This window comes from Petaurus breviceps, unplaced genomic scaffold, assembly GCF_028583685.1.
Source record: "Petaurus breviceps papuanus isolate PSGF00001 unplaced genomic scaffold, PetGlider_PUasm1.0 176, whole genome shotgun sequence".
Lineage (NCBI taxonomy): Eukaryota > Metazoa > Chordata > Mammalia > Diprotodontia > Petauridae > Petaurus > Petaurus breviceps.
This window is the reverse complement of record NW_027185771.1, coordinates 25116451-25177576: the sequence shown is the minus strand read 5'-3', so window position 1 is coordinate 25177576 and position 61126 is coordinate 25116451. Positions and strand designations below refer to the sequence as shown.

The 61126-nt window shown below is 35.9% G+C and overlaps 1 non-coding gene across 1 annotated transcript; it reads right to left on the bottom strand.

The window, feature by feature from the left end:
- Nucleotides 1-15441: 15441 nt before the first annotated feature.
- On the bottom strand, nucleotides 15442-15548 carry LOC138159661 (U6 spliceosomal RNA). The gene has a single exon (XR_011167944.1). It is a non-coding gene; the product is annotated as a U6 spliceosomal RNA (small nuclear RNA).
- Between the last annotated feature and the right edge of the window lie 45578 nt (nucleotides 15549-61126).

Below are 61126 nucleotides of genomic sequence, written 5' to 3'. Positions count from 1 at the left end.
TATCCTATCCTATCCTATCCTATCCTATCCTATCCTATCCTATCCTACAATATCCTATTGATAGCTATATACATGATCCTAGAGACTGAAGACACGGGATGGAGATGGTAATCTTTCACCTGCAATTGTGTAATTGTATGCAAATTGCTGCTGTCTTTATAAGGATTTGGTAAGGTGGAAGAGGCACTTGGACAAATGGACAAGAGATTTAAGGTTAAAGAACTATGTTTTACTAAGTCCATACCACTACCAAGTGATTATTGTCAAGGGAGTCATATCACTCTACTACCCCCATTTCAGTTGCTCTCTATTAACTCCAGGATAAAATATGAACTCCCTTGTTTTACTTTTAAAACCTTTCACCGAATGTCCTGACCTAGATTTCTAGCTTAATTATCATTATTTCTTTTTTAGCACTCTGTCGTCTAGCCAAAAACTTTTTTACTCACACATGGCACTCAGTTTCTTATATCTTTGCATGGGCCATTCTTCCCTGTCCAACATGCATTCCTCCCTCTCTTTGGTCTTACAAAATCCTCTACTTCCTTCAGGAATTAGCTCAATAATTTCCTTCTTCAAGCATTTTCTTACTGCCTCTTGAGATAGTAGTGCCCTCTCTCCCTAACTACCTGACATTTTGCTTGTTTGACTTTTTGAAATGATGAGATGGTGAAATATATACTCAAGATGGTGAAGAGAGAAGTAGAGCAAGGACTAGGCTTAGACTAGAAAACTAGAGAAAGGATTGAAGTTGTGATGAGATCAGTGACAAGTAGTAAGAGAAGTAAACTTGAATGAGTGATGAGAAGAACAGGAGAATACATTTGGAGAGGGGGTTTCAGAGGTTAGGCTCATTGACCTTGTTGTTGTGTGTGGTTTGTCCTTCATTCTCAAAGAGGACCATGACATCAGGAAGGTGGTGACATGATTTTGAAGTGAATGAAGGAGGACTGTACAAAGTCACTAGCCTCACTTCTCCTTCAGAGCCATCTGTGACCAGTGGCCAGAAATCAGATCAAAAGACTGGAGATGGCCTACGATGCAGTGGGAGACCTTGGTCTTTTTAAGCTAAGGTCTTTTCAAGTGCTTACTTTGAGTGAGGCAATGGGCCTCTTTAAGAAGTGAATCAAAGGATGGCTTCTTTAATTAAGAAAGACTCATTGAGGTAGGAGAGTGTAGAGTAGTTATGAAATCTGAGATATGGACATCTCCTTAGGTGGTTGAGATATGTGAAATATAGACATAGGTGAGGGGAGCAAAAGGTACTTTATCTATGGGGATACCAAGATATTCTAGGGGAACATTAGTTTACATACTGAAGTTCCCAAGTAAGATGTCATTTGTCAGAGATGGAGAGAAAGGTTGTTAGCCCAGCACTGAACTCTACAGGAAAGGATAGTGGGTAATGTGGAAGTTGGGAATTGCCCCTCTCATTCATAGTGAGTAGTGAGTATCTACTAAGGCTGCTTAAATGCTACTCATGGGAGGTTGCCTTACAGTCTAGTAGAATATAAGTTCATATAGGGCATGGTCTATTTTCATGTTTATCTTTATATACTCAGTGTCAGCTACAATGTCCATTATATAGTAAGAACTTAATAAATGCTTGCTGAATTGAATTCCATTTTTTGTCACCTCACTAATTCATGGAAGTATGGATACCCCAAGTCCCTGTCCCTGTATTTATCAACATTGGAGAACTAGAGTGAGATATTAAGCTAAAGGGGTAATAATGGAAGGGTCAGAGAAGGCCTATCACAGTCAGCATAGATCTTTCATAATGAACCAAGTTGTGGGGGGAAAACCCCTGAAAATGAAGGAGACGGCATACTCTGGACCAAAAGTGATAGTACATTTTGTTGCAATTATCAAGTGTTCCAGCATTCTCTCCTCTTAGTGTTGGGCTTATGCAAAATGGCCATCACTCCCTTTTCTTAAAGGAGCTTGCCTGTCAGGACTGGTGATTTGGAAAACAATGGATTAGAAAAGAACTCCAAGGTTACTTCCCCCTCTAAAATCCTCTACTTTCTTTTAGTTTCACAGAAGATAAAAAAAATCTTATGCCTTGCAATTTCTGTGTGCAGCATTGTGCTTTTCATTTTTTCTCATGTATTTTTAAAATTAAATTAGGGCATTTTTGTAATAAGAGAAATAAAAAGTACTATTCAACTGTGATGCACAGTACATTAACTACAATTACAGCAATAGTTCTTTCTTCGCCTCTTTCTGCAGCTTTTGATATTTTTTTCTTTTTACATCCCTCTCTCCCCTTTGGGGAGCACTTAAGCAACAACTTTAGCTAATAATTAATAATGGAAGGATTCTCCTGAGAAAATCACTTGAAATCGTTAGGGTCTTCTAACAAATTGTCACTTCAGAATTCTAATCAGCAGAATTTGGATTTGGAATGTTTGGTAATTACAATAATTCAGTGAGCCTAGGTTGATTAATATGGAAATATAACAGATTTAGCTCCCCGCAGTCAATATTTTGCTATCTGTATATCTGTGGCTAGAGTTAGTGACATAGATAGGGGGTGGTTTTAAAACAGAAGATGAGATTAATTTGATGAGAACATACTGGTTTTAGAATCAGGAAGCCAGATCTAAAAAGCCAGCTCTGCCTCTAACTAACGAGGTGAACTCGGACAATTTATTTAATCTCTCTGAGACTCAATTTCCTCATCTGCTAAATGGAGATAATGTGTTTTATACTACTCTTCTTGCAGGGGTGCTATAAAGATCAAATGAACTACTGAATGTCAATGTTTTTCTATTGTAAAAAGCTACAAAAAAGAGATGTGGAATTATTTTCTTTCCCCTTATACTTCCTTATTCCTTCGTTAAAAATTCCTCTCCAGTGACTCATTGTAGTGGTCAAAGCATGACTTTCTTGAAGACTATGTCAAATCCTACGGTTTTGACCTATATTATGACTGCAAAGCTCTCCATCATAGACTAATGATAAACTGTAACAGATTGTTAAGTGCTGAGAGGTTTATTGCTTGAAGGTAACCAAATAGGTCATGATATTTCCCCCCCGCTGTCAGTAAGTAGCTTATGAATTTGACTACCGACTCATTACAGGTTTGTAATTTTCACTATGGAATCAAGGATTTTTTAAAAGGGTCCATGTTGTTATTATCATTATCTTGCCTTTTTACTTTAGTTTTGCTCTTTCTTCCATCTTTGCCATGACTACTTTAATCCCTGCAATGTTACAGAGATACCATCAGAAAATTAGCAACATTTATCTTCCCAAAGGGAATCACAGAAGGTATGAATTATAAAGGCCCTTAGGGATTTAATCCAATGAGGGACATGTTAGAGCCCAATCAAGCCAGCTTGAGCAAGAGATATTATTATTAAATTTTCACCTTGTAAACCAGCAAGCTACAAATCAAGACTTGATTCATTGTTTTGTTGCTTATCCAGATTCATGAAAATGATGGAGAAAATGTTAATAATAAAATTGGATCCTGTGCAATTGAACTCCCAATTCAACTCCCTAGCCAGTTCTTAAGCATTGCTCAGAAGACATCAGAGTTCAAACTTCTTATTTTACAGATTAGGAAACAGAGGCCCAGAGATGAAATCACAACCACAGTCACACTTCTGGATAGAAGTAGAGCCAGAATTTGAGTCTAGGTTTCTTATTTGCCAGCTAGCACTCTTCATTCAATCATGTTATCTTTAAGTCACACTTCTATAGCATATCCACCCCCAAGTCTCTGACTCTTTGTTATCAATATTTAGGAAATTATATTCTTAAGCAAGTCTTTGTGGAGACTGGAATTCCAGTCTACTTACTAGCCACTTAATCCCATTATTATGCCCCCATTTTCCTCAGCTATAAACTGAGGAGGTTGGAATAAAAGATTTAAGATCCTATAATTCCAGTAGTCTAGGATGATATCTTGAATAGTATAATTGACCTGAGGACAGGAGGTATGGAAATGGACACATCTAAAGAGAGCCACTCAACAGTAAGTAAAGGCAGGGGGTAGGGTGTGGGAGAGTAGTCAAGGAAAAAAAAGCAAGGCTGGAGGACTTGAAGCTGAAATGGGCTAAAGGAATTAATTATCCAGTTAATACTGACCATCACAAGAATGTATAGTGATTTCAGCACTCTCTTCTGTCCAGTCAATTAAGGCATGAAAACATTCTTCTAAAGTTTATAATTCCTGTATTATCTAGCACAGTCTTTGCAGATAGTGCTTAACAAATAGTTGTTGATAATTTAATTCTTGAATTTTTCCTGCATTTCTAAACTTCAGGCATCTTCCACATGGGATGATCTAGAGTCACTGATTGTTATCTGATCTAAGGAAATTAATCCTTTATCTTAGTCAAGGGTAGAGAACTTGTGGCTTTTAGGCCACATGTGGCCTTCTAGGTCCTTAGGTATGGCCTTTTGACTGAGTCCAAGTATTATAGAACAAATCCTTTTATTAATGGAATTTGTTCTGTGAAGTTTGGATTAAGTCAACGGGCAGCACTTGAGGACCTAGAGGGCCACAAGTGAACTTGAGGCCACAGGTTCCCTACCCTTGTCTTAGATTCCCTGAAATCTCAATGTATAAAAAGTCCTGTCTTTTCTCAATGAGACTCAGAGAAAAGATCAAAATCAGTGTGGTGTACTTGCAAGATACCAATATGTTTGTAAACCTGGGATTTGTCTTGGTACTCATTCTTCTGTCTGTAATCATGGGCAAGTTGCTTGCCATCTTTAAACCTCTGTTCCCTGATCTACAAAATGGAGATAATAAAACTCACAGGACTGTTATATGGAAATCATTTTGAGGAATACAAAGTGCTATGTAAATATAGGAAATTATTATGTAGAATATCAAAGTCCCCTGGAAAATGAAACTCATTACTTCTCAGTAGGTTCACCTTTGAATAGAAAAGATTGCTCTAATTATTATTCCCTAAGATATTTTTGCCCACTTCTATGCTTTTGGTAATGCCATTCCTTAAATGCCTTACTTTTTTTTCTTCTTCTTTTTTTGCCTTTTGGAGGGCAGTTGGGATTAAGTAACTTGCCCAAGGTTACACTGCTAGGTTGGTTTTTTTTTTTTTGTATGGGTGTTAAGTGTCTGAGGCCAGAACTGAACTCAGGTCCTCCTGACTCCAGGGCTGGCGCTTTACTCACTGCACCACCTAGGCGCCCCCTTACTTTTTCTTCTGCTTAGCCAAATTCTACCCAGCTTAAAAGTCTAACTACTTTCAGAAATCTTTACCACTCCACTCAGACCTGCTGTGGCTTCTCTCTCTGAAATCTCAGCCATCAGTGTCAATGGTACTCATCTCTTATTAAGTCATGTAGATGAGGCAGGAGAGTGGAGTGCAAAGACTGAAACTGGAATTAGGAGAACTGAGTCCCAGCTCTAAAACTTGAAATGTGGAAGAGTTATGTCACTTATCTGACCCTTATATTGTTCATCCAAAAATACAAATATCAATCCTCATGTGATTTGCTTCAGAGGATTGTGGTGGAGGAAGATAGGGACTGGAACTGTGATTTCATTAATATAGGGAATTCTCAGTTGAGCAAACTCCCTCTGCAAATGCAGATCACAAATCTTTCCATAGTTTATTAAGAGAAGGCTCCCTCCAGCACTAAGGACTTGAGTAATCTTCCCTAGGTCACAAATCTGGTATATGTCAAAGGGAGCTTTTTAACTCAGGTCTTGCTGATTTTACAGTCTGGCTCCCCTTCCACTATGTAACAATTCCTCTCAAAGAAATGATGAAAACACTTCATAAATGCAAGATACTACTGGTGTTGCATCTGACTGACTTTGTATTTTTAATTTGTTGTTGTTTTATGTTGTTCAGTCATTTCAGTTGTGTCTGACTCTTTGTGACCCTATTGGGGATTTTCTTGGCAAAGACACTGGAGTAGTTTGCCATTTCCTTTTCCAGTTCATTTTACAGATAAGGAAACTGAGGTAAATGGTTAAGTGACTTGCCCAAGATCACATTGATATTAAGTATCTGAGTCCAGATTTGAACTTAGGAAGATGAGTCTTCCTGACTTCAAGCCTGAAACTCTATCCAATGTACCACTTAGCTGCCTGTTGTAAATTTTATTTAATATTTTTTTAAGTTTGTGTTTTATGAATAGCCTTCATGAGTATTTCCTTAAAGATAGGTTTTATTTAATTTTTTTTTCAAATGTGATTTGCTCATAATAGATACTTAATAGAAACTTGAAGGAATTGTTTGGAAAGAAATTGTATGGAATTCACTAGACTTAAAATGGTGACTTAAGTTGTCCTTGTTATTGTTATTGTTATTGTTCTCCCCTCTCCCCCCATCTCAAAGTAATCACAGGAGCCATTTAAAACTATTAGATTCATTGCCACTCTTTGAATTCCTCTTTCAGAGCTGATGACTGATCCTGTAAATGCTCCATTTAGGGCCACCAGTGATGGTTTAATTAGGAAAAATATGATTATACTTTCTCACTTCAATGAAATGTGACCAAGCTACTAATCAATCAATCAACCAATAAACATTTATTAGGTGCCTACTATGGGCTAGGCATGTTCTAAGCACTTGGAAAACAAAAGGAGGTAAAAGACAGTCTCTTTCTTCAGAAGCTGCCAATCTAATGAAGTACCAGTTTATTAGTAGAATGGTTATATCTTAGACTAATAACTTGATTAGGACTTGTCACAATTTGAGTTATTTTTCTAGAAACTTAAAATAAAATTTTATCACATGCCCATGAATTTTATCAAGTAGAGATCTGGGAAGTGGCCTTAGCATCCTTGGAAGTTTATCCAGTAACAGCAGCAAGTGGGAGAAGATGAAAGCATCAGAATTGAAAATGCATTGAATTGACTCTAAATTTTCTCATTGAAAGAATAATAAAATATGAAAATCTATAAAGAAGTTAGAAATAGCTTGAATGTATGGCATGTTCCATGTGAGTAAACTGTATGAAATGGCTTCCAAAAAAATAAATAGTTCTAATTTTATTTTAGGCCACATCCAGGAAGATGATAGCCCAGCGGTATACTTTTCTGCTCATAATAACAAATGTGAAGACAATATATTAGGAAGGGCATTAAGAAACTGGAGTATATTCAGCATAAGGTGAAAATCTCAGTTAGGTAAGCAGGTACTTATTGTTTACTATGGTCCAGGCACCATGCTAAGTTCTGTGGCTATTATGGAAGGAAATTGAGGATCCCTGACCTTTACTTTCATTTGGGAGAGATAAATTTCAAATTGCTATGTACATATAAGATATGTACAGTATAAATGGAAGGTAAATTTTCAGGAAAGGCATTTTTGGAAGGGGAATATGGGGTACTAGAAAGGAGTCCTTTAGAAGGTAGGATTTGTGTTAGGCTTGAAGGAAATCAGAAAAGCCAGTGATTCAAAGTGATGAAAGAAGTTATTTCGAGAGTGGGAGATGGCCAATGAAATGGCAGACAGTTGAGAGATGGAATGTTGCATTTCCCTGGGGACCACTGATGAGTTCCTCCCCAGAACCCATTTCAAGGCCTGCCATCCTTTATTCTCTGGATTTCCCATGCTCCAGCTCTCTTTTTCTTATGTCCCTGTGATTATATGCTGGATTCTCTCTGAATCTCCATTGGGAGGAAGGGCCCAGACCAGTCATCCTTTATTCAATGTTCTTTGCTACCATGTAGGTACTCATCCCACCCCTCCCTTTCTTAACTCCACTTAACCCTATAAATTTGCAATTTATCACTCTTAATTGAAAATGAGGGTAGGGATATTGCTCATTCTTAATTCCCATTTATGGGTTGTGTCCTTACATTAAATTAAAGCATCTTGAGGAGAAGGAATGTGTTTCTTTATACTTATATTTGTATCCCTAGTGCTTCATATGGTACTTGGCACATAGTGGGCATTTAATAGATGCTATTGTCTTTACTTAACTTGTGAGTGTGTGTATAGGAGAAGATTAGAAAGGTAGGAAGGAGGTAGGCTATAATGGGCCTTAAGTTCCAAACAGAGGGTTTTATATTTGATTTTTGAGGTAAGATTTGGAAGCTGAGTAGATTATGGGTTGATATGACTAGGGAGAACTTGAGACTCAGAGGGCAATCAGAAGGTTAATGCAAAGTTACAGGCCCAAACTGACAAGGGCCTGCACCAGCATGGCAGCAATGTTAGTGGATAAAAAGGGAGGTATACTGTGATGTTTTGGAGGTAGAGGCAAGATTTGGCAATAAACCAGACACATGGGGTAAGTGTAAGAGGAGATTTAAAGATGCACTGAGGTTTCAAGCTTTGGTGATTGGGAAGATGGTAGTACTCTTGATAGAATTAGAGATATTTGGAAAAGGGGAGGGTTTGGAGGAAAAAATAAATTCTGTTTTGAATATCTATAACTCCAATGCAATATTCACAGTGCTGACAGCAACTATGAACATGCTGGCATAGTTCTCAATCACAAAATATAACAAACTCTCCACATGGAAGACAGAACCAGAAGATGTATTCAGACACCAGAAAGCCGAATTCCAACACCAGAAAGCCAAATCCATCATAGCAACGAAGAAGTTGGTACACATTACCAATGCAGCAAGCACCAACATCTCCAAATCTTCCCTTTATCAGGCCTTCAAAACAAAACAGGCTCCCTTAAGCAAAAAAAAAAAAAAAAAAAGTCCCTTTCTCGCTCACACTTGATGTTCTGCCTCAGCTCTGATCCTATTCTGCTCTTCTCCATTCTGCTCCACCCTTCCTGTCCTACCCTTTCAGCAAACTCCTCCCACCATGGGATCCATGTAATTATATTTGTCCTATTAAGGGCAGGGTAGGTCTTCAAATTCCCTTAGGCTTATTAAGGGGAAGGGAAGAACTTCAAATACCCATTACAAATACAATGTGTTAAATTTGAGATGCCTAATGGAAACATAGTTTGATATACCAAAAAGCAGTTGGGGATGTGAGACTCATGAGAGATACTAAGACTTCATAGAGATGATAATTGAACCCATGGGACAGATGTGATCACCAAGCAAAATAATACAGAGGATATCTCTCTTGAGGGATACTCATAGTTAATGAATGGGATCTGCATTAAGATTTGGCAAAGGAGACAGAGAATTGGAGGTCAGATAGCCAGGAGGTGAACCAGCAGGTCACAAAGAGTTGGACATGGTTGAAATGGCTCCATAAAAACGAATTCTATTTTGGAAAAATTGAGTTTAAGATATCTACTGTACATCTAGGATAGTTAGGTGGCACAGTGGATAGAGTGGCAGGCCTGCAGCCAGGAAAACTCATCTTCATGAGTTCAAATCTGCCTTCAGACACTTATAAACTGTGTGACCCTGTGCATCCACTTTGAGATTTCAGAAATGTGAGACTGTAAGTCAGCAGAGAGTTTGGGACAGGAGAGGTAGATTTGAGAATCTGCCATTTCTGTCTTACATGATCTATGTCGTGTTAGCTATTAATTTGCATTTCTCATATGATTAGACACTTGAAACATATTTTTATGTAGTTGCTGATCATATATCTCTTCTTTTGAACATTATCTGTGAATATCCCTTGACTACTTATCTTGAAGGGAATGTCTCTGTCTTATAAGTTGTGGTAGTTCCCTGTAGAGTTTGGGTGTCAGATTTTTATCAAAGGTGTTTGCTGTTAAACATCTCTAGTTTTTTTTTTTTTTTATCAGTTGATAGCTAAATGTTCTTTCATCAATACCAATACCTCCCACAACTGACATTGTTGGAGAATGAATGAGCAGTTTCAAATACATGATTTTGGCAGATAACGTTTTAATGGACAGGATATTTTATATTTTAAGCACATTGCTGGAAAATAGTAAAAGGTAGTACATTTACTCCTACATTTTAAAATACAATATAATGAGTCTCTTATTGCCCATTCAGGGTGATCAATATTAACCTAAAATATTGTTGCATCTTATAAAATAGTGATTCCCTAAGGAGTTTTCCAGATGTGTTGAGTTTTTAGCTCCTGCATTAAATAGTATGGAGAGAATATAGATGTAGGGTTCTTCTAAATGCCATTTAAAATTTTCTGCTCTTCTCATGCTTTTAGTATATTGCTACTATTGGATCATGCATGTTTTAATCTATATCAAAAAAAGAATCAAAGAATGTCAGACTGGAGAAATAATATTGTCCGTATTTTTATGCAACAGGAAAATAAACTGAAGCCCAGATAGATAAAATGATTTATCTAGAGTCACAGAGTTAGTAAATGACACATTCTGCTCCTGAATCCAATTCTTTTCTGGCTTCACGACTAGTAATCTTTCCTTTTTACCTCATGAATTTTGTCACTCCTTATACATTGTGATCTAGAAAAAGAAATCATCAGGATTATTAGCATTTTACAAAATTATAAAACGTTTTAAAAAAACAGTTGCTTGTAAAACAAGATTCTATGAGGACTGAAGGTTTTAGATGTGAATGATGCAAAAGGAGCACTAGACATAGAATCAGGAGAGATCTGAGACTTAATTCAGCCCCATAGTATGTTCTAAATGAATATGAAAAATTAATAGTAAATATGATAGCATAAAAATAGAAGAACATCATATACTTCTTACAGTTTGGGGTAGGAGGTGTATTCTTAAGAAAAGTAGTGAATACGGTGGTGTTCCTGGAGTCAGAAAGATGTGAGTACACATCTGACTTCAGACAATTGCTAGTTGGTGACCATTGGTAAGTTTGTTATTTTCTGTCTACCATGTTTTCTTCAACTATGTAATGGGGATCATAACAGCACTTGACTCACAGGGTTATTGTGAGGATGAAATAGGATAATATTTGTAAAATGCTTGCCATATTGTCTAGCACATAGTAGGTACTTAATAAATGCTTGTTCATGTAGTTTTTGGTATCCAAAATATGAGTACAAAGAGGCATGAATTTTATATATGTATATACATATGTATATTATATACATGTAAATAGATCTCTCTACAAATATGTGTAAATATGCATATAATATTAAAAGTAATTTCCCATTAAATTGTCAAAAGATATAAAAATTTTTCATCAATAGTTTACAATTCTTTTAAAACACTCATGAGAGAAAATTTTACAATAATTATTTTTCCCCTTTGATTTTTTTCACCTTTTGACGTCCCTTCTTGTTCTGTGCATTATTTTTGTTTGTGCAGAAGATTTATAGTTTCATGTAATCAAAGTTATATGTTTTATCTTTTGTAATTGATGTTATTTCTTGTTTGGGAACAAGGGGGATGAAAGAGAATGCAAAATAACAAGCATTTATTAAGTACTTACTCTGTGCTAGACAATGTACAAAGCATTTTAAAAATATTATCCTATTTCATCCTCACAGCAACCATGTGAGGCAAGTGCTCAGATGGACTCGGAGGAGAAAGTGATGGTGGTGACTTTGCATAAACCTCCCTTACTTAAATCCAATTTACTTGCATGTAATCGCATCACCTCCCTGATGTCGCAGTCCTCTGCGAGAATGAAGAAACAACAACAGCAACTGTGAAGGGATGAGGAGAGATATCCTGGGGAAAATTTTAGTGACACACACAAAATAAAACAAAAATCAATACAACTTATTTTTTAAAAATCTTGCAGATTAAGAGAGCTTTTACTGATGAGATGATACAAAATCCAAGGCTTGAATAAAGTTAAAGATTATAAGAAGTAGAGGTGAAGTCAGTGCACTTCAGGCATGTGGCATGGTGTGCACAAATCCAAAGAAGTACAAGATGGCCTATTAGGTTTAGATTACAGCTAAATCTAATTTGTTTGGAGCATAAAGTGCAAAAAGGGAAGTAATGATAAACAAGGCTTGAAAAGTAGAAGGGAGTGGCGGCTAGGTGGTGCAGTGAATAAAGCACTGGCCCTGGAGTCAGGAGGACCCGAGTTCAAATCCAGCCTCAGATACTTAAGACTTACTAGCCATGTGACCTTGGGCAAGTCACTTAAACCCAACTGCCATGCCTTCCCCTCTCCAAAAAGCAAAAAAAAAAAAGGGAACCAGATTATGTATGATCGCAAATTGCAGGCTTAAGATTAATCCTACAAATAATAACTTTGTCTTCAAAAGTTTATTTTGGCATCTGAGTGAACAAACAATCCTAGAAATAGGGAAATAAGTTGGGAAATTATTATATTAGTACAGAAGAATAATTATGAGGGCCTGATGAATGACTAAAAAAAAGAAGACGGAGAAAAGATGATGCAAAGGTAGAATAAATGGGATTTTGTAAATTACTGAATACAGTTGGTTGGGGAAGGGAGAAGTAAGACATTCTTCAAAAGAAGTATGGATGTTTGGAAGAGTATTTTCTAGGTATCAAAATTATTTATACTTGAACATGTTTGGTGTAAGATGGCAAATGGACATTCAGGTTAAGATATCCATCAGGTATTTAATGGTGCAGGAGAGTTCTAGAGAGAGATTTTGGTTGTTATTGTTGTTTAGTTCCATCTGATTATTTGTGACCTCATTTGGGATTTTCTTGGCAAACATACTGGAATGATTTGCCATTTTCTTCTTTGGTAGAACTCTGATTCCAGTATGGAGTGAGCTACATCCGAAATTGCTGGGGTTTTCACAACTGCCAGAGCAATTAGGAAGGCTCCCTCTCTACAGATGCCACAAGCTCTGGCTCACTGGTCATATACCCCAGGACTACCACCTAAGACCATGATCCAGATACAAATAGGTTAAAGCAAGAGCCATTACCCTCTGAATGGTCACTTGGTCCTCCTATAATCTGCAGGCCAGGAGTTCTGGAAGCAGCCACAAGGTGGTGGTTGCAGGGCCACTGTGCCTTAGGTTGATTCTGGCCCTGGGGGGAGGGGCTGAACTGTGCTCTTCAGTTCCCCTCCCCCTACCCAATAGAGTTCTGCACTGACCTTTTACTTTGTCTTTGGAGTTTATGGGTTGAGAAGTCTGGAAACCACCACAGCTGCTAATGATTCACTGTCCTTAAGTCTGTTCTGGCCACTGTTGGTTGGGGCCACCTTAAGGCCAGAACTGCAACTCTCATGTGGGACTGTGCTCGGTTCCCAGCTCTGTGTGATAGACCCTTCCTGTTGGCCTGCCAGCTGCCTTCAGTGGGAGATTTGTTTCTCTATTACTTTGTTGGTTCTGTAGCTCTAATGTTTGTTTAAAGTCATTTTTTTTACATGTATTGGAAGTGAGTGGAGTGGGAGCTCAGGCCAAGTTTGTGCTTCTACTTCCCCTTCTTGACTCTACCCCCCCTCCCCCATGTTTATGTATGTGTGTATGTTATTGAAGATTCTTCTGTGAGAAAATTGAATATATGTTTCTCATAGCCTTTTTCATTTATCAGGTACCATTTGAATCTTTGGAATTGCTAAATAATTGTCCTCCAAATGAATTAAGTATTTTTATATGTGTATTGGCAAGGTTTATCAGCTGGTTAAAGAATACCAAAGTCTTCCTGATTGATTTTGAGGTCAGTTTCTCTTCTGCACACAAAACTGTTGTCTATATAAGGATCTAATTCATTCTCTCTGTGTCTCTGTCTTTCTATTTCTATTTCTGTTACTTTCTCTCTCTCTCTCTCTCTCTCTCTCTCTCTCTCTCTCTCTCTCTTACAGTATATAGTTATTGTGTGCAGAGCAATATGCTATAACTTCAGGAGGCATAAAAAATGCAGAGAACTTCAGACCCTTTCCATTTGGAGCATACATTATTTTTTTTTTGTTTTTCATTTTATTTCTATTTAAAAATTCTGAATGTAACAAAGATTATATAAAGTGATCGCTTAAATATTCATTGTAGAACACTTAAATATTCATTGTATACAATAATACATAACTAAAAATTTCCATTATGTTGAATTCACTTTAATTTTTAAGCATATCACAATTTCAACATGTAAAGCTAAAAGATAAAAGGAAGAAAAGAAGGAAGGGGAGGAAGAAAAAGAAACAAAGAAAATCAAGTTATCAAGAATCATATTTAAAAATTTAAATCATGGATAATTTGAGAAACTCAAATTAAAATAACTCTGAGATTTCCACCTCACACCCACCAAGGTGACATGACAAAAAAGGAATGTGACTAAAGTTGGGTAGTGGGAAAAATAGGCAAAATAATGAAGGCTATCCTGCTTGTCTGTGATTTCTTCTAGACTTTCTTATATTATCTGTCTCTGTCTGTCTCTGTGTGTGTCTCTCTCTCTCTCTCAAAAATGGGTGGGGTGTTGGGATTAAAGGGAAAACCTAGTCTTAACCCTTCCCTCCCTAGCAACTCTCTGCCCCATTAAAACAACAGTAACACTGACAAATGAAACCTTTGTAACATATATATATATATATAAAAAAGCAAAAAAAACTCTCACATTGTCCATGTCCAAAAATTTATGTCTCATTATCTGTTTTGATGCTGTCATACCTTTGTCAGGAAGTGGGTATCATCATAGATCCTTGATTAGTTTCCAGGTCTTTGCTACTTGAAAAAAAAAAGAGTTGTTTTAAAATGTTTTCTTAAGGGTTTTTCCTCTTTCTTTCATCATACTATATTGTATAGATGTAATAATGATATTATTCTTTGATAAAAGTTTACACAATATACTATTTGGGGCATAGTTGTAAATTGTTTCCTGACTTGGCCAATTCAGAGTTTCACCAGTAGTTCATTATTGAACTCACTTCCAACTTTAGTCATTTTTTTAGTCCTCTTTGTTAATTTGATGTGTGTCAATTGGAACCATAGAGTTTTTAAAATCTGAATTTTTAAAAATTGTTAGTGGTTTAGAGGATTTCATATGATTGTTGATAATTTAGATTTCCTTCTTTCCTTCCTCTTTTCTCCTTCCCTTTATCTTGTCTCTTTCACTCACTACCTTTTTTCCCTTCCCCTTTTCCTTGCTTCCTTCCTCCTATTTTTTTCTTTCTCTAAGTCTCCTCACAAAGGATGGAAATGCAGCTGCCATTCATTGCTTCAATCATACTGCTGATTGGCACAGAAGATTTGTCACACTCCATTCTGACCTGAGTCAGTTTTCTCCTCAAGCAGCCTAGTAATTCTTTTATGAAAGCTCAATACACTGGAGCAAAGGCAGTTCCAGAACCAGATTAGTTTTAGCCCTATGCTGTAGCTTAGAATTCCCAAGCATGAGGGATCACCATCTTCAACCTTCTAAACATTAGGAACTAAAGCCTTATACCACCCTACTTGCTAATAATTAAAAATTTCTTTGAAAATCTACCTTTTCATATTATTTATCCATTTATCTATTATGGAATGACTCTTGTTCTTATAAGTTTGAATTGGTTCTTTATATATGGAACTGGGAATGAAACTATGTCAGAGAATCTTGTTGCAAATAGTTTGTTGTTGCTGCTATTTTTTAAAGCTGTCTAGCTGTTTCCCTTATTTTTTTTTGTCTTTGTTAATTTGTTCATTTACTTTGAGTTTACAAGATTCAGTTCCCCAGTTCAAAATTATGGAATGCTTAAAGAATTTGTGTGTCATGCTTGCATAGGGGCCATACTAATCTTCTCTGTATCTTTCCGATTTTAGTGTATGTGCTGCAGAAGCGAGCAATTCTTTTCTTATTTTAACTGCATTGATTTTGTTTGTAGGAAAAAGTAACATGCAATAAAATTGTCTATCCTATGACTTTTATTCCTCATTTTGTCATGAGCTATTCCCTTCTCCATAGATTTGAAAACTACTGTCTTCATTGCTCCACTAATTTGTGTATGATTTGGCCTTTCTTTTTTTAAGCCATGTATTTATTGGGAGCTTATCTTAGTATTTGATCAAAGGTATTGAGCAATACCTAATTTCTGCCAGGCTGTCTTCAAGTTTTACTAGCAGGGTTTTGTCAAATAGTGAGCTCTTACACCATTTTTTTGAAACAACATGCTGCTATTTCTGTTTACTTGTGTATGTGGTGTCATCTATGTTGTGTAGTGAACAACCTCTCTATTATCAGCTTGATGGCTATTGACTTGTAGGTTAATTTAAGATCTATATTGCTAACATTGTCTTTTTTATCAATTTTAAAAATTATTTCCCTCAAGATTTTTGCTGTTGGTTCCTATGGAATTTTTTAATTGTTATGTTTCCCCCTAGCTCTCTCAATTAATCTATTGGTGTTTGATATAAATAACACCAAATTGGTGTATTATTTAGTTGTATTGTCATTTTTATTGTATCATCTACATGTTATTATTAATATTTGAATCCCATCGAGTCTCCCAGATAATGTCCCATTATTTAGGCTTATTTTTATTTCTTTAAAGAATATATTAAAGTTTAATTGATATGGTTTCCTTGTCTTGCTAGCTAAACTCCAAATGTTTTATAGATTCTCTAGTTATTTTGAATGAATTTTACCTATGCCTTCCTGTTGAATATGTATTCAGAAATATCGACTGGTTATGGTGTTTTACTTTATATTCTACAACTTGGATGAAGTTATTGTTTCTATTAGTTTTTTTTACTGATTCTCTAGGGTTCTTTATATAAATTATCCTATCATTAGCAAAAAGTAGTATTAATAATTTTGTTTCCTCTTTACCTATGCTAAGTCTCTAAATATCTTCTTTTTTTTATTAGTATAGTTAAAGTTTCTTACATTGTCCCAAATAGTCATGGTAATTATGGACTTGCTTTCTGTAACCATGATTTTCTTAGAAAGATCCCAGGTTTGTTTCATATGGAATGTTGGCTCCTACTTTTAAGTAAATACTGTTTATTGTAGTAAGGAAAGACACCCTTCCCCCTGCCCCTTTCTGTACTCTCTAGAATTTTTGTGAGAAATGTGTGTTAAACTTTGTAAAAATAAATCCCTTTTTCTGTATTACTATTATCAAATGATTTCCATTTTTCTTGTTATTAATGTGGGCTATTATGTTCACAATTTATGTTGAGGTGTTGCCTGTTTATCAGATCCAATGAATGTTCCTCATAGAGGAAGAATGTAAGGATTATACTTGGAGTTGGCTATATGGGAGACCTTGTATGTCCTTTTGAAAATGGGTGACCTATTAGAGAGGGAATATAATTAGTGATTATATTAATTTTAAGTTTGAGGTCCTCTTTTCTTTTTTTTCCCATTTATTTATTTATATATTTTCTATTTTCTATGGGGCAAAATGTAGATGGTTTTCAGCTTGCTATACTTTTGTTACCTTGAGTGCTTAAAGAAGATCAGGACACCTAGACACAAACAATATTCTATGAACTCCCAGTTTATATTGGGGGAAGGGAGAACAAGACAAAGAATAATACAAAATGTCCCAAAAATCTCAGTGCAATTTTCAGTTATTATAGCTGCCTTTTTTTTTTTGGCCTTTTGGAGGGCAATTGGGGTTAAGTAACTTGCCCAAGGTTACACGGCTAGTGTTTTGTGTTAAGTGTCTGAGGCTGGAACCAAACTCAGGTCCTCCCGACTCTGGGGCCGGCTTTACTCACTGTGCCACCTATCCGCCCCCAATTATAGCTGCTTTTAAAGCTATTATAGCTTTAAACTGAAATAAGAATTTTGTGATACATTTTGAGATAACTCCTTAGCTTATACCAAGGCAGACATATGAGAGGGGAGAGGGTGCCAGTTATGGGTTAAATATCATTCAACCCTGTCACCCAATGATCACATTGATTTCTCTTTGAGGCCATGGAAAATACTTTTTTTTTATTTGGGGGGGGGGGGGGTGTGGAAAGGAAGAATACTATCACCAGGTCCTAACAGAGAGTTCTGCATGTAAAGGGAACTTCAGAAACATTTGTCACATCAAACTGAGTTTCATGTAAATTCTTTACCCAACCTACTGAAACAAATATCATATTGGATTTTACTTAATGTAAGGTAATTGTTATATAACAAATAAAATTAAACATATTCTTTTTTTTGTACATGGTAAACCTCATATTTTAAATATTTAAATTTTTATTGTTTTAAAAAAGATTTTTTTGACCAAACTTCTGGTGCTAAGTTGTCAGAGTGAGGAAGGAACCATCTGAAACCCTCCCAAATTCCCCTCCAAATAACTAGAAAATTGCCTCAAAATTAATTGAAGTAACAAGGAAGCAGCTTACTAGCAAGTCAGGAAAGGTCAGTTTCACTGGTTTGTGAGTGGAATAAGGTCTTAGAGCAGCAGCAGCCAGCCTAACAGCAGGGGGCCCATAGCAAGGCTCCTCTGCTGGGGCAGGCCAGCAACTAAACCCCATACTAGGAAAGGCCAACAGAGAGGCCCCATTCCCCAGTACAAATCAAAAGGAAGTGTACCCTCTAGTGGAAGCAAGTAGCTAAGTCCTTCTGAAGCCCAGTGAAAACCAGTAGTAAGACTGTGAGTCCCAGTACAAAAAACTTGGGACAGTATAGGACCAGAGCCCTATTCTTGCAAAAAAAAAAAAAAAAAAACCCAACAAAAAACAAACCTCCAAGTCACAAAAAAAGAAGAAAAAATGATCAAAAAACAACCAAAAAAGAGAACTTGAGTGTAGAGAGTTACTATGGTGCCAGGGAGGATCAAGGCATAAACTTAGAAGAGGGCAATACTGTCAAAATGACTACATGTGAAGAAACCTAAAAGAAATATATAATTTTGTCTCAGACCCAAAAAGTAGAGGTTTAAAAGAGATTTAAAAGGGTTTTAAGAATCAAATCAGAGAAGTAGAAGAAAAATTGGGAAAAGAAATTAGAGTAATGTAATTTCATGCAGAATCATGAAAAAAAGTCATGTAAAAAGATACACAAAAATGTGTTGTGGAAAATAACTCCTTAAAACATAGATTGGCTGAATGGAAAAGGAAGTACAAAAGCTCATTGAAGAGAATTATTCTTTAAAAATTAGAATTGAGCAAATGGTACCTAAAGACTCTATGAGACATCAAGGTACATTAAAACAAAATAAAAGCAAACAAAAAAAGGAAAAAAAAATCTCATTGGAAAAAAACAACTGACTGAGAAAATAGATCCAGGAGAGATAACATAAGACTTCATTGGACTACCTGAAAACTATAATCCCCCCCCCCAGAAAAAAATTAATAAAGCCTGGACAAAATTTGTCAAGAAAACTGCTCTGATATATGAGAACCAGAGGGCAAAGTAGAAATTGATCACCACCTGAAAGATATCCCAAAATAAAAACTCCCAGGAATGTCACAGATCTCACAAAGGAAGGAGGAAGTACCAGAAGCAGCCAAAAAGAAACAATTCAAATATTGTGGCACTAAAGTCAGGATTACACAGGATTTGGCAGCTTCCACATTAAAGAACTGGAAGGTTGGAATATCATATACAGGAGGGCAAAGGAGTTAGGATTAAAACTAAGACTCATCTACCCAGAGACACTGAACATAATCTTCCAGGGGGGAAAAAAGTGAAAATTTAACAAAATAGGGGATTTTCAAACATTCCTAATTAAACAATCATAACTGAATGAAATTACCTCTGAATACAAGACTCAAATGAAACATAAAAATGCAAAGCAAGAAACAAGAAAGAGAAAACATAAGTAATTCAGTAAAGTTAAACTGTTTATATTCCCATATGGCAAAATATTATTTGTAACTCTTAAGAGCTTTATTACTGTAAGAGCAATTGGAAGGAATATATGTAGACAGAGAGTATGGAAATAAGGTGACTTTGACAAAAGGTGACAAAATAAAGAGGTGAGAAAAAAATGAACTGGAAGAAGGAGGGGAGGGGGAATTGAATGGAGTAAATTATCCCACATAAAAGAGTCATGAAGGAGCTGTTATAATGGAGGAGAAGACAGGGGTGGACTGGGGGTGGCAGGCAAAGCTTACTGTCATCAAAATTAGCTCAGAAAGGGTATAAGGCCAATGCGATATTCACAGCACCCATGGCAACTATGAATAGGCTGGTGTAGTTGTGAATCACAAAATGTAACAGCATCTCCACATGGAGGACAGAATCAAAGCATTTATGCAAATAGAAGAAAGTTGAATCCCAAAACCAGAAAGCCAAATTCATCATAGTGACCACAAAGTTGGTACACATAACCAATGCAGCTAACACCAACATTCCCAAGCCTTCATAAACCTTCCCTTGATCAGGCCTTCAAAACAAAACAGGCTCCCTTAAGCAAAAATGCCCCTCTCACACTCATGCTAACTGCTCAACCTCCACGCTGCTTGTTCCCAGAAGTTCTGGCTCTCTTTCAGCCTGTGTTCAGTTTTCCTCTGGTCATTAGCTCCTCCCTGTTCCTGTCTTTAGCAAGCACCTTCCACTGTGGGTTTCACAAGTTCTGTTTCTTAACAAAGACTTGATATGATCAAGCGCAAAGGCCAACTGAAACAAGGTGTTAAATACTTGTTTGCTTGCCATTACAAGGGGCAGGGAAGATCTTCAAATCCCCATTACCATTATACAGAGGGTAATAACATACATGCACAGTTTGATACAGAAATTTATCCTACCCTATAAGGAAGTGAAAAGGAAAGAGATAATAGAAAGTGGAATGGAGCTATTAAAGGGAAAGTAGATTGGGGATGGGAGTGATCAAAAGTAAAACACTTGTGAGGAGGGAAAGAGTGGGTGGGGGGTAAGATAGAGGGGGAAATAAAAAAAGGGAAAAATAACATGGAGGGAAATACACAGTTGTCATAACTGTGAATGTGAATGGGATGAACTCACCCACAAAACAGAAGCAGATAGCATAATGGATTAAAAATCAGAAGGCTACAATATGTTGTATTTGAAAATATATTTGAAATGTATTTTAAACAGAGATACATAGAGGGTAAAGGTAAGAGTCTAGAGCAGAATCTATTATGCTTTAGCTAAAGCAAAGGAAGCAGGGGTAGTAGAAATGATCTCTGACAAAGCAAAAGCAAAAATTCATCTAATTAAATGAGACAAGGATGGAAAGTATATCTTGCTGAAAAGTACCATAGAAAGTAAAGTCATATTAATACTAAATATACGTGGACCAAATGCTCCAACATTAAATTTTTGAAGCAGAAGGTAAATTAGTTACAGGAGGAAATAAACAATAAAACTATACTAGTGGAGGACTTTACCCTCTCAGAATTATATAAATCTAACCAAAAAATAAACAAGAAAGAAGTTAAGGAGGTAAATAAAATTCTGGAAAAGTTAGGTACAATAGATCTCTGGAGAAAATTGTATGGGAAAAATAAAGGAATATAGATTTTTCTTGGCAGTACATGGAACCTACACAAAAGTTGACCATGTATTTGGAGAGAAAAACCTCATAACTGAATGCAGAAAAGCAGAAATACTAAATGCATGCTTTTCAGATCATAATGCAATAAAAATTATATTCAATCATAGACAATGGAGAGATTAAAAATTAATAGGAAATTAAATAATGTAACCATAAGAAAGTGGGTCAAAGAACAAATTAGAGAAAGGAAAATTTCACTGGAGAAAATGAAAACAATGAGACAACATACCAAAATTTATGGCATGCAGCCAAATATTACTTAGGGGAAAATATATGTCTCTATTTGCTTACATCAATAAAATAGAGGGAAAAAACCCCACAACAAATCAATGAATTGGGAATGCAACCAAAACAACCAGAAAAAGAACACATTAAAAAATCCCCTTTTAAACAACAAATTGGAAACGCTAAAAAATCAAAGGAGAGATTAATAAAATTGAAAGTAAGAAAACCATTGAACTAATAAAAGTAAAAATTGTTTTTATGAAAAAAAAATACCAATAAAATAGATGAACCATTGGAACTGGATGAGGAGCTGGATGAGGGGCTGAGAGCTGCCCACTTTTGAATCCAGGTGACAGTTGAGTAAATTCAGATGAAAGCTTGGATTGTGGTATAGAAACCATGGAATCTGAGAGCCAGCTTCGAGCCTAGATGAAAAGACCTCTCCTTGGGTACTTAATGCTGAGAAGATCATGATTTACCGTGGCCTAGGGGTGGGAGAACCTTGTACTCTGTACCTTGTACCTCTTTACGATTATTGAGTTAAGGATGACTGGAAACTAATTTCCAGGCAAGAAGAAAGAATACTTTTTGACTGAGAGATTAAGACAGTGTGACATAGGGGGTGGAGAACTTTGACCTTTTTACTTTGTATCACTTCATGAGGATTACTCCTTAAGGATGATTGAGTTAAAGGCTTACTGAGTGCTATCTTTTGTTTAAAATTATGTGACCACTTTGGTGAAAACTATGTGGCCACGTTAGTGATAAATTGTTATGTTATAATATTGTGAATGCTGTATTTTTGTTTCTGTGAATGTTTTGCTTTCATTTACTGCTGAATAAATAGAGAGTTCACTATACTATGTGATCTGAACTCCAGAGCTATTCATAGCAGCAGTCCTCTGGAAAACTGCTTATGCTTGACTTTACAAGTATACATTTTTCATTTCTTTTTAGTCATGCTCAACTCAAACCCTTTTGGGTTTTTCTCTGCAAAGATACCAGAATGGTTTACCATGTCCTTCTTCAATTCACTTTACAGATGAGGAACTGAGACAAACAAGCTTAAGTGACTTGCAATATTATCAACCTCAAATTTATCTACTTCATGCTGACTGCCATTCTCTGTTTTTTACCTGATACCATATAGGAAAATAAATCATACAGTAGAGAGAGTAGTTGACTGTAAGTGAGTTACCATGGATGTAATCCAAACTTTGCCTCTAATTCTCTACGTGGTGATGAAAAAGTCACCTTCAGCCTCTAAACCCCATTTTTCTCATCTGTAAATAGAGTGGGTTGGGCTAGTTGATCTATTATATCTCTTTCAATACTTAATATTCTATTATTTTCCTTATTACCCAACTAGATTTGACCTTTGTAGATGTTAAGTAGGAAAATTATATCAGTGTTCTAGATCAGAACCTGAAATCACTTGGTAGTTAGTGGCCACTATTTACACTATAGTGTAAATGCCAGATTGTTTACCTAAATTGTTGAACAGCAAGAAAAGCTGGTAGCTGTTTATTATAACTAAAGCTGCAAATAACATTTACTCTTACTTGGATTCCAAAGGGTTAAGAATGAAGTGGTAGAAAACAATATTTTTGCCCCTTCCAGCTTCATTTTTGACAATGCTTTCTGAAATTTGCACATCTTATTTTCTTCTTATATTGAGTGGCTTTTCAAGTGGTCCTGCCGTGAGCCAGTAGAATTACTAAGAGGTTTCAGATTTCACAGCTATATTTTTTTTATTATATTTGGAAGCCCGACTTAAGTAGAACTAAAACTCCAGGGCCACTGTTTTAGTGCAGCAGAGATTGACATCTAAATTGTCATCTAAGGAAAGTACCAGGTTGTGACTCTTGCTGAATGGAGAATGAAGCAAGACATGTTCTTTTCAAATGTGGACTATTTGACATCTTGGAGAAATTTTCAAGTGTACTAACTTCAAAATATCTCTGTTGAAATAGTAATAGACAATGGGTATATAACTATTACTCTCAGTTAATTCAGAGTTCAGACTACTTAACTGTACCTAAAAGGACTTTCTTTCTCTCAATCCCATGACAGGTATACTTCTGCATGATTCTAAAAAATCAAAACTCTTATGGGTAAATGTAATGGTCACTTCTAGGTTGCCAGCAACATACCTGTTTGCTCTTCTGTGCCATAAATGAAGATATGACTTCACTCTAGGAGGGAATTGTGTTGTAATTACAGAATTAAAAAAAATCTTTAAACTGAAAGGAATTTAGAGTTCACTTGTTCCAATCTTGTAACTGAACAACAATCTCTCTAATGTTTCTAACAATAATCATCTGGCCTTTGCCTGAAGATGTAGTGAAGGAGAAACCCGTTATATCCCAAAGTAGTCTATTCCATTTTGAATAGCTCTGATATTTACAAAATCCTCCCTTTTCCCCATCTCTGCTCCTCTCCTCATAATAAGCCTAAACTTTCCTTATAATGTAATGCATAAGGTGTCAGACTTGCAAAGACCAGTACTGATACCTTCTAGCAGAGTGATCATGGGAAAATCACTTAGTTTCTTTGAAGTACCATTTCTTTGTCTGTAAAGTGATGATAAAAAATTAAAGTGTTACCTAAATGCTTCTCCACCCATTGTTTCTAGTTCTGACCTGAAGTGAAGTAGTTCAAGTCTAATCTTGTTTCCATGTTACAACCCTCTGAAATATTTGAAGACAATCACCAGCTCCTTCCAGGTCTTCTATTCTCCAGGGCAGAAAAAATGTCATTTCTTTAACATATCTTTATACAGTATGTTCTCCACACCTGTTCCCATCCTGGTTGATCTTTTTCAGATGCTCTCTCATTTCTCATTATCCTTCAAAACCATGTGGTACCCAGAGTAAAACAAAGTACTCTAGGTGTATTCTGTATTCATGCAGAATACACTAATACTATCATCTCCCATATTCTGGGCTAGAATCTCTCATTGTCCATAAGGGGTTAAAGTTCCTAACCAAAGAGGCAGAGTCCATCAATCCATCAATAAACATTTATTAAGTAGTGACTATGTGCTACAGGGCACTGTGCTAACCCCTGGGGTTCAAAAAGAGGCAAAAGATAGTCCTTGTTCCCTCAAGGAGCTTGCAATCTAATAAGAGTCATAAATAGAGTCTGATTAAATATTGGAGAGGATCATTCTGGAAAAATAACCGCCTTCATCCTCCTTTCTGAAACATATTCTCTCTTTCCCTTCTCTTTATAGAATCTTTACTTTCTTTCAAAGCTCAATTCAGGTGGCACCACCAACATAAGATTTTTCCTGATCCCCCTGATATCATCCTTTTCTCAGTCTTGAAATTCCTCTGCATTAATTTGCATTTGCTAATTTGTGTACATTTTGTATCTCTTCCTGTTCCCCTACTCCTACCTCCTGCCTCCAGCAAAGCAAGCTCCTTGAGAACAGACTGGGATTGCTTTCTTTTTGTCTTTATATCCATTGAATCAATCCTATTGCCTTGTACATTGTGGGTAATTAGTAAAAGTCAAATTGAATTTGGTACTTTTTCTGTATACTCACATTAAAAAAAAATCCTCTACATATCAATACATAGTTCTTTATGAATCACTGTGCCAAAACAGAAAAAAAAAAACAATGAAAAAAACAACAAACCCAAACCAATCAATTGGTATTGAACCTCACAAGACATTCAGATAATCTGTCCTTACTCAAAATCTTCCCAGTTTGACACAGACTACAAGGGCATAGACTTAAAGAATCTAGGGTGAATTCCATAATTTGCTAATTATGCAGAACCCTGCTACTTTGTAGAATTTCTCTAGTTCTTTATCCTCTATAACAGATATGCAACCATAAAATCCAGTTACCTTTCTCATTTTCCTATATCTTAAATTCATTAAAATATATACATTTGAACTCTGTCAATGATTTCTTTGGAAGAGAGAATTACTGGTTAGACTACTACTAGACTACTGCCAAAGCAAATCAGGACCTAGTCTTCAACTTAGAGTCTTACAGAATCACACACACACACACACACACACACACACACACACTTATTTGTTTATATGTATACATTATTGCCCAATTGTGATCAAGTTAGCTGAGAGATGAGTGAATGTATGTAGGTATGTGTATATATGTAAATGGTAATACTGCTTCATTCTCATGTGAGCATTTTCTTTGTTGAAAAGGGAAGAAAAAGTAGAATTCAGAGAAAAGCAATTAAAAGAAAAACAAATAACTCAGAGGGAAGCTGAGAAGGAAACAAACAACTGAAAAAAAATTGGCCTCTCAGATAAAAGGGCCAAAGCATATATATATATATATATATATAGAATATCCTGAGGAGATCAGAGTGAAAGTAAACCCTTCAAACATAATTACATCATTGCAAAAATTTCTATCATATATTATTTCCCAGAAGCTAATTTGAGTATAATTATTTTCTGGACTTCATATTTATTTCTGATAAACTTTATCAAAGAACTTTTTGGTGCCTGTGGGGCTATTATAAAATATTTTTTCCTCTCATATCTGATAGAAATGTAGATTTGATCTTTCTCCATCTAAGTTGAGATGGGTCTCATTCCTCAAATCAGAGTCTCTGATTAAAATGAGACCTGATTAAAAGCCACAGATAAGAAAATCAGGAGTTGGCCACCAAAGAAGCCAAGGACAAGAAAAAATAATCAGAGGAGCTGACTAGAGAAGCCTATGAAAAAAACAGCAGAAGTCAGAAGACATAACATAAGTTTGTGAAACTGAGAGGTTGATAGAAGCTGAGAACAGTTGACTAGAGAGTCTGCTTTTGATGTAGGGAGCTGATCTGATTGGAGGAGAGCTCTGCTATTTGAAAAAGCTAATTAGAAAAAAAAAGTTTCATTTTTGTGGTGAATAAACAGTTGACTGAGAAAACTACTTAGAGAGGAAAGTCCTCAAAAACATTGACTTTTAGTATTTTCTATGCTCAGTAAAGAGTAAAGTACTCCTCAAAGCTGCTAGAGAGTAAGACCCGAGTAGCTTTGCTGTTCCCATAATTAAAGGGAAGTACTTTTCAGTTAATCAACATCATCTTACCTCATTACCTAATCAATTGAACTGACAAAAGAAGCTCTGTAAACCCTAGGTTTAAAGCTGTTGTAAGCTAAAAGAGCTTACCCCTGCTTCAGTGACCCAAGGGCAACAAAGTAGCTGCTTTATCCAGTAGGAGAACAAAGAGCCTCAGAAATGGAAGGTTTCCAACCAGAATGTGGTTCACACTATTAACTAAAAAGGCCACAGGCATCAAGATCTGCAGTGCTGATTTCTAGCCTCTCTTTTCCCCTCGGAGACATAGTTCTAGGAAATATCCCTTATTCATTTTCTTGTTTCATTGCCACCTCTCCACTGACTTATTCATTCCTCAAAAAAAGATGCTTTTCTAGAATAAACAAAAAACATGCTTCCTTGAAGTTTGATAAGTTCTAAGGCTATAATATTATCCTTTTTTTCATTACTACCAAAATTTAAAACAAAATAATGACAACAAAGGAGTGTCCATTCCAATGTTCCTACTTGCTCAGCAATTCTATCACTTTTCAGACCCTTATAGTTTGGCTTTTGCCATCATCAACAAGTTTTTAATGAACATTTTCTTATATGTCAGGTTCTCCATTAAGGGGAAAGAATACCAGCCCCAATTCCAACCCAAATGAAATAGCCCCAGTTCTCAATGAGCTCTCATTCTAATCCATATAATATGTAAATAACTATTTGTACACAAGATGCATACAAAGTATAATTTCAGGAGGGAAACACTGACAGTGAATGGGATAAGGAGAAGTAAGGCTTCTTATAGATGTAGGATGTGGGTTTTTATTTTATTTTTTCAAATACTTTATTAACTTCTTATTTACATCATTCATTTCCGCCAGATTTTGAGGTAAAAATTTTCTCCCCGTTTTTACCCTACCCACTGCCCCAAAATAGCAGTCCCACAGGATATCCCCTCCTCCAATCTGCTCTCTCCCATATTTTCTCCCATACCCGTTTCAACTTTTCCAGTGGATCTTTATGCCCCAGTGCCTGTATTTCTTATTTCCCAATTACATGTAAAATAGTATTAATAATAGTATATATATATTTGAATATTTAATTTTAAAACTTTGAATTCCACATTCATTCCCTTCCTCCCTTGTCACCCACCCTTACTGGGAAGATAAGCAGTTCAGTATAGGTTGTATATGTGTGGCTAATGCAAAACAATAACATAGTAGATATATTGTAAAAGACTGACTATATTTCCCTCCCACCTATCCCACCTCCCACTTGTTCTATTCTCTGCTTTGATCTCTTCCCTTTTCAAAAGTGGGTGCTTTCAACTTCCCTCCCCCCCAGCCTGCCCTACCTTCCATCATCCCCCCCTCTTATCCCCTTCCCCCCTACTCTCCTGGAGGGTGAGATACCCTATTTAGTGTGTATTTCATTCCTTTCTCAAGCCAAATTCAATGGGAATAAGGTTGACCTGTTCCCTTTTGCCTTCCTATTCTTCCCCTCCATTGTAACCATTTTCCCTTGCATCTTCTATATGAGATAGTTTACCCCATTCTGTCTCTCCCCATCTCCTCTCATTATATTCCTCTCTCACCTCTTAATTTCACCTTTTAAGTATCACCCTTCCTGTTAAATTGGTCCTATGCCCTCTATCTATGTTTACCTGTAAACATATATATACACACATTCACATATGTATTCATATGCCCTTATACCCTCAAATATAGACATATATATTTCTATTCCCTTCAACTATTTTCATACTGAGAAAAGTTTCATCAGTTACAATTATTGTTTTTCCATGTAGGAATGTTAATAGTTCAACTTTGATAAGTTCCTTATGATTTCTTTTCCCTGTTTACCTTCTCATGCTTCTCTTGTTTCTTGTATCTAAATGTCAAATTTTCTATTCAACTCTGGTTTTTTCAGCAAGAATGCTTGAAAGTCCTTTATTCCACTGAATTACCATAGTTTCCCTTGAAACATGATACTCAGTTTTGCTGGGTAGGTGACTCTAGGTTTTAATCTCAGCTCCTTTGACCCTCAGGAATATCATATTCCAAGCCCTTCAATCCCTCAATGTAGAAGCTGCCAGATACTGGATTATCCTGATTGTGTTTCCACAATATTCAAATTGTTTCTTCCTGGCTGCTTGTAATATTCTCTCCTTAATCTGGGAATTCTGGAACCTGGCTATAATATTCCTAGGAGTTTTCTTTTGGGGATCTTTTTCAGGACATGATCGGTGGATACTTTCAACCCCTATTTTGCCCTCTGGTTCTAAAACATCAGGGCAGTTTTGTTTGAAAACTTCCTGGAGAATGATTTCTAGGATCTTACTTTGATCATGGCTTTCAGGTAGTCCAATAATTTTTAAATTATGTCTCCTGGATCTATTTTCCAGGTAGTGGTTTTTCCCATGAGATATTTCACATTACTTTCTATTCTTTCATTTGTTTGGATCTGTTTAACAGCATCTTGATTTCTCATAAAGTCACTAGCTTCCACTTGCTCCAGTCTAATTCTGAAGCAATGATTCTCCTCATTGAGCTCTTGATATTCTTTTTCCATCTGGCAAATTTGGCATTTTAAGGCATTCTTCTCCTCATTGCCTTTTTGAGCCTCTTTTGCCATTTGAGTTAGTCTATTTTTTAAGGTGTTATTTTCCTCAGTCAAGCTGTTGACTGTCATTTCATAATTTTCTTGCATCATTCTCATTTCTCATCCCAATTTTTCCTCCATTTCTCTTATATGCTTCTTAAGGTCCTCTATGGCTTGTAACCAGCTCGTATTTTCCTTTGAAGCTTTTGGTGCAGGAGTTCTGACTTCACTGTCTTCCTTCTGTTCCATGCTTTGCTCCTTTTTGTCCCCAAAATAGGAGTCTAATGCTGTAATCTTCTGTCTGCTTTGTTTCCTTTGCCTGGTCATGTTACCCCTCAGTCACTTGACCACTGGGCTTTTTGCCACAGTAGGACTCTGCCACCAGATAGGGGAGCTTTCATCCCAAACACTGGGGTTTTCTCAGCTTCTGGAGGTATTAGATGGGTGCCCTCTCTGAGGTCTCCACATTCTCTGGTAAGCTGGACACACACCCCAGGACCTCCACCCTTGACTGCAATCCAGATCCAAGCAGGTTAAAGCAAGAGTGATTACTCCTTAGACTGGTGCTTGGTCCCCCTACACTCTGCAGGCCAGGAGCTGAAGCTGCCACGTGGTGCTGGCTGTGCAGGCATCTCAGTAGCTTCTTGCCCCTGGGGGCAAAAGCCAAGTACTCCCACTTACTGGGTCCCAAAGTGAAGACTGCACTGACCTCTCACTTTGTCCTTTGCATCTGTGTGTTGATAAATCTGGGAATGGCCACAGCTGCTGCTGATCTGGAGTCCCTCCAGCAGGTAGCTGGTCAGGCCCACCCTGGGGATAAAGCCTTGGTGTGGGGCTGGGCTCGGCTCCCAAAGCACTGCCCGGCCGATTCCTGCTGGCCTATCGGGCTGTCCTCAGTGGGAGGTTAGCTTCTCTGTGTCATTTTGTGGGTTCTGCAGCTCCAAAGTTTGTTTAGAGTCCCTTTTTTACATGGATTGGGGAAGGTGGAAGCCGGAGCAGCATGGAGGTCCTGCTTCTACTCCCAGGATGTGGGTTTTGAGCTATGTAGAAGAAAACCAGGAGGTAGTGGTGAGGAGAGAAAGAACTTCAGGCATAGGAGAAAGATGGGGAAATCACAGGAGTCAGGAGATGGAGTATCCTGTGTAAGACACACAAGACCAGTGTTGCTTTGCAGAGTAAGTGGAGAGGAGTAATGTGTAAGAATCCTGGAAAGGTAGAAAGAAGGCAAGCTGTGAAAGACTTTAAAATAAAAATAGATGACTTTATATTTGATCCTAGAGAAAACAGGGAGCCAGTGGAGTTCAATTAGTAGAGGTCCAACATATTCAGACTTACTTTTAAGGACGATCACTTTGGCTACTTGAGTGAGAGTTAGACTGGAGTGGGGAGAGAAGAGTCAGGGAGATCAATTAGAAGAATAAAAGAGAAAGGGTTGTTTAGTGTAACCCTTCCTTTATCCCCCCCCCCCCAAAAAAAAAACCCACAAGTAAACACACACACAAAAAACTATGGAAAATGTTCAACTACCTGAGCTCATTCCTCAATGATTAACATACTACCAGCCTGTAATTCCCTCCACATTCCAGTGATTATGAATCCCCAGCTGCCTTTGTGTTGATTTCTTGGTCCCCCACTACCCTTACCCTTTTAGCTATACCCTTCTATCAAAATTCACCAGCATTGTACTCTAAAGATTCTCACCCCCTCTACTAAGCTCTTGGAATGCTTGCTCCATAGATAACAAACTAGATTTTATCTTAAAACTTTTCCTTTCCTGCTCTTTCCATTTTCTTGCACTTACTGAGACCCTGTATCCCCTGGCTACCTTCCCTGGCCACCTTTTCCAGAATTGCTTCCATTTTTACTTATAAATATGACTCATTGGTCATAATTGAAAAAGTAAACTATTTCTTAAGTCTCATTGCCACTTCCAAACTCTTCCTCTACCACCAATATTCAATAAACTCTCTTCATTGGAGATTCAGTCTCTCTATGTCTTTCTCTCTGTGTATATACACACATACACACAATAAAATCATGATTCTGGTGCCTGTTACCTATAGACTTCCAAGACACTCTTCTTTCTTCAGTGATTTCAGAGCAAAGTTTTTTTTTTTCAACTCCTGTGCTCCTAAGATGTTGATTCTCCTTCAAACACTTTAATCTCTGAGTTATCTACCTTACTCATTTTGCATATTCACTCTACAATAGATACACAAAGAGATAGTCATATCCTTGACCTTTCCATTTCATCATTTCCATATTCATGAATTCTGAAATTTCTTTTTTTTTCCCCAAACATAATCTTTTGCCTTTCTAAACCTCTGTCTTGAAAACTCAAATCCTATCATTATTATGACCTCTATTCCCTTGACTCTTAGTTTGCCCCAAGCCATTTCCCCTACATGGGCAATACTCTCTTTCCTTCTCAATCTGGACCCATTGGTGAATCATTTCAACTTTATATTATCATCTTCTCTTGAGTAGTTTGCCCCTTTATCCTATTGAAGATCTTTCCCTGCCAATGCTCAGCCAAGGATCGCTTCTAAAATTCTTCACTTTCATTCCTACTCATGTGTTGCTGAATGAAATTCATGACACTATGCCAATTGGGTCTGATAAAAATATATATATTGCTTAATCTCAGTTGTAAATATATATACATATATACATACATGTGTATATATATAGTTAATCTCAATTGGACTCTCATTATGGCAAGGCAATTCTATTAGACTTCTCTAATTGATTATGTCCTTCAGCTTCTTGATACATCTTCATGCATTTTCAGGCCTCCAATGGCTGCCCTTTTCCCCACCATCTCAGCTGAGAATTGTACCTCTTATTTCACTGAAAATAATGGAGGCCATTTCCCAAACATTCTCTCTTCTCTTTCTTCCCACATTACCTAGTTATTTTCTGACATTTTTCCTCTTCACCCTGTCTCACATGAAGATGTAATCTTTCTCTTTGGAAAGGTTCAGGAAAATCCCTCTTCATTTACAAGTGATGCTATTTCATCCTGTTTTCTTCAATGGATTGCTCCTTCAATCATCCTTAATCTCTTGCTAATATTCATTCTCTTCCTGCCTCTTGACTGCTTCCCAACTTCCTACCAACTGACTCATATCTTCCTCTTCAAAAATCCTTCACTTGATTTATCTACTCCTGCTAGCTTTCTTCCCTATCTCTTCTTCCTTTTATGGCTAAATTTCTTGTCAGTGCCTTCACTTCCTTCTCTCAGTCTTTTCTCAGCTATTTGAAATATAGCTTTGGACATCATCATTCAACTGAAATAACTCTATTTAAAGTTACTAGTGATCTTTTAATTTGAAAATCAATGGACTTTTCTCCTTCCTTGTCTTTCTTGACCTCTCTGAAGCTGTTGGTATTACAATCTCCCTCTTTGATGTTCTAATTCTTCAGGTTTTCATGACACTGTTCTCTTTTGGTTCTCTTCAGACTTGACAACTCCTTAGTCACCTTTGCTTTATCTTCATTCAGCTCACACCCATTAACTGTCAGTGTTTTTCAAGGCTTTTTCTTGGGACATATTCTCTTTTTCTTTCATACAATTTCAGTTATCTCATCAAGTCCCATAGAATTCAATTATCATCTCCTATACATGTGATCTCTGACTTACTTATCCAGCCCTTATCTCTCTCCTGACCTCTATAGCTTTATCTACAACTGCCTATTAGTTATCACAAACTAGATTTCTGCTAGACACCTGAATCTCAACATGTCTAAAACTAAACTTATTATCTTTCTCCCCCTGAAAATTAATTTTCCCCTTTTATGAACTTCCCTGTTGCTATGGAGGGGACCACCATTTCCCCAGTCACTCAGGTTCAAAACCTAGGTATTATACTTGATTCCTAACTCTTTCAACTTCTATATCCAATGAATTGCTGAGTCCTTTGCCATATCTCTCATGCACACCGCCTTTTTTTCCTCTAGCACTACCAACATTCTAGTACCAGGCCTCTATCACCTTGCACCTAGACTATTGCAGTATCTTGCTTGCAATTGCTGATCAGTCTCTCCTACCCAATTCTATTCCTACTCCAAAACTATTCTCTGCTCAGTTATCCATTTTATTTTCCTAAAGTTCAAGGGTGTTCATGTCACTCCCACCCCACTCAAAAAACATTAATTGTTCTTAATTACCTTCATGACCAATAAAATCCTCTCTCTAGCTTTTAAAGACCTTAATACCCTGACTCTTTTCTACTTTTTAATTCTTTTTATACCTTATACTATCCTAGCTATGATGTGATACAGTGACAATGACCTTCTTGCTGTTCCTAGACCAAGGTACTCCATCTCTGGACTATAAGCTTTTTTACTGACTCTCTGCAATACCTGGAACTCTCTCCCACCTCATTCTCACCTCTGAGATTCCTTCAAGGCTCAGATAAAATCTCATCATCTACAATAATTCTCCCTTAATGCTAGGGCCTTATCCCTCTTCATTATTTCTCCCCTTTGTATCCTTTTTATACACAAGTGTGCATGTTGTCTCCACTCTTAGCCTTTAAGCTCCTTGAGAGCAGGTACTTTTGTATTATTTTGTAGCACTAAACATAGTTTTATTTGTAGCACTAAGTAAAGTGCCTGGCAAATAGTAGACATTTAATAGATGCTTACTGACTGATTGGATAAATAGGTCTGAGAATTATTTGTATATAGATTATAACTAAATCAAAGGGAGCTCATGTGTTCATGAAGCAAAGCACTATAAATGGTGAAGAGAAGAACAAGGATAGAGACTGGGAGGCACACACAGTTAGTGATTGTGACTAAGATGAAGATTTCACCAAGGAGCCTGGAAAGGAACATTTAGACAGGGAGAGAACCAGTAGAGAAAAGTGTCACGAAAACTTAGAGAGAATCCTGGAGAAAGAGGACAATCAACATATCTAAGTTTGCAAAGATGTCTATAAAGGGAATAATAGACAAATGATCATTGTTTTTGGTAATTAAAAGAGAATTGGTAGCTATTGAGATAATAGTTTCAGTTGAATGGAATTCAGTTGAGGTTAGGGGCTAGATTATAAAGCGTTTAGAGGACAGTGATAGGAGAGGGAATTGAATCATCAATTTGAGTTTTCTTAAGGAGTTTAGCTATGAAAGGTGAAGGGAGATATAGGACATTAGTGGGGATGGTTGAAACAAATCAGTTTATTTATTTATTTTTTTGGGGGGGTATGCAAGACAGGAGTGTATATTTGTAGGTATCATTGAAATAGCCAGTAGTTAGGAAGAGATTAAAGATCAGTGGGAGTTTTGGGATAAGAGAAAGATAATATGCTGGAAAATACAATGTGGGATGGGATTAAAGGTATTTGTTAGTACATTTGTTAGTTAAATATTTTGTTAGGTTTTGCTTTGGCAAGGAGAAGGGTCACTAATTCATGTGAGATAAGGGTGAAAGGGGGGTAACCATGGGAGGACATCTGTATGATATTAAGCTAGGAGTAGGGAAAAAGAAGGAGCTCTTGGGAAATAGCCTCAAAGTTGAAATCTGCTTCATCAGACTTCACCAGGAGCCTTTGGATCACCAGATTAATCGGACTATTCTCAATCATCATCTTTTTTAAAAATCTCTGCTTACTTTATTACTGCTAATCATTCCTTTTCTTGATATTCTTTCCATGCTTGGTGTTAGCTGTTTTTACCCCCATTTATATCACTGTATTCCATTTCTCCTCCACTTTTTTCTTCATTTCTCATATATACATATATTTTAAGGTTTTCTTTTTTCATTTCTACTTTACATCATTTACACTACTATAAGACACCACGGTAATTTAATTCAATGTCTTTACTTTTATCTATTTCTCATTTTTTAGAATTACTATATTGATTTAAAAGGTTGATTTGGAGCTGTCGTAACACATGCAGAATGTTATTCTCATCTTTATGTTTTCTTTTTGTTGATTTTTTTGCCTTCACTCTAACCAGTTAATAATCTGATTACATGCAGTGAGTTGAATTTGAAATGGCTCACACATGGATTTTTTTTAAAAGACTGTGGTTGCAGAATGGCATAGGATAGGATAGGATACTAAAAATTACAGCTTTAATACCTTCCCTAAAAAAAAATAAACTGTTGGTTTTCATTGTAAATATTTTGTCAAAAGGCCCAGGAGGAATCAATTCACTTTCCATAATGACATTTTTACCAAAGACGAAACCTAAAGATATAAAGAAGTCATGACTAAAAGAAAGGACAGTTCATACATTGTCTTCAGAGAGAGAAGGAATAAAAGAGTTGCTGGAATTGATTTTCTTTATTCTTCCAAAGTCACCAATAAATGTTTTATGGAACATTTGGTCATTTAACCTCACAAGACTCAAGATAAACACAAACAGAAAAAAGACTGATGTGAATATAATATTAATTTATACATGGAATCTTTTGTGGAGGTTGGAAAAAAGTAGAGAATTTCTAATAAACACTTGAAAAATGTCTCCAAAAATGTCAATATGTATCTTGGTACCTGATAATTTCAATGTGAAAGTCAGGCATAGAAGAGAATGCTAAAATGATGAAAAGTGGTTTTGGCACATAGAGTCCAAGACATTTTTAAAAAATGAAAATGATCTCAGGTTTATATATTTTTACTTTGTTCTACCTTAGGATGAGAACCTATGAATGGAAAGTACCAAAGTAACAGGAAATACATTTTTCTCTTTTATAACAGACAGTGAATGTGGTGCTTAACCCACTGAATTAGTTTACACACAAACACACACACACATATCATGAATCAGCCCAGCATAAGAACAGTGAATTGGGGTTAGAATGAAATTTTTCAAAAAAGAAAATTTGGCTGAATGACTTTTCAGAAAGTGTGTGTCACTCTCTCTGTTCCTAAGGTCAACTGCGACAGGAGGATGTTTTTTAAAACTCAATATAGTAACAAAGAAGCTATTTGACTCTGCAACTTAGAATAGCATGATACTTAGAAAATCACAATTGCAGATAGTATGAGGGGGAATGAAAAGCAGGAAGGTTGGGGAGGAGCATACAACTCTATATTACCAATGATGATGTGTATGTCAGAATTCTGACAAAGTTCATGATTCAGGGCCTGTATAATTGGAAAAGGATATGGGCCAGAGATATAATGAGATTAAGGGACAGTGAATTGACAACTTGAGTACTATGTAAGTATCTACCTATTTTTAAGGAGACCAGAGAAAGGTTTTCATTGTTTGTGGGTAATAATAATAATAAATATTAACATTATTAATAACTAATATTTATATTGAGGAAGCCAGGCATTTCAGTGAATATATTGCTAGGCTTAGAGTCAGGAAGACCTGAATTCAAATCTGGCCTCAGAAGACTATTTTCTTTCGGATATTAAAATCCCACCATATTCTAAGCACTATACTCAAATCCTCTAAATTTAATATCTGCATCTTTATGAATTTGAATTGAGATTTGGACCATAAAACTTTATTTAAAATAAGCAAGTGGAAGAATAGCTACTCTTTTAAGGCCTATGGTAGTGGAAAGATTGCTGGTTCTAGATTTAGGAGACCTAGATTCTTTTCCAGAATTACTACTAACTAGCCCTCCTACCTTGGGCAAATCGCTTTACTCTTAAGACTGAGTTTCTTCATCTTTAGAAAAGGGATAAAAGTAATCTGACTCAGTGGCCTCTTGTGAGGACCACATTAGATGATGCATATAAACTGCATTTGGAAGTGTTATAGAAATGCCTTCTTAAAGTCTGTGCCAACAGAACACAATACATGGAAGGTCCTAGAGGGCTGGAAGAAATCCAAGAATGAACTTGATGATGTACTATGTGTCTGTCTTTGAGCTTTAGTTTACAGTATGGAGGGGTACAAAGAAGCAGTTAGGTAGCCCAGTGTATTGAACTCTGGGCCTGGAGTTAGGAAGACCTGAGTTCAAATGCAGCCTCAGATACTTTCTAGCTGTGTGACCTGGGGCAAGTCACATAACCCTTGTTTGCCTTAATCCACCGGAGAAGGAAATGGCAAACCACCCCAGTGTCTTTGCCAAGAAAACGCCATAGACATAGTCCAAAGGGTTATGAAGAATCAGACATGACTGAATGACTGAACAAAGGGAGGGACAAAACATTAGAAGATCAGCCAATAAGAGATTTAAGTTTTGGGAAAAGTATTACATCAAGACCTGGAGGATTATAATTTGTGCCTATGAAATGACGCCCATGAGTTCCCAGACACTCGGAGTTCTTGAAATACTTTTTTTTTGAGGTAAGAAAACATATAACCTTGTGTTGTGCATTTTCATATTCAGTTAAAATGAATACCATGTATCTAATTTAATTGCAATTTTTAAAAAAGAAAATGCGTATGGTGACTTCCCCTGAGATTCTTCAATTAAGATAATTTTTTGTATGATCTCAAAGTTCAAAATATAGGCCTTTAATTAAATATGCTAGAGCATAGTTAAAGTGTAGTTCAAATACACATCCCATTATATGATGAGTTTTATAAAATTATTACAAAGAATTTATAGATTTAATGCTCTGTATAGATATCCATTTATTTTCTCCATAAAACTTTACTTTTAATCAATAGTTAATCTCTGTGTTGTTTTAAATGTTCTTTCGCTCTTGAAATCAGAGTAAAATGAACTAAAATTTCAAATGGTGCAGTTTTTGACAAGCTTTGGTATCTATGGCCCAATCAATCAGTTAAGCATTTTATTATTTTATAACGAAAAGACACTATCACTAATAGGTCAAATATTCTCTCCCTCTCGTGTTATTTTCTCCCTTTGGAATGGTAAATGCAATGTTGTTATTGTTAGACATTATGACAGCTTCAGGCAAGAGATACCACCCAAGGGAATAGTGTTTTAATTTAAAAAGTGGAGGGGACAAAACAGAGGAAGGCAGAAGAAACATGATCAGAGACCAAAGCTGGCAATCAAATGTTGGGGAAGGAGCTGCTGCAGAAACTGGGACAGATTGTTGAAGTATCACAATAGCAAAAATGGAAAGGAAATAAGAAAAATCACCGTTCAACCCGACAGACAAACTTTATAAACAAAGTCTTTTATGGAGTTTGGGAGGAAAAAACAACAACAACAAACAAGCAATATAGAGAATTTCTATAAAACACTTAACAGAAGTTCTTCAATGTCAACATATATTTTGGCTCAAGTTAAGAAATGAAATAGGGGCAGCCAGGAGGCACAGTGAGTAAGAGTGCCAGCCCCGGAGTTGGGAGACTAGGGATCAGTTCTGACCTCAGATACTTGGCACACATACAAAAAATAACGGGCCATGTAACCTTGAGCAAGTTACTTAACCCCAATTGCTTTAAAAAAAGAAAGAAATGAAGTAGTAGGGTTGATGTAAATATCCTTCAAGGTTCCTTCCAATATTAGAATAATCTCTGAAAGTGTCAACAGCAGACTCTTATTATGAGACCATAGGAAGTCTATGCAGATCCCTTTTGTTTTCACATAGAGATTTTTAACATGTCTGATTTCCCAGTCATGTAATAATGCATATCAAATTAACTATGTTGTTATCTCATCCTGGCATTTGACAATTCTAACTGGTGTTCATAACAGCTAAGATTATAGAAGGTGAAAATAGTGTTGGAAGGCTCTCCAAGACAACATGGGTGGAGTTGTGAACTGGACCTAGCATTTTGGAACACAGTTTCAAATTTTGAAAAAAAAAGTGACTAAAATGTCCATACCCTTTGGCCCTGAAATCCCATTGTTATGCAGGTACCTTAAGAAAATCAAAGAGAACAGTGTCATACATATGTGTGTATGTGTATGTATATGTGTGTGTATATATATATAGATATAGATATATGTTTATATATTCAGATATCTATGTAAATTTTTGTTTTTGTAGCACAGTAACCATTGATTAGTACAGAGCTAAACAATTTGTGGCACATGTATTCTGCTTAGGAAATTAATGTGTAAAAATCAAAGAAACATGGAAAGATTCAAATGAATTAATGCTTTAAAATAAACAGAACCAGGAAAATATTGGAGACAAGGACAGCAATATGACTAGAAAGAAGAATAAGTGAACAGGGCATAAATATAATGATCAATCTTGCCCCTGTAAATCGATACGATCCATGGATTCAATTATCTTTATGCTGATGATTGTCAAATTTACTTATGCTAACCTCCCTTCTGAACTTGTGTTGTATCTACAACTGCCTATTTAACATTTCAAAATGGATGTCCAGTAATCATCTTAAACTCAACATGTCCAAAATGAAATTATTCAAGAAGAAGCAGGCTATGTAATGTTTAGGTTCTCTTCCCCCTCTAATGTTCAATATTCTAAGGTCCCTTATAGCTCTAACATCCTGATATCTAAATGACATACAAATTAGTCAACTTTATTTTCTACTTATAAACTCTGAAATACATCATATTGAGTCAGAGTTCAATTCTTTCCTCCAACCATCCTCCTTTCTTCCTATCTTCACAATTCCTGTGGAGGGTACTACTATTCTTTGTCATCCAGTTTTGAAATTTAATTGTCATCCTTAATTCCTCACTCTCTCTCACCAACATATCCAGTTTGTTCCCAAAGCCTGTCGATCTCTAGTAATATCTGCCACATATACCACCCCCTGCCCTTTTCTCCTCTGACACTGTCACTACTTTGGTGCAAGCCTTCATCACCTCGAGCTTAGACTACTACAATAACCTGTTCTCCTTGCCACAAGTCTCTCCACACTCTCACATATCCTCATCTCAGCTGTCAAAGTGAGCAAAAAGCATAAAAGTGTTATATCACCCCTATTCAATAAATAAACTCTAGTGGTTTCCCATAACTTTCAAGATCAAATATAAAATCGTCTGGCATTCACAGCCCTTTTTGTGACCTGTCTCGCTCCATACCTTTTTAAGTCTTCTTATACCTTATACCCCCTTTCCCCATGTACTCTGTGATCCAGTAACACTGGTCTCCTTGATGGTCCTAAAAACAGACACTCTTCAAGACACAGGTTTTTTTCATTGTCTCTCACTTATGCCTGGAATTCTCTCCCTATTGATCTCCTCTCCTTAAATTCTCTGGCTTCCTTTAAGTCCCAGCTAAAATCCTTTCTGCTACAGAAATCTTTCTTTTGTCCTCCTTTATTCTAATGCTTCCCTTCTATTGATTATTTCCAATTTAGACTTTGTATAGCTTATTCATACATAGGTGTTTGCATGGTGTCTCTTCTATCATACTGTGAGCACCTTGAGGGGCTGCCTGTTGCATTTCTTTGTATAAGCAGTGGTTAGCTGTATTTGGTGCACAGTGGGAGATTAATAGAGCAGGTAGCTGCCACAGTAGATAGAGCACTAAGCCTGGAGTTAGGAAGACCTGAATCTCAGATACTAGCTGTGTGACCTTGGATAAGATAAACCTATTTGTTTCTGTTTCCTTACATGTAAAATGAACTGGAGAAGGAAATGGCAAACCATTCCAGTATCTTTGCCAAGAAAACTCAAATGGGGTCATGAAAAGTTGGATATAACTGAAATGGCTGAACAATGAATAACAAGAAGATGCTTGATACATGCTAGTTGATTAGATGAAAACATTCTCTCAACAAAAAAATAGTGGAAGTGAATTAAGTACTTGGAATGAATTTTTTCTTTAGGGTTTCGGAACACATATTTTAGGACCATATTAAAATAATTAAAATAGTTGAACCCAAATCTAATGTTAAGAATATCATTTCTCAAAATTTGACTGGGCTATTAATGTAGAATCCTATATCCTGAGATAAGTAGGTCTCAGTAATTACTTGTTTTTTCAGAGAATCCAACGTCCACAGAAAGAAACTGATAATATTTTGTTCAATTCATCCCTAGCCCTTAATTTCCCCATTTCTAAAAGGAAGAAGCAGGCTATGTAACATTTAGGTTCTCTTCCCCCTCTAATGTTCAATGTTCTAAGGTCCCTTCTAGCTCTAACATCCTGATATCTAAATGACATATAAATTAGTCAACTTCATTTTCTACTTATAAACTCTGAAATACATCATATTGAGTCAGAGTTCAAAAGCAACAAAATCACTCAATCAAATTGTGATCATATCTTTTGCTACACATTGGCTTATTATCTTTCTCTCACCTTTGAACTGCCTTTGACTAGTTTCTGTTTCTGGTCACCCATCTGTTTATATTTTTACTTAACTTCTTGTCAGCATACAGGTGCTAAATTTCTCATTTCTCAAGTAACTCTTACTTCCTCTCCCAGGATGAAGACTTTTATCCAGTCATTAGGTTCTAACCCTCTACATCTGCTCATTATTATGCTCTACTTGGGAGAAGAAGGAGGAGGGAACAAGCCACAGACCCATGACTCTAGATGATCCTTCAATTAATATTCCAGAGGCAAGTATGCCTATAAAACTTACAATAGGAAAAAAAAGTTCGTGTGGGTGTGAAAAATGGGGTGGAAGTGATACATGTCTAAAGGTTGGGGTAAAGGAGTTTAAGGATGATATTAAAGAATGATAAAACGTAAAATATTCTCTCCCTGTCCTTGTGCCAGCCATCGGGACACTGCACTTTTCCACTACTCTTAAACATTGAGGAGCAATAAAGATCCAATATAACCCAGCCAATGAGGCAGATATGCTTGGAGTGGGGGATAGACATGTCAAAGAAGGGAGGGGTCCCTTCCTGGAAGGTTCCTAGCCCTCATTCAATCGATCAGTCAAAAGTCCTTAATAAAGCACCACTAGGGACTTGAAATGTTTCTACAAACTGGTGAGAAAGAAAAAAAAAATAGCAACAGCAGGAGAGATTTTTTCCCCTTGTCCCTCAGCTGAGATGTGGCTTTTCAGAAGGTCATGAATGGAAAAACAGGTTTGGAAAAATTATTTGATTTTAGCGGGGCAATTGATGGGGAGATATGAATCCAAACACTTGGAACCCTTATAGAGATCTGTGGGTTTGAAAGAAGATAAAAGAATGATCTTAAATGGTTGTTATTTTAATGTATTTTGAATTTTGTGCTAAAGACAGTGACTACTATATATTATGCAGTTGAATGTTTGTTGAATTTAACTCTGAATGCATTCTAAAGAGAAGAGGTGTATAGGAATTACCTGTTCAAGCAGTTCTTATTAAAAATTTTATTTGGTATTTTATTTTTGCCCAATAATGTAAAATCAAATTTTAATAATTTTTAAAACTTTGAGTTCAAAATTCTATCCCTTTCTCCCTCTCCATACTCCTCCCCCATTGAGAAGCTAGCAATTTGATATATTGTATACATATGTAATCATACAAAATATTTCCACAAGAGTCATGTTGTAAAAGAAAACATAGACCAGAAAAACCCCACAAAAATAAAAGCAGTATGTTTCAATATGTATTCAGATATCATCAACTCTTTCTCTAAGGATGGATAGCATTTTTCATCATAAGTCCTTCAGAGTTGTTTGCAACGATTGTATTGCTGAGGATAGTTAAGTCATTCACAGTTGAACATCTTACACTATAGCTGTTGCCTTGTATAAAATAAATTTCACTTTTCATCAGCTCATGTAAGTCTTTCCAGGTTTTTCTGAGGTCATTCTGCTCATCATTTTTTATAGCACAATAGTATTCCATCATAAACTCATACCACAATTTGTCCAGCCATTCCCCAACCAATTTTGAATTCTTTGCCCCCAGAAAAAGAGTGGCTATAAATATTTTTGTACTTATAGGTACTTTTATTTTTTTTTTAATATCTCTTTTGGGATACAGACCTAGCAGTGGTATTGCTAGGTCAAAGGGTATGCAGGGTGTTACAGCCCTTTGAGCATAATTCCAAATTGCTCAGTAGAATGGTCGAATCAGTTCACAACTCCTCCAATGCTGCATTAATGTCTCATTTTTTCCCATGTCTCCCCCACCATTTGTCATTTTCCTTTTCTGTTCTATTGACCAATCTAATAGGTAGGAGGTAGTATCTCAGCTTTGTTTTAATTTGCAGATTTCCAATAAATAGTGAATTAGCACATTTTTTTTTCATATCATCATAGATAGCTTTGACTATCTGAATACTGTTCATATCTTTAGACCATTTATTAATTGGGGAATGACTCATTTTTAAAAATAAATTTGACTTCTCTATGTTTGAGAAATAAGTCCATTATTAGAGAAATTTGCCTCAAATTTTTTTCACAGTTGCTATTACTAACTATATTTCTCTTCATCCTATTCCTCCAATTTATTCTATTCTCTCCTTTCATCCTGTCCCTCCTGAATAGTGTTTTGCTTCAGACTGCTCCCTTATCCAATCTGCCTCCCTTTTCTATCACTCCCCCATTTCTCATCCTGTTTATATTCTACTTTCCTGTAGAGTAAGAGAGAATTCTATACCCAATTGAGTGTGTATGGCTCTTTGAGCCACTTCTTATGAGAGTAAGGTTCACTTGCTCCTCCTCATCTCTCTCCTCTTTCCCTCCCACGTAAAAGCTTTTTCTTCCCTTTTTTATGTGAGATAATTTATTCCATTCTACCTCTCCCTTTACCTTTCTTCCAGTTCATTCCTCTCTCACTCCTTGATTTTATTTTTTAGATATTAACCCTTCAAAGTCAACTCACACCTGTGCCCTCTATGTATACTCTTTCTAACTGCCCTACTAATAATAAAGTTGGTATGAATTATAAAAAAATATCATCATCTCATGTAGGAATGTAAACAGTATAATCTTACTAAATCCTTTATGATTTCCCTTTCCTGTTTACCTTTTTATGCTTCTCTTGAGTCTTGCAGCCGAAAGTCAAATTTTCTATTCAGTTCTGATCTTTTCATCAAGAATTCTTGAAAGTTCTCTATTTCATTGAATATCCATTTTTTTTCCTCCTGAATGATTATACTTAGTTTTTCTGTGTAAAATATTCTTGGTTTTAATCCTAACTCCTTTTCTCTATGGAATATTATTATCTAAGCCCTCTAATCCTTTAATGTACAGGCTCCTAAACCTTGTGTTATCCTGACTGTGGCTCGTTGATACTTGATTTGTTTCTTTCTGGTTGCTTGCAATATTTTCTTCTTGACTGGGAAGCTCTGGAATTTGGTTGTAATATTCATTGGAGTTTACATTTTGGGATCTCTTTCAGGAGGGGATTGGTGAATTCTTTCAGTTTCTATTTTACCCTCTGGTTCTAAAATATCAGAGCAATTTTCCTTGATAATTTCTTGAAAGATGATGTCTAGTCTCTCTTTATGATCATGACTTTCAGGTAGTCTAATAATATTTAAATTATCTCTGCTGGATCTATTTTCTAGGTCATTTGTTTTTCCAATGAGATATCTCACCTTGTCTTCTGTTTTTTTCATTCTTTTGGTTTTGTTGCGTTGGTTTCTTGATTTCTCTTTAAGTCCTTAGTTTCCATGTTCAGTGAGTGTTTGTACCCTTTTAAAAAAAATTGAGCAATTCTACTTTTTCAGAATTTTTTTCAGTGAATTTTTGTTCCTTTTTTTCAATTTGATCAATTCTGCTTTTCAGAGCATTCTTCTCCTCATTGGCTTTTTGTCCTTTTTTTTTTTTTTTTAACTATTTTGCCTAGTCTGTTTTTTAAGGAATTATTTTCTTCAGTACTTTTTGTATCTCCTTTAACAAGTTGTTGACTAATTTTTCATGATTTTCTTGCATCTCTATTTCTCTTCTCAATTTTTCTTCTACCCCTCTTACTTCATTTTCGAAATCTTTTTGAGCTCTTCCATGGCCTGAGTCAAATTTATATTTTTCTTGGAGGCATTGGATATAGGAGCTTCTACTTTGATGTCTTCTGAGTGTGTTTTGAGCTTCCTTGTCACCACACAGTAACTTTCTTTAGTCAGAGTTTTTTACCCTGGGGCAATATTCTCTGGGTTTTTCAAGATCAGTTGGGGAATGAGAGCAGCTATAGTTTATTCTGCCATTCTGGCTCCCAGAAGTTCAGGTAGGTGATTTTTAAACATACAGACTGTGACCTGGTAGCCCCAGGAGGATCTGCTGCCATTACCACAGGTCCTGTGCTTGTTTCTTACCCAGCTCTGCCAGATCCCTGTCCTGTAGAGAGAGCTTTGGGAATTATCCCTGCAAAGGGTGAATCAGTTCACCTGGGCTTGCTCTGGCTCCACTATGGTTGAGTCTGTGCTGGTGCAGCCTGACTACATATATTTAAAAAACAAAAACAAAAATGTCTGATCTATCCATACTACTAAGTTGGGAGAGGAAGTGTTAGGAATAGCATGTTATCTCTAGGTTCATGGCATTTTGACAGTGAGTGTGAGTAGAGACCAATTAGTCTCAGGAATTCAAGGTTAATGCTAAACAAGAGACTTCTGAGGTATTTTAGCAGAGCCAGATGGCAGAAAAGGAAACAAAACTCCCTATTTCTCTAGTTTAACAAAAAAGGATTTCTTAAATTTTTTTTAATTTGTAAAACATTTATGTGTTTAGGGAATAAATCAGAAATTCATTAATATTATGCTTAGTTAATCTATTTTTATAGATTTAGTTGTTATGAAATGATTGTCTTCCATGGGAAAAGGATAATGTAAAACTAACCTTGGCTCATTTTCTTGGGAGGAGGGGGTAACTAGGAATTTATTATATATATAAAATGTTTAGTTAATTTTTTCATTAGAGATTTATAATTCTGAAGCTTGTGAACCTAATAAAATGGATTATTAAACAAATGTTGTGGCTAGATGAAGCACCCTTGTTCCAGAGCAAATGAGTTCATTGAAAAAGATTTGGCATTATCAAAAGAAACATGAACATGCTTCCACCCTCAATGGGGATCAGATATGATCCTGTGCAATATTTTGTTTGTGATTCAAGACTTAAAGGAATATGAAGATTCTGAGAGTCAGAAATAATGAGATGGCACATTCCAGGAATGGTCAATGTCTTGGACAAAGTCATTGAGGGGGTATGTCAAATTTGGGGAACTGATAGTTATCCAGTTTGGCTGAAATATAAAGGGAGAGCAATGTGACATAAGAGTGGAAGGATAAGTAAGAGAAAGTTTGTGGAGACCTATAAATTCCAATCTGAGGAATTTACATTTCATGTAAGAGGAAAAAGGGGGCACCTAAAATTTTTGATTAGAGGAATTACTTAGATTCATGCCTTAAAGCTATTATTTTGGTAGCTGGTTGATGTATTGGGAAAGGAGAGCTATTGGAAGGAGGGACAACAATTATGCAGATTTTAGAATGGTGCAGGTGAGACTTATTGAGAGCCTGAATAAATATACTGATTGAATGATTCAAGATCAAGATGAAGGCTAGTGTTAGTGATGGAGCTTTTGAGGCCATGATAGATAGGGAAAGGAAGAGGAGAATAGGGACTGTGAGGAGGTAAGATTAAATTGGATTGTGAAGAGAATGAGGGGAGTGGTAATGGAAAAGGATTTTTACCATAACAGATAATACTTCTGAATCAAAGGGTTTAAAGGAGTAGGATTTGAATGGGTTTTTTGTTTATTTTTGTTGTTGTTTTTACATAAGAAAGTGGAGAATCAATTGTTTAGAACCTTCAGTGTATAGAATCCTTTTTGCTTAGTCCCTGGTATTGTTATGAGGGAAGCAACAGTAATTTCTAGGGGTTCACACTTAAGTTCCTGCAGAATATAGGTGATGACAAGGATGATTTGAAAGACTAGGGATCTTGTTCAGTAAAGACTTAGTGGTTGTGTTCCTAGGTCTGCACAGAACTTGAAACTGGTTCCATATCTTTAGCCTCATCTCCAAAAGATGAGAGATAAGGCTAAGGTTCTGAAGTGAGTTCAGGGCAGGCCTGGGAACACAGTCACCATGGGTTTAGTGAACATGATTCATTGTCTAGACACCTTGAGAGAAAGGGCTATGACCTATTTACCTTTGCATTTCTCATAGGTCCTGGGACATAGCATGTGTAAAGGGAACAAGAGGTTCTAGATGACATAGAGTGCGATTATTTATATGTCTCCATTGCTCTAGTCATCTTAATCTCATTTATATATGCACAGATACCCATGAAAACACACACAGCTCACATATATTCAGCCTAAGTTTAGAATCTATTAGTCTCTAATGTGTCTCAATGGATAGAAATGCTCTTTGAAGAAAACTGGAAAGGTCAATTAATAAACTTAGCTTTTTAAACCTGATCAAGACTTACTAACCATGGTTAAAGTTCAGTGGAAAGAAAATGCATTTAGAATCAGAGGACTTGGGTTCTAATCCTCTCTCTTTTACTTTCGACATTTGTGATATTAGACAAACTACTTAGCTTCTCTGGTCCCCAGTTTCTTCAACCCCAAAATGGGGAGTTTGAAGTACATTAGCATGTCTTCCAAATCTTAAGTTTATGTTCCTAAGTAAGTGTCAAATCCATGCCTCTTCTTTGGATCCTTAATGACCTTTTTTAAAAATATAGATTTTAATGGAAAATATGTTATTTATCATTTATTTATTCACAGTGTACATTTCTATAGAATTTCTTTTATTGAAGGATGCAAGAGTGCTTTCCATTCCATGTGTTATGAATTCAATAATGCTCTACATAGGAACATGCATTGGGCTCATCATTGTAGATCATTTTCAGCCCATGTAGGGTCTCATGGTCCCTGAATACAAGGAAAGAGAAATCTTTCTGCCCATCATGTATATTTCCTCCTCTCTGCCTGAAACACTTTACCAGTCTTCCCTATATTTGACACTTAATGTCTATCACTTTTTTCTCTGCATTGTCAATGATTCTTTCCTCCCTCCCTCCCTCCCTCCCTCCCTCCCTTCCTTCCTTCCTTCCTTCCTTCTTTCCTTCCTTCCTTCCTTCCTTCCTTCCTTCCTTCCTTCCTTCCTTCCTTCCTTCCTTCCTTCCTTCCTTCCTTCCTTCCTTCCTTCCTTCGTTTCCATCCTTCTAACCATGACTCTGATTCAGCACTTCATTCAACTGACCATATATTTCCTTTTTTTTTCCTTTTAGACTTAAATACTAAAACTTAAATACACCCACATTTTTCTTAAGGCCTTCCTCTGAATAAGTACCTGTTCTAAATACTTGATATGAAAAGTTAGACACAGCACAGAGCTTGCTATTGTGGAACATATAATGCACCAGGGAAACATTCACACATACACCATCACAAAACAGGGCCTGAGATACATGGCAAGTAGTGGTACAGGTAAATTGCTGTCAGAGACATGCTTATAGAGATTAAACTTTCTGATTTGGGGATGCTTGGGTAAAGGTATCAGTAAAAAAGTTAGAACAGGAAGGGCTTCAACAGGTGGTTCATTTCTTCTCATTTATAACCAGAATAGTACCTGACTCCTTCACCATGTCCCAGAAATAAGTTTATCCTGAAAGATAACTTCAGCCCTGGAGTTAGCACCTTTGAAAACTCATCTGCCTCTGTTTCCCCCACCCATTGGATAGCACCTGCCAGAGCTAGCTTCCTTTTATATGTTGTTTTCACCCATTAGGATGTTAGCTTCTTAAGGGCAGAGACTATTTAAAAAAATTATTTGTTGAAGGTTTTTCCTTGTCAAGTCTCAGCCTTGGATTACTCTCACTATCTACTGTCTTTCCTCCTACCCATGTAATGCTGAAAGAAAACTTAGAAAAAACATGAAACTGTGCTAACAAAGTCCCCTACAAATTTATGTTATATAATCTCTACTGGACCCTTATTGTGACACAGGAATCATTTTAAACAGCTCTAATTGACTCACTCTCCCATTCATTACAAAGTCTTTGCCAAAGAATTTCAACTGTTTTCAAGTGTCTAGTAGATATTGCTCCCCTCATTATCTTTATTGAGAATCTTGTCTCATATTTCACTGAAAAAATTAAAGCCATTCACTAAGAGCTCTTCTACCTTCTTTCTTATCTTGCATCCCTTAGATGTTTTCTGTCTCTTCCTCCTCCTCCTTCTTCCCTGTCTCATGAAAGATGTAGCCCTTCATCTTGCTTGGACAAACCACTACATGCAAAAGTTATTCTATCCCATCCTTTCTTCTTTAGCAGATTATGTCTTCCATTTTCCCATATGAATCTGTGCATTTCTTATCTTTCTAACTTGATTTAAATTAAAATCCTCTATGCACTTTTTGAAGGTGCCCCTCATGAAGAAAAATAATGAAATTTTTAAATACGCTATTTTATTATTTTTGTGGTAGAGTATATCCTCTTCATAGTCGTATAATTGAGTAGTATGGGGAATATTACTTTCTCATTCTCTCTCTCTCTCTACACACACACACACACACACACACACACACACACACACTTATAAAATTTCCTATTTGGTAAGAACAGCTGTGAAAATCTTAAAACAGTTGAGTAGAAATAGGTTTAGACCTACAACTTACACCACATACCACATGAAGCCCAAAAGTTTATATCATCTGAATGTTAATGACCACACCACCATGAAAATATAAGAGACTATCAGGTCACTTGCTTTTCAGAGCTTTGATCAAGAGGGAAAGTATTTAAATAAACAGGGGATAAAAGTGTTCACTAAGAGATAAATTTTCAATTATGTGACATTGACATGCATAGTTTTCCTTCTTGGCTGTATTTAATTATCAAGTGAGGTGGTGAATCTATGCCTCAAGTATCTCTATTATGCATTTGATATCCAAAAAATGCAGATAACTGACAGATATATCAGAATGATTAGACAAGGAAAAGTGTCCAAAATTTGTAAACCTTTTTATGAACTTAAAAAATTATTTTTGCCTTAAAGAATAAAAGCAAGCTGTTAAAGTTGTAACAAATATTGCTCTAAATAACTAATAGTAAGAGAAATTCATGTCAAAACAACTCTGAACTTTTACCTTATCCTCAGCAAATTAGCAAAGATGACAAAATATAGAAATAGTGTTGTTAGGGTTATGGAAAGTTAATTAATAATTCATTAACATACTTTTGTTGAGTCTGTTGATTTTTCAAATTATTCTGAAAATCTGTGTAGAACTATGCAAAGAAAATGACTAAAGAGCTGATATACTTTGACACACATATCTTTCTGCTACATATATATCCCAAGAAAACAGGAGGTCAAAGATAAAAGAAAATGTCTTACATACAACAAAATATTTAAAGTAGCACTTTTGAAATAACGAAGAAATCAAAACAAAGTAGATGCAGATTGATTGGGGAATGGCTATATATGTTAATTAATGGAATATTACTGTGTTATAAGCACATGACATAATGGAACATTAACACATGAATGTAATAGAATGTAACATTATTTTAAGAAATGGTGAAGTGGATAAAAGAGAGAAATATGAGAATTTTTATATTAAATGATGCAAAAGGAAGCATACGCAATCAGGAAAAGTAGCAGTATAAAAATGTAAATGGAAAGAACATCAATACCACAAAAAGCTTAACATTTTATAATTATAATGCCCCAGCTTGATCCCAGAGGAGAGATAAAAAAAAATGCTCTCTCTATTCTTTGCAGAGGTGGGATTCTATGAGTGTGAATTTTCTATAATCTCTCTTTTTAATGGGTTGTTTATTGTTGTGAATGACTTTTCCATCTCTTCATTTTATTTTATTTTTGTTGTAAAGGTTTGCTTTCTATGAAGAGGAGATAGAGCTATTTGGAAATGTAGTTTATGCAAAAACAAAAAATACCTTTTTTAATGACCAGTACATAGATAGGAGAAAATACTATATTTTCTATTCCTCTAAATAAGTTCTGGGACCACAATTATATTATTTGATGAAATAATTACATTTATTTGATGAAATAAATAATTTTTTTGTGTGTTTTTTTCTATTTTCATCAGATATATCCATGATGAGTATATAGACCATTCTCACAAGGCCAATATAGACATTTACAAAGAAAACAGACCTTGAGCTCAGTATCTTTTCGATCATGTCTTATCATTTTCTCACTCTCATTCATGAATTTATTAGCTTAAGAAATACCATTTGTGGTCTTTTCATTCTTTTGAAATCTTTCCCTTTGAGCCTGTTTAGAAAAAATTATTAGTGCCTCTAAAATTTTATTATCACAGCACAGATTTCTTTTTCTCCTGTATGGATATCCTCACATCTAGCTGTGATTTCTAATTTCATCTTTGTACTTGCCATGGCTCCTTTTTGAGGTAATGTTTCCAGATATAGTAGTTCTACTGTGATCTTTGATAAAATAGGATCACTACTGCATAGGTTCAGATTGCAAAAAATATATATTCAGATATATGAACCCCCTCTCAGCATGAACAAAACCTGATGAGTGAAAAAAGTGATTGTGAAGAATTACTTTTCACATCACATTAACTCTAAATGATAATTATAATAGTGGACATTTATAGAATCATTTAAGGTTTAGAAGCACTTTACATATTACTTCATTTTATCCTTTTAACAACCCGTTGAACTAGTTGTTATTATTATCCCCAATTTACAGATGAGAAAACTGAGGCTTAAGGAGATTAAGTGACTTAAAATAATGCAGTTAGTGTATGACTGAAGCAGGAATTGAACTCTAGTCTTCCTGGCATCAGATCCAGGATTCTATCCACTGTGTCACTTAGCCCCTTCTGAATACCATTGGTTCAGTATTACTGACCTTGGATAGGACCGTTCAGCTATTCAATTGTTATTGTCTCTCAGTTCCACCATTTCTAAAAGTTTAACTGATGCAAAGCAGTTACCCTAAGGATGAAGCATAAACTCCAGCAAATGTATGATTTCCACATCAATTGGAAAGATATCATAGCCAGAGGCAACAATGATCTAGAATATAAGCAGAACTGCAAAACCTTATAGAAGATGATGATGGAAGGATATGAGCTATATAACTGCACAAAACTGAAAAGCAGTGAAGGAGAAAATGAGTCTATCAAGATCTCCGTATAAGAGCAAGTTAAGCCAAATTTTTCTGAAAACATCTATCGAAGAAAAAGGAGTGTAAACTAGCAGATAAAGGAAAAGTTCAATAAAAAGAAAATACTTATATAATAGTACCTGACCACAGCAGAGATACTACAAAACTAAATTGGACTAATCAACCAAAAAGCTTGGAGTAGGGATTGTACTAGGCAATGCAATTCATTGCAAAATCTGTCTGCATATCAAATACTGTAATAAGTTAGAAGAGAGAGGTTACTTTAGACTGGGTTGTCAGGGCAAGTATTCTGTGTAGGGTGAGTGTAATGAGAAGAGAATGTTGAGGTGCAGAGGTGTAAAGTGAGGGAAACAATGCATTCCAGGTAAGTAGAAAGTGAAACTACAGAAGTGGAAAAAATTAGTCCTTTTCAGTTAGCATCTATTGTCATAGCAGAGAGCAGTTAAAGTAGGTTTTCCCTAAACTTCTGAAGATCTTGAATGAAAAGCTAAGGAGTTTGGATTTTATTCTGAAGACAGTAGGGAATTATGGAGAGTTTTTGCTCCATGGAACATCATGACAAAAACTATATAAAAGTAAGATTTCTCCAGCAGTGTCTGCATGCTAGAAGAGAAACAAAGTACAGTATTAAGACAGGTAGGACTTGTAACAAAAGTGAACCTATTGTGTAGAAGAAAAAGAGATAGTCTGAGAGGTGTACTGATATTAATAAAATATTAAATAGTCTGGAAGATGATCTCCAATGCCTTGCTCAGATAAAATGGGAATGATTTATTGGAGAACATCGATGAAAATCTGATGAAGTTAAAGCATAGATGGATTTTAATCTATACAGATAGAGGAATTACCCACAGGAAAGTGATATTAAATGCAACAGAATCCCCTTAACTGCCAGCTATTAATATGTGGGGAATAAGTAGTATGTTGGAAAATATGTAAAGATAAAACATCTAAACATTTAATTTCTGTGAATGTTCTCTAAATAAATAAAAAGAGAGGAAGAAAAATGAGAGAGAGATGGGAAAGTCTTAAATCTTTTAAACTGATGAATTTAGTTTGGGAAACATTGTATAGCTACATCTTTGGAAATATTTGATAACTGTTTAAAATTATATGAAAGGGATGTAGTATAAAAAGATTGAACACTCCATAAAGCTGGAAAAATCTGTGACATTTTATTAAACACATTTCATTAAAATGTCAAATAAATATATAGTTGTTATTAGGTGTAGTCATATAACATGAGTACTTCTACAATATATGTTGATTTTATTAGTATGGAATTTGTCTTATTTTTATTATTATATTACTGAACTTATACACTAATTACACTGGTTACAGCTCAAATCGTCATATTTATACATTTTCTGGTGTTTTTGTAATTGGTTTTCTTTTTTATTACATTCTGGTTGTGAAATGCATAGTTTCTTGTGACTACCTGCTTTGTGCCTTCCATACTAATATAAAATTACCATTAATAGCTACATAAGGGTCATTCTTTAAAAAACTAGCCCCAGAATATAAAAGGAAAGAGGAGAGACTCTTTTGCAAGATACTAGAGAAGCCAGGATTGATGGTGGAAGAAGCTGTGGTGAAAATAAAATTAGACGGTAGTCCAGAAATTCAGAGTACCTAGTCCTTCACCTAACCCTAATTAGGGGCAAATTGCTTCCGTTCTGTGGATTTCTATTTCCACATCTGTCTAATGAGAGAGCTGGATCTGTTACTCTTGGAAAAGAGCAAGCCTTGAGGACCAGAAATGAACTCCTTATGGGAATCTCCATCTTGTCTTAACATTTTGTCTGAATGACTTTTGTTACTTCTGCTTCCTTTATCTTGACTCCTCTCTTTCTTCCTTTACCACCTTTTCTCCAAGTGTTCTCACAAAATTTGTTAGAATTAGTATTCATTAAGGACTCCTTATATAACCCATACTTTGTGTTCTGTGACTCTGCCACCTCTAATGATTTAACATTCTCATGTCACGTCTCCAACTCTAACATTCTCTGTTTCTATATGCCATGATTACATATATTTTTTTTCATAAACAAATAATTTGCTAAACATTTTTACTTCATGGGGGAAAAAAGTCAAATGGCAATTTTGTGTTCCCTCTTCTTTACCTTAGTTTCTCCTTTTTTTATTACTATAATTTCTCTTGCCCCCTACTCCCAAACCCTCCACCTGTTAGAATCCTTTTCATAGTTCAACAAACAGCTCAATAAGGATCTACACCAAGCCTTCTCTTATTCATTCTTTTATCACTTAATTTAAAAAGGTATACACCTCATTTGAACTCAAAGTTCTACTTTGACTAGATATCAAATATCAAAAAAATATAAAATATCTAGTATTGTTAACAATGGTTTGTATTTATTGATAGAATTTAATGAAAATAAATACAAACTTGAGAAAAAATGTGGCTCATTGGTTAAAACATTGGATTGGTAGTTAAGAAAATGTAGCTTTCAGGTTAGCCCCTAGCACTCACTGACTGTGTGAATTGGGGTAAGTCAAATAACTTTTTTTTTTTAAAGCAATTGGGGTTAAGTAACTTGCTCAAGGTTACAGGGCCAGTTATTTCTGGGTGTGGTGCTAAGTATCTGAGCCCAGATTCGATCCCAGGTTATCCTGACTCTGGAGCCAGTGCTCTTATTCACTGTGCTACCTGGCCACCCCTAGTCAAATAACTTCTAAATATTGTAGGAAAATCCCTTGGATTTATCTGCCAAATTTCAAATTGTGAGCTACATTAATTAAGAAAGTTCCCACATAAGAAGTTCTCTATGCCAACAAAAATTAGAAATCCTTTGCATTTCTCTCTCTCCCTCCCTCTGTTTCCCTCTCATCTGACAGTTTACTGGAATGTGGTCATTGTACATGCTACAGCTTCTTGAGCCCACACGTGGGAATTGAATGCCAAGTAGAAACCAAAGGTGGACGAATAGCCCTGAACAGGGCTCAGCAAGCCCTTATACCAGAGGTTCTAGTTCTCCTTGAGCACCCATACACCTTACTTACAGTTTAGTATGAGTGCAATAGAAGGCTTAGTGTAGCAGCAAGCACCCCAAGTGTCCTCAGGGTTTGCTGCCAATACAGGTCCTTGCATCTGCTTTGATAAAGGAAAGCAACTCAAAATGGGTTAACAAGCTTACTTTAATCGGTCAAACATGTATCATTTACCTCGTTCAGGGGAAAAAGGTCAGCACCCCGAACTTCAAAGTATACAGGCAGAATTATCAAGACAGAAACAGAGCAAGTAGACAGCTTTCCAAACTGTCCAACCATTACATCCATACCAAATCAACACCTGGGTTTCAACAGCTGGGTTTTTCAAAGCGGGGGGGGGCTCTGGACAATGGCTTCCCAGAATCTATATCAAATCACAGAACACTTCTCAAAGTGAGCCCCCAAAACAAAGCTACACATCAGGGCTTATATAGCCTTCTCCTGGCTCAGAGAATGTAACAACCTTTTGGACCCACTGGCCAATCAAAAAGTATCAACTGAAAAACAAGCCTCCCACCCCAGGCTCCAGGTGCACTTTAGCCTAGGGGCAGGGAAGATCTTTAAAATTTACATTCCCATTACACTCAGGAAATGAAGTCATTACTAAACAACAACTGCCATTTATAAAATGCTTTAAGGTTTGCAAAAATTTTACGTCTGTTATTTCATTTGGACTTCACAGCAAGTACTCCTGACTACACTGATTAAGAAGTATTTCTTTGTATTAACCCCAAATTTGCTATTTCTTTGAACCTTTCCACCATTTATCTTTGTCCATCCCTCTGGAACTAAGCAGAACTCTCTGTCTCTGTCTCTCTGTCTCTCTCTCTCACACACAGACACACAGACACACACACACAGACACACACACATCTATAGACAGTCCATCCAACTATGTATCTTATATCTGATCAGACAAACCTATAGCTCCAGTAAAACAAAAATCAAAATATTTTCTTAGCTGGTTCTTTTAATTCTAAGACAGACATAGGTGATGACAAAAAATAATACCTCTTAGAAAATATGATTTAGAAGTAAAAGAGATCAAACATTTTAAAATATATTATATATCTAAATAATGCGATTTTATCATATACTAATATGCATTATAGTCATTTGTACCATTTAAATTTTTCCCAGTAGACTGTGAGCTCCACGAGGGCTGGGACTATATTTTTATTTGTATTCAATTCTGTACATCTACCATTTATTAAATTTTCAAGGCACTATGCTAGGCACTAAGGAAAGAAAAAGAAATCAATAACAATCCTTCCCCTCAAAAAACATATTCTACTGGGGCTAAATATTTAGTTGTCAAATTTTGGATTCTTTTTTTCCCCTCTAAGATAACTATTCTATCCTTTTGCTAGCAATCATAATCATTATAAGAATTCATATTATTATGATACTTTAAAATGTATACCTCTATCAGTGAGGTTGGGTAATTAATATCATCCTCCTTTTACAGACCACAAGTCTATTGCAAGAGTTCTCCATGATCATCTAGTCTAATCTCCTTATTTACAGAGAATGAAGCTGAGACCCAGAAAAGACTGATTCGCCCAATATCAAATGGGGAGTGAATTGCAGGACCAACATTTAAACCGAGGACCTCTGATCTAAACATTAGGCTCTTTCCAATGTGCTATAAGGATTATTCAAGTCAGAGAAGTAAAGGGCAATGTTCTTGGTCACACTTCTAGTAATTAGCGAGATCCAAAGTTAAACCCCAGATCTTCTGTATATAAGACCAGTGATCTTCCAACTACTTTCCTTATTATTATGCTCATTTTTATCCTCAATTCTGAAAGGGTATAGAAATAAAAATAATCATCCAAAGCTCTAAGCTTTTTTTTTGGTATTGTAAAACAAAAGAGCAGCAACCCTTGTAACAACCCTTCCTCATTAATCAATAAAACAAGTAAACTTATACAAAACATGAATAATGTAATCATCAGTCAAAGCAAATCCTGCCAGATTATTTAGTGATTAATAAAACAACTTGCTAACTAATTCTCAAGTTTCTTCTCCAAATATGCTTATTACCATATATATTTATGAAATGACAACTGCAAGATACTCTGTCCTAAATAAAGGAAATCAGTCAGGGGGAAGCACTGAGAAATATAGACATTCTATAGGAGATAATGAAAAAAAGATACAGAAGGATTGAAGCTCAGAACAAATCGGATCAGTTACAGAAATAGTTTCTTGGTAGGAACATAGATTGGGCAGAAGACATATCTCAATCTTATATAAGATAAGATTGGAAAGGCAGATTTGCACCAGTTTCTGGAATGCCTTGAATAATCAGTTTTCCTTTGTGTACTTTGTATATTATTGCACCTCTCACATGGATATTGCATTATAATTTTCCAAGTATTGCTTTCAGTGCCATGGAAATTACCCATGGGGCCAATAGACTGTCTTATTACTATCAAAAGGATAGTCCTAGACAGATAACCACCATTGCAGCTAACCATTCTTGTTTGTGACTAAAGTTTTCCCTGTTAAAATATTATATATATGAAGTATGTTGTATTCATGTTATTATTTTATGTACATGTGATATTTACACATTTTAATAGTCAACATTCCACCTCTGTGTATATAGTTTCCTATGCATACACATATGTGTGTGTATATGCATATTGATGAGTACATATGTTTATGCATGTATCACATACATATGTACATGCATATTCATGTATCGGAATATAGATATAAATATTGACAGATAAAGATAGAGATAATAGAGATAACTCACAAAAGACAAGAATTTTTAATAGCTAGTAGCTGTTCTTGATATCTCACTTGATGCATATACAGAATACATACAAATACACATATGCACATGCATATGTATGCCCATACCTATGTATATGTAACTCATATATCACATATATATTCAATAGGCGGAAATTTCACAAGAAAACATTATTAGCAATCTTTCCTATAGTAATATTCTGGTCTAGGACATAAAATAATGGAATCTGCGAGCTGTAACCTTTTCCAATTGTATACTCTGTATTCATAGATCAAATTAGTTCATTATTCCAGCTTAAAGGCCCCAGAATATCCATTTTATTTTTAATGCATTTCATAGAATAAATAATGTCGATATATTGTGACTGAAATTAATTCCTATCTAGCAAGTCAGAATAACAACTTTAGCAAATGAAACAGTCTACTTATTCATAGAATTTTAAATCCAGTTCATCTTCCCTTTTACACATCAGGTTTCACGCATGTACTCATCAAAAGTAACAATCACTTGACTTCACATGCTCAGTTTTGTCTCTAGTAGAGTTGAGATGGTGTGGCATAATGGGGAAAAAGCCCCAAATTTTGAATCAATATTTTGGTTTAGATCTCAGATCTAAACATTTTAGCTATAGGAGTGTGGGCAGGTTACTTATGTCAGTGTCACTTTTCTCATCTGTAAAATGGGCATAATAAACTTATATTAACTATCATAACAGGTTATGGTGATGGCAGCACTTTGAAAAAAATTAAATTCCATAGACATGTGAGTAAGTCATAGTCATTATTTTAACTTTAGGCTGGCTATTTGTGGCTTTAGATAAGTTACTTCTTACATGAAAACTTCATTCTACTCACACACCATAAATGGAATGCATACATGTGCACATATACGTATACACACACCATATACACACACCTCATGCCCATATTTACACATACCTTGTAATGGCAAGCAAAGAAGTACTTAACGCCTTGTTTCAGATATTTAATTATTTAGCACCTTGTTTTAATTAAAATTTCTTTTGTCTTGCCCATGATTATATCAAGTCTTTGTTAAGAAACAGAACTTGTGAACCCCAGAACTTGTGAACCCCTGAGCTTGTGAACCCCTGTTGCTAATGCAATAGGAAGGGGAGGAGCTTATAACCACATATAAGGAGAAGCCCAAGCTAGGAAAGAGCAGAATTGAGAAGAGAACTCTTGTGGTGGCAGAATTGAGAAGGAGAAAACTTGTGGTATCCCAGCACTCTGTCTGTTCTGTTGGTGTTGGTTTTTGTTTGTGTTACTTTGTACAGAAGCCCTGGGACCTTACTGGAAGCCCTGAAAGAGGATTTTCTGGTTTTCTGTTTACAGAAGTCCTGGAGGATTGGAGGTCCTAGGATTTTACTTGTGATTTGTGTTGACCTCTTGGACCTATTTTGTGGGTCTCTCTTGATTTCACAGTCAGATAGTGAATCGATGATGGAGGGAGGATATCACAATATACCTGCTTAGACCTACTGAACACTAGTTACACAAATGAGCAAAATAAATAATGACTAGCGAGTTATCCCATTTATCCAAACATTCCACAGATAGAAATTAGATAAATTTTATGAAACTACAAAAGTTATATATTATAATGTTCTAGAGAATACATAAAAATCAGTGGTAGGACAACCTGACATCTTTTTCTATGAAGAGAGAGGTCCCAGTTTCACCTAAAGAGAAATCCCTCACATTCTCTAAGGAGAAGATAAGCTAGAAGTCACCAACAGACTGTAGAGCTAGCTTTTCCTATATTTCTCCCTTCCAAAATATGTCTCTAATTCTCCATGTATCTCAAGTTAGTCAAAAAGAGAATGTGCAACCTTGTTTATGCTCTCTGAAATAATAAATGAAGAATGTCTCTTTTCTCCAAAGTTCTGCCTTTCATACAGTCCTCAGCATTCTCTCCATTCATCAAATATTGTAGGTAAAATGCAACATCTGGCTACCTCTTCCTCATCCAACTTGATTAGGAGTCTGTTTACATGTGTAAAATCCAGGATGTGGAATAGGTAAAATGGATCTCTGAATTCTATTTAATTTTCCACATTATTTATCCTATGGTTCATTCCAGCTCTATTATTCTATTCTCTGTGATTCTGTGTTCTAACATTGGTCCTGACCAAATAGTCTTTTTCTGATGTCTCTGATAGGTACCCTAGAGAAAATGGAAAAGAATTTGTTATCCTGGTAAGATATTATGAGAAATATATCTTGAACAAATCTGGAGGGACAAAACCAAATGCATTTCCTCTCTACTTACTAAATCTCTATGTGGTTGTGTGTGCCAGCAATCTTAGTATTTAATTTTTTATTCAATATTTTTATCAAATTTAAAAATCCTTCAATGTTTTAAAAGTTTTACCAGTGAAAAAACAAGGCCTATGAATCAATATCTAATATTCATCATATACTAAGGGCTAATTAAAAATGACACTTTGCTAGGGGTTGGAAGGAAGATATGAGCCTTAAATTTTAAGACTTCTTTACAAGGAAGAGATAAAGCCAGAAACTTCTTAGTGGTGGTTTCTCGAGACTGCTGTATTTGAGATTTTCCTGGAAACTGTAGGACACTTTCATGGGCCAGAGTACCACTGTAAAGGTGGAAGAAAAGGTGAATGAGGGAGAAATATGAGTCCATCTCTGAAAGAGGACAGGATACTTAAAGTGATTCAGTTTTAGAGAGCAGTCTTTGTGTTGTTCTGGGAAAGAACTGGAATCAACATTAACTGTTAAGAATACAGGGCCAGTTCAAAAGGGTCTGGATAGCATGAGGAAATGGTCTGTCTCTTTTTGTGATTTGGTCAGTTATTATGGTAGAGGTGAGCACTCTGTTTCAGCTTTTCTCAAGTGAGGATAACAACTATACTGTCATTGGAGAGTGGCAAGAAAATGTTTTATAAACACTAACGTGTTATATGAATACAAGTCAATAATGTCATTTTCTTCATGATATGAAGAAAGTAAATCAAGTCAACACCTCCCACTCTGTAGTAAGCACGGGGGACACAAAGAAAGGCAAAATCATTGTCCTCGTTCTCAAGGTGCTACAATCTAGTGGGGAGGACATGTGCAAACAAGAGAGGTTGGACACAACCGAAGCAGAGAAGGCATTATCAGCACAGGGAGATGACAGTGGAAAAGCAATTTGAAAGAATACAGAACTTGATGTGAGTTCTGAAGGAAACTAGGGAATTCAGGAGGCAAGATCAAGGAGGGAGAGAATTCCAGGCATGGGTGCTAACCAATAAAAAGGCACAGAGTCACAAAGATGGAATGTCATGTTTGAGAAGCAACAAGAAGGTGAATGTGGGCTTGTAAGCTTGTGGACAGAAAGTAAAATGTAAGAAAACTGGAAAGTTAGGAGGGATTCAAGTTGGGAAGGTCTTTATGTGCCAAAAAAAGGTCTCAGCTCTGTGAGTATAAACAAGGTGATTTTATAACTTTATAA